The sequence below is a fragment of the Ammospiza caudacuta genome, chromosome 1 (assembly GCF_027887145.1).
Source record: "Ammospiza caudacuta isolate bAmmCau1 chromosome 1, bAmmCau1.pri, whole genome shotgun sequence".
NCBI classification, from domain to species: Eukaryota; Metazoa; Chordata; class Aves; order Passeriformes; family Passerellidae; genus Ammospiza; species Ammospiza caudacuta.
In genome coordinates, this window is record NC_080593.1 from 16831645 (window position 1) to 16903733 (window position 72089).

At 42.6% G+C, this 72089-nt stretch overlaps 1 protein-coding gene across 1 annotated transcript; it reads left to right on the top strand.

Moving 5' to 3' along the window:
• Positions 1–466: 466 nt before the first annotated feature.
• Positions 467–50000, top strand: MKX (mohawk homeobox). Its single transcript, XM_058812809.1, has 7 exons — positions 467–523; positions 753–999; positions 2965–3124; positions 11277–11430; positions 12645–12980; positions 47381–47414; positions 47527–50000. The coding sequence occupies exons 2-7, from the start codon at positions 818–820 to the stop codon at positions 47711–47713; spliced, it is 1053 nt and encodes a 350-aa protein (XP_058668792.1). The 5' UTR covers positions 467–523; positions 753–817; the 3' UTR covers positions 47714–50000.
• The last annotated feature ends 22089 nt before the right edge of the window (positions 50001–72089 follow it).

Consider the following 72089-nt stretch of genomic DNA (forward strand, 5'->3'; position numbering starts at 1 on the left):
CCTGCGGTCAGCGTGACACCAGCCGGTGTCCTCAGCCGCCTTCCCCGGGAGGCTCCCCCATCCCGACGGTGAGCTGCCCAGCCGTGCACCGCCGCACCCTCAGATCCCCCTGGCCGGACTCCTCCCGCCCCTCCACGCAGCGCCCCTCGACGCCGCCGTGCCCGGGCGGAGCCGTGCCCCGGCTGGGGCTGCCGGGGTCCCCAGGCCAGCCGTGACGCCCCCCGGCCATGGGGAGCGGCAGTCCCGACAGTGCGAGTGGCTGCGCGGCGGCTGTGCCTCCGGGCGCCGGCTCTGCGCATTTGGTGGTCGTTAAAAACAATTTGTTTCCCTCCCCGTTCGGGGAGGGGGAAGGGGAAAATCATTCCGGGGGAGGGGAAGGGAGGAAAAGGGAAGGGAAAAGGGGGGAAAAAAGGAGTGAGAGAGAGAGAGAGCAAGCGAGACAGAAACACCAAAGCCGACAGAAAAGCCGCGCTCCGAACTCTTGCGACACAGAGCGAAGAGCGCGGCGGAGGCTGGCGGCGAGGTGCGAGCGGGAGCGGGCCGGGCAGTGGCAGCGGGCCGGGCCGAGGAAGCGGACCGGGGCTGGTGGGGGGGCCGTGGGAGCGGGCCGGGCCGTGGGAGGGGCGGGCTGCCTCCCCCCGTGGGTGGGCAGGCGGCGCCCGGTGCCTCCGCGCTGCCCCCCCGCCGGTCGCGCCGGGCGGGTCTCGGCGGTTCGGCGCGGCTGCCCGGTGACCGCTGCCGCCTCCCCGCAGCGCACAGCGAGCCCCCGCACCTCGGAGCCGGCGGCCAGCACGACGGCGGCCCCCAGCCCCCCACCATGAACACCATCGTCTTCAGCAAGCTCAGCGGCCAGGTGCTTTTCGAGGAGGACGCCAAGGAGCGGGAGCGGAGCGGCCGGTCCTACGTGGGGGTGGTGGAGGGCCCGCACCACGCCGAGGTGCTGCTCCCCGACAGCCCGTCCATCAAGGAGAGCCTCAGCCTGCGCAACCGGCGGACGGGGTATGCCGTGCGCTCGTCTCCGCGCCGCGCACCGGCTCCGGGGGCGGCCCTGCGCCCCCGGCCGCCGCGTCGCCGATTTGGGGTTGCGAGATGGGTTTCTAGCTGGGTCTTTGGCCGCGGCCCCGCGTTCGTATTTTCTGGGATTCTCATTCCACAGCTATGGTGGGAAATTCCGGCGATAGGTGATGCAGGGGCGTCCGACCGGGCTGGAATATACCAGACAGAGCGCTCCTGTCCGGCTGTGCTTGACCTCCCCCTCTGCCTCCGAACAGAAGCGTACCGGGAACACCGGGGCTCCACCGGCTCGTTCGGGCGCTTTATGTGATTAAAGTCTCCAAAACGGAGGCGCCAGGCGGGACGTGTGGGACCCGGGGGCCGGGGCGGCGGCGCGGCCGATCCCCGCGGGCAGTGCCGTGGCAGCGGGGCCGGGGCGGCGGGCACGGCGCGGCCCCGGCACTTGTTCCGCCGTTCCGCGGGCTCGCAGCGCGCCGAGCGAACGGGCGGGAAGGAGCTGCGCTGTCCGTGCGTTCACAGGGATGGCATTTAGATCGGACTAGCGCGGTGCCAGTCGGGGGCTCGATAACGTGATATTAGGATCGGGTTTGCTAAAACGGCAGCTGAAGCTAAGCCACCCGAAGCCGATTTTGGGTTGGTTTTTTTTTTTTTTTTTGGTTTGTTGCTTTTTGCGGGGGTCAGAGTTTTGGTTTTTTTAGTGCCGGAACAGGTGAAATTGAAGGTGATGAGAGGACGTGAGAGCTCTGGCGTGTTGACAGCCGTAGCTCGGAGGGTTGAACTGGCGTGCGCTGACCAGACATTTCGAGTTAGCGTTACAAAGTAAAGATCGAGGAGCGCAGTCAGGCGGCTGCGAAACCGCGGAGTCCGGGGCAGTTGCTTGTGCTGACCAATTTCCCCGTAGCGATTGCATCAGCTCGCAGTTTTACCGGCGCTGCTGGCCCACGGGACGCAGGTGTGTGTTGTGTCACCGGGATGTTGCTGCGGCCGATCCCGGGGCAGCCGCGGGACCCGGGAGGCGGCGGCGCGGCCCAGCCCGGCCCCGGGGCGCCCCCTGCCGCCGGCAGCGGCACCAGCGCCGCCCGACCCCCCTCCGCCCGCAGCGCTGCCGCCGGCCCCAGCCCGCCGCCGGGCTTGCCTTAGCACTCCTCCGAGTTGTTCACTCACTTTTTATTGTAGGCCTTTATTTACAAAGGGACTATTTTTTGTTGTTTTTTTTTTTTTAATCGGAACCCGACTTTCGTTCCCCCGGCATTCGCTGTTACTCGGCAGGCGCGGGGCTTTGCGGGCTGCCGCGCGTCGCTGCCGGCAGCATTGGGAGCGGCATGCCGGCTCCTCCAGGAGCACCGCTCGCCGCCGGCTCCGAGGGGGGAAATGAATGATCCAGGAGATGCTCGGTGCCGCGGGTAACATCAGCGGGAAATAAACCCGGGCGGGGGAATCAGGCTGGGCTGGCCCGGGGTAACGCGCACCGCAGCTGCGGGATGCACCGTCGGCCGTGCGAGGTGCGGCCTGGCCGTGCTGGAAAGCCCCTCTGTAGACAGACCGGCCACACTCCGGTCGGGTGCCGAGCACCGAAAACATCGGGACACAGCCCTGGCCCCGCTGAAATCCCCGCGGGGCCGCCACCGGGGCCCGCAGCATCCCCGCGGCCATTCACCAGCTCCGAGTGCGCTCGCCCAGACCCTGCACAGGGAGTTCGGGGAGCTGCTGGCATCACCTTCTCTTGAGCTGTCGTCCGGGCCGAGGGTTGCGGATGTGGAGATCCCCGAGCACCCCGCGAGGGCCGGGCTCGGCTTCTCCGGGCAGGGGCAGCCGGGGCTGGGTCCCTCCTCGGACGGGGCGCATCCACCGCGCCGCGCTGGGGAGCCCGGGGCAGGCGAGCAGGGCGCGGGCAGCGGGCAGGTGTCCCTCCGCTCCGCTCCTTTCCTCAGCGCCCCTTCTCCGCGGCAGGGCGCGGCAGAGCGGCGGGAAGGTGCGGCACAAGCGGCAGGCGCTGCAGGACATGGCGCGGCCGCTCAAGCAGTGGCTCTACAAGCACCGCGACAACCCGTACCCCACCAAGACGGAGAAGATTCTGCTGGCCCTCGGCTCCCAGATGACCCTGGTGCAGGTAAGGAAGGGAACCGCTTATCCCCACCTGTAAAAACCGCTCCGAGGCGTTTCATGGACGGGAGGGATGGGGACAGCAGCATCTGCCAAAGCTCCTCTGAGAGCTGAGCAAAGGACAGTGCTGGGTATTGGGAAGCATCGGTGCAGCCAGCAAAACCAGGGTCCTGTGCACATCCTTCTTCCACTCTCCCCTGGGCTCCCCACCCCAGCAGGACTGGTTCTCTCAAGCCAGAATTGTCGTATCTTAGCTATCGTGGCTGGAGAACTGCTAAAGACAATCAGCAAAAAGTGTGTGCTTGCACTCCTAGGAATAGATGCCCTCATCCTTTCATTCATAAATAGGATGAAAATATTTTTGCTTAGTCTTTCAAAATTCTCAAGTAAAAAATATCAGTCATGGGAGAATTAAACACAGAATAGAAATTGCTGAGGAAATTTCAGGGGAGCTACTCTTCCCTTTTGAAAAGAGGGTAGGATGGAAACTGTTCTATTGTTCTGATGATAATTGTCATCACCTGTTGCACAGACATCAGTGTTACCATATACACTGTGTGCATTGGCTCAGCACACACACTCTTGCAGGAATTATCATTGTAATATAGTTAGACATGGGGAGTAATTGTTTTGCTCTCAGGTAATTCTCCCCTGAAGTTCCTGGCAGTTTTCTTGCTGTAAGAGGCATAAATTTTGCTGCAAATGTTTATAAATCTCACTTCTTTGTTCTCTTTGCCATCTGGTACTCTACTGAAATATGTGGTTAAATGCTATCAGTTGCCAAGTGATGCTATCTCAGGTCTGGATGCTGCAAAGATTTATGCATTGTGAATAATCTAATTTCCTTACTGCAAGCTACTGCTAGGTGTGTAAAATGAAACCCATGTGTTTGCAGGATTGGGTCCTCATCACTCTGCCTAACACATTATGTGTCACTTTGCAAAGAGCACAAAGAGATCAAAGCAACCTAAAGTATTAGAAAGAAACAGGTGGTGATTCAGCTTTATTATTTTGAGTGCCCCTTCAAAAAAACCCTGTACTATGAACTTCAGTTCTAGTAATGGCAAAATGGGAAATTTTTACACTTCAGTACCTCACTATGAAACTATTGCACTAGGAAAAACACTATAGCTTTGACAAAAATAATATTAATGTCTCAGAAAATGCCAGTTATAACTGGAAGATATAGTTAAAACAACTTCTCTTGCTTTTAAAAAATATACATGAAAGGTTTAAACTATGATTACATAAACACTATCCCTTCAATGGCACAATTCAATAGGAGTATTTTATTGGACTATGGCTCTTAGAATATCCCTGCATTTTTACATGAGATTTAAAACATATATCCAGAATATGTGTTGGGACACTTTCACATTAGTGACATCTTGAAGAGTTTTGCTGTTCTTTTAAAAATGCTTCGGAGTGCAGCGAAGGGAGAAGAGCTGGTGGGGTTTTTCAGGATTTCTCTCTGGCAGCTTTGATAAATCCTGATGGGGATAAGGAGTGTTAGCCTTTATAAAAGCATCAAGTGAACCATGGCCACTTCTCCACAGAGTTTTATGATCTACATAAAGTGTAGAATAAAATTAAAAAGATTCAGGGAGAGCTGCTTTTAGCTCTGTTAGACCCGTGACTCTAGCAGATTTACGCTGAAGCTGAATTTGACCAGTTTTGCTCTATGAGCTGTAATATTTGAAAGAACTGTGCAAACAGGCATATCTATCTTCATTTACAGAAGCACAACATCAAAGAGAAATCCCGGGTTTTTTTTTCATCTTTTTGTGCAATGCTCTTTTAATCCAGGAATTTGATAGCATCTGTATGAGATGTAAATACATATGTCTGGCACCAGCAGTAATTCCTGAGCCACAAAGAGCTAAACAACACACCCTACACCCTACTTTTTGGATGCTCAAAAAGAACAAGATTGTAATTCAGTTCAAAATTTTTGTTCTCTAAGAGTGAGAGAGAGCATGGTAGGGTATGGTCCCAGTCATGCTGGGTACATCTGAAACAGCTTTCCTGAAGGCTGTGCTCTTTTAGACAAGTGGCATAACCAAGAGCAGGTTTGGGACTGGGCTGTGGGTCTGTTGGAGAGCTTTGCTTCTGTCCCAGGAGGGGCACTTTGCAAAAGCATCAACCAGGGTTGCCTATAAATTGTTTTTCTAATCTAGTAATATTGTAGGTCATCATTGGAGAACAAGGAATCCGTGTATGATGTTTCCACCGGGTTAAACACCTTCACATTTGCTGACCTGTCTCATATTTCCTACACTTTTTACATTTCTCAGTGTTGTCCCGTGGTGTTTGCTCCCACAGTTTTCCCCTCCTGTGGAGGCTGCTGTCTGCTGACAGCTGCTGCCTCTCCCCAGCATCCCTCACGTGCTGACACCTTGTCACAAGCTGTAGGAAAGGCAAAAGATACTGCTGAATATCCCTTTGGTTTTCTGAGTTTCTGACAAAATCCCATTTAGGGAATGAATGGTTGGGGTGTTTTTTTTGTTTTTCACCTGGCTGACAATCTTGGAAAAGGTCTTCAGCAGCTGCCTGGAAGATGATGATGGTCGCAGTAATTTTGATCATGCAGATGTAATACTCTCCTCCCTGTGCTTTGATCATACTCTCCTCCCTGTGCTTTTCTTTCATCTAATGAACCTTATTCCAGTATGTACCATCTATCCAAAGGAGCTTTTTTCAGGACCATGACATAGATAAAACCCATTATGTGAGACAAAGAGATGAACATCCAGTCCTGGCTTTTTTACTTTTGTTATAAGAACAAACTAATGACATGCTAATGGCTAATAATTTTTGCATCTGCATGTAAAATCCTCCACAGCTTTATTTTCATTAGTTTTTCTATCACTCAGTTGGCTGATTTTAAATTAATTTGTTCTACTTTACTAATACTTTGGCCTACCCCACTGCTCCTGGGTGCAGTGGGACAGTGAGGGGACTGTTCCAGATGCATGTCCGACTGCAGTGCTGGAGAAAAGTCAGACTCTTTCAAGGAGGTAGGATTTTGCAGAAATCATAAATCATCTTGTTTCTTAAGTAGTAGTAGCAAAACCTGGGGCAAATTCTGGCTGACTTTCTCCTGTGCAGGCCAACAAGGTCTTTGGGAGTCCTCAAGGCAAACGTTATTGCAGATTTCAGTCCAGCAGTCCAAAGTTTTCTACTTCCACAACTGCCAAAGCAGGAAACCAAAAAAGCAATATAGTTTGAAAAGGCATTTTATATTTTACTCCAATTAGATTCCAATTCAGAATCCAATAACTTGTCCTATTAATATGCTACATTTTCATTTGTATTATTACCATAGTGTTTGATTTATTTTATTTTAAATTTTGGTTTAGATGTTCTTGTGAAATAAAAAAGAAAAATGGCAGTATACTCCTTCCAGAAAGAAATACGAATGTGTGTATTGTTGGAAAGAAGGTTTTTCAATACAAAGATTTGTATATCAGTCATGTGCTGCTATGGATTTAATAATGTTCAGATTTATAAAGGCGTATCTGGATTACTGGAGGAGGTGAATCACTTGATGTCTGTTCTCTTTCTGAAAGTTTGGCTGCTGTTAAGCACTGAAGCAGAACAAATTACAATAAAATTGAAGATGTGTCTTCAGAAGTAAAGCCAGAGGGTCAATATTTCATGATGCTGATATAAGTACCTGATGCTCTTAGAGAACAACTGAACTGCTGTAAAAAAATGAATGCTGGAAAGCACATCTATTATCGTTCCCCTTGGGTTTTGTCTTTTTACTTCTCAAAGAACTACAGGATTGTTACTTCACAAGAATAGTGAGTTTCATCATGTGTTTTTTCAAGATACTTCTTGGGAGGTTTATGTGACAAAGACTTCCCCACTGGCTTTTATCTAAGTTTTTTGTTGTTGTTGTTGTGTTTTTTTATTATTTTTGGAGATCACAGTAGCACAGCTTGGGACCATGGGAAAGGTTGGATGTTTTTTGGCAGCTTTGGTTGTTTCTTTTTGTAATGGTTTAGGTAAGTGTGTTGCAAACTGGCACTCTTTGTGAGTGGGACCTACAGCAGTGGACAGGCAGGTTTTTAAAGACCACGCGGATAGACAATGTAAGATTTGGGGTTGGTTGAAATGAGTGGTAAACCTGTTGTTGTCTTGGAAGGAGGCAGGTGGAGGTCAGGGTGAGCGTGCTGCCTGGTCCAGCCTGTGGCCATGCAGCCTGTTCCAGCCCACACACCTGGAGGCTGTCCAAGACTGAACAGTGACAGAGGTGCTGACTGTCATGATGTCTTAGAAATCAGGATTTTCCAGCAACATGCACCAGTGCCCAAAAGCTGGAAAGCAGCTAGAGATTACCCCATCATAGATTAAGCCCAAAAATCTCTTAAATGGATTTGACTAACTTTTCTTTCTTCCAAGGCTTTAATGGGCCTTGTTGTAATTGCATTTGGGATAAGAGTTCCTAAAGTGAGTTTGCTGCTTCTTGCTTTAGTTAAAGTTTTCTCTTCTAAAAGTGGACTGGAGGTTCTTTCACAATGATAGAGTCATTTAGTTTGGAAAATACCTTTATAATCATTGAGTCCAACCATTAACCCAGCACTGGCAAGTCCACTGCTAAACCGCGTCCCTAAGCACCCTGTCTACATTTCTTTTAAATACCTCCAGGGACGGCAACTCAACCATGGTAACTTTCACTGGGCAGCCTGTTCCAGTGCCTGGCAATCCTTTCTGTAAAGAATTTTTTCCTGATATCCAATCTAAACCTCCCCGGATTGAATTAATTTCCTCTTGTCCTATCACTTGTCACTTGGGAGAACAGACTGACCCCCCACCTACAACCTCCTTTCAGGTTGTTGTAAAGAGCAATAAGATCTTCCCTGAGCCTCCTTTTCTCCAGGTGAAACCCCTGCAGATCCCTCAGCTGTTCCTCATCAGACTTGTGCTCCAGACCTTTCCCCAGCTGTGTTGTCCTTCCCTGGACTCTATCCAGAACCTCAATGTCCTTCCTGAATTGAGGGGCCCAGAACTAGACCCAGCACTCAAGTTGCAGCCTCACCAGTGCTAAGCACAAGGGTACAATCACTGCCCTGGTCCTGCTGGACACATGTTATGGTCCAGTTCTTAAAATTGTTAGAAATGCCTCTGCCTGAATTAAGATGCAAACCAGACCACGTGCCAAAGGGTTGCAGTCTCTGACACCACACTATTGCTGATCCAGGCCAGGATGCCATTGGCTTTCTTGGCCACCTGGACACACACTGACTCATGTTCAGCTGATGTCAACCAGCACCCTCAGATCCTTTTCCAGCAGGAATCTTTTCATCCAATTCCCCCAGCCTGTGGCACTGCAGGGGTTGTTGTGACCCAGGGCAGGCACTTGGCCTTGTAGAACCCCATGCAGCTGGCCTTGGCCCATGGATCCAGCCTGTCCAGATCCATTGTGGAGCCTTCCTGCCCTCCAGCAGAGCAACACTCCCACACAGTTTGGTATCTCTGCACACTGACTGAGGGTGCCCTCCATCCCCTGATCTAGATTAATGATAAAGCTGATAAAGTGACCAGGTGGATGTAGCTCCATTCACCAACACTCTCTGGGCCCGGCCACACAAACTGTTTTTTATTTAGCAAAGAGCACACCCATCCAAGCCATGGACAGCCAGCTTCCCCAGGAGATGCTGTGGGAAATGGTGTCAAAGGTTTTACTGATGTCCCGGTAGACACAACCACAGCCTCATCAACTAAGTGGGTGACCCTGTCATAGATGAAGATCAGGTTGTTCAAGCAGAACCTGCCTTTCATAAATCCTTGCTGGCTGGGTCTGATCCCCTGATAGACTTGTATGTGGTGTGTGATGGCACTTAAAATCATCTGCTGCATAAAGAGCAGGAGGACAAGATGCAATGTATTTTTGTCATTATGAAATAATGATCAAATACTACTATTCCCTTCTCTCACAGCAGAAGACTTAAAATATGACTCATCTTTTCATATTGATATGCAGAAAGCAAAGCAATGGCATGGGAAGAATGAGCCCAAAATAAACCAAGAGTACCATGCAGAAATCACTCCTGCTAAATTTAATTGCTTTTATGTATGAATCACACTAATACTACCCTATCTTTTCTGTAAATGGCACTTCACTGATGAAAAATTTCAATATGTAATAGAATGAAGCATAATGAAATCTTTATTGTGAGAGGTTGGAGAGCTGTCAGTTTGGTAAAATGCTACAGTAACTGCAATCCTGTTGATTGGGACACTGGATTGATCCATCTCTACTGTTAAATACTTGATTTCAGAATTACACTGTCATGCAGCAGGTGACTGCTGCTTCAGCTGAGCAGTCTGGTGTGACTTTGCTAACAGCATTAGAAAGTTCATGGATTCCAGCCCGTCCCTATCTCATTTAATGTAAAAACTACTGTGTAAATACGAAGATTACAAGCAAGTAGCCTCAGAAGAGAATTAGAATTACTTTGCCAGCTAGAGTTTTGGTTTTCTAACCTGTCATAGTAAACTACATGACTTGTAAAGTTACGCGTTTGCCATCTGAGCACTCATCCGGTGCTCACCGTATTTTCAGTGGAACCCTGTTCAATGTAAACGTGATTTTAAGTCAAATCAAAGTGACAGGCATAAGGCACCACTGCTAAGTTCTAGCTGGGATTCTGAACTGAAGCTTTGCTTTTTCTTTAGGCACATAGTGTTTATTTTTCTCATAATCACTTTAGAAGAGATTATTGATCCAGAATAATTAGATATTTCTGTGTGATTTATACAGTAACCTTAGCTACAACAGACAGATGACAGAACTAGGGACAAAATCCAACACTAAGGTCTACAGTTTGGCTCTCTGTTAGGTGGGGTAGCATGTATTGATAAAACATGTATGAATTGCTTTGCAGGTTGAAGTAAATTAAATGGTGATCATTCCCAGGTCAGAATATGACAACAGTAGTCTGGCTTTCTCTTTGTGTGTGTTCACAACACAAAGATGTGAACAGGGCTGTGGGCTGCTAACATTCTTTACATTCTCCTTTGCAAGTGATGCTACTCTGCCTCCTCTTGCAGAGGTCATGTCAAAATGCACTTACTCCTGCCAGGGTTAATTAGTACTTTGAACACCTTATTTATCATTTAGCAAGTATCATTAGAATGTAGGTCACTTGCCTCTGCTCTTGCTCATAGTAGAGTTCTCAGTATTTTCTATTTTCTGTCTTTTTAAGTTGCAGTAGAATCAAGGCCAGCATTTTCTCAGGTGTGCTTTCATGCAAAGTCACTGCAAGTACACGCATCCCATTTGGTGTTTTAATTAGCACTGCTGGCACTGAAGAGTAGACCGTGCCTTTTTGCTCATTCAGTGCCTAAAACACTGTGAAATACTTGTGTTTGAGCCTGACTTTGTAATGAGTCTGTGTGCTAGAGGGATACCAACATGAACCCATTTTGCTAAGTCAGACTCTAGAAAATGCTTTGACGTTGGCAAGGAAGACAAAACAGGCTATTGTTTAGTAGTCACCTTGTGAGGAATTGCATCTTTACTATACTTTAAACTGTTCATGACAAAAAGAGCTTGTAAAATCAGCTTCTCTTTAGAGCAAATGGTGGATTTCTGCAGTGAGTCAAAGTACGCTGTACTCTGTGTAAGACTTTCCTGATGCCCAAGAGTTCTGTTAAAGTGAAGGGAGAATTTGGGGCTTTCATATATATATGTATATAAAAAACAAGGGCTTTTATATTTACAAATTTAGAATATCTTTTCAATAGCTTTATTGTAGCCTATATAAATATCAAAGGAAATTCCTGAATACTAGATATTAGTTTAGGATATTTAGGAAGTTGGTAATATGTTAAAGGTTCATATTAAAAATTCAGGGTTTTATCTTTAAAATTAAAAAAAAAAAAACAAAAAACTGGTATTTGGGACACCTTAATTGAAACCTTGTGATAATGTGGTTTTGCTAACACTTGGGAAGGGTGGGAAGCCTGAAATTGCCTTCCTGTATGAGATTCCTGCTCTGCTCAGTGGTAATTTCATGGACTTCTGTTCATATTTCTCTTATTTGTGGTCCCCTTGAAGCCTTGAAGCATACATAAAATTCTTGAGGGCTCTATAGATTGGTGGATTTGCCTCATTTTCAAGGGAAGCTAATGGACACGCTTGTGTGCAGGTCTCAAACTGGTTTGCCAACGCAAGACGTCGCCTGAAGAACACTGTCAGGCAGCCAGACCTGAGCTGGGCTTTGCGAATAAAACTGTACAACAAATATGTTCAGGGAAATGCTGAGAGACTCAGCGTCAGCAGCGATGACTCCTGCTCTGAAGGTTTGTTGATGCTCTTTTATTGATTTTAAACAGAGTAAAATATATTTAGAAAGTATTAGATACTCTAAGTTAGCTGTAGTTTTTAGTCACAAATACCCCCAGTGGATCTGCCTTTATTGTTTTTGTGAATTAGGTGCCTCTTTTGGCTCCCAGCTACTGTGCAACCTTGCAAAGCAGGATTGTGTAAGTTGTTCAAGGTGGCAATCTGGCTGTGTGTTATTATATTTCATTGTTGCTAGAAAGACAATTGTTTGTTCATTACATTTTATAAGTCCATTCCTTTAGTCTGCATTAAAGGAAAAAATTGATTACATTTGTTGGTATAAGGAAATGAGAAATCACTTGGCTGTTACTTTCCTTTGTGGAAGGGCTATAGCAATATACATCATTAAAGGGTTGATTGTGGGGCATCTTAGATGGTAAATTGAATATTACTGTTATTTATTTGATGTATTTTGCTAGCAGCTGTTTTACATAAAGGAGGTACTGGAACTCTCTTTCTTACTCAAATTAACAAAAGCAGGAATTTTTTTTAAGTACCCTGTATTTTTAATAGAATTCTTCTATTAATTCTGTCTATGATTGCTTTTTTTAGACAGTTGTGACATGGAGATACAATGACAGGAACAAATCCTACAGAACATTATCAGAAATCTGTATGTGAATTTTTAGAAGAGTATGTCTCGATCTGTACTCAATTTTAAATATCTTTGTTCCAATTTCAGTCTGTACTCACATTTCTTGAAAAATGTGGGAATGTACTCACATTTCTACTCACTTCCCTTGAAAAGATTGCTTGCAGAACAATTAAAAGAGTACAGTTTAAGCAAATGTACCTAAATATTCTGCAGTGTTGAGGCAAACCAAATTTCAAGTTATGATAGTAGTAATTCAGCCTATTCACACGGCTTTTTAAATGCTTATTGAGTTAGGGCACTTTCCATTTTTTTTCTACCTGTCTTGTGTTACTCATGAACAAATTAGACTCAAAGATTTTTCTATAGCTAATTAATTTAGAATACCTGGAACATCTGAGAATCATGGGAACTACTATGAGCAATGTGTGAACAGAAGCAAATGAAAATCAGTGTCTAATGCTGAAGTTACTGTCTAGTTTCAGTTATATTTCTCACAATTCAAAACATGGAGAGAAAGCCTCATGTTAAATATTAAGTACTCAGTGTATTACTGTATCTTTGTTCTTTTGTTTTCAGATGGAGAAAATCCTCCAAGAAACCATATGAATGAAGGGGGATATAACAAACCAGTTCACCACACTGTGATTAAAACTGAAAGCTCAGTAATAAAAACAGGAGTGAGACCAGAAGCAAGTGCCAATGAGGATTACGTGTCACCCCCCAAATACAAAAGCAGCTTATTGAATCGGTACCTAAATGACTCATTGAGACACGTCATGGCTACTAATGCAGCTATGATGGAAAAAACAAGGCAAAGGAATCATTCTGGTTCATTTAGTTCCAATGAATTTGAGGAAGAACTAGTGTCTCCATCATCATCAGAGACAGAAGGCAATTTTGTCTATCGGACAGGTAAGGGATATTTTTCTGCATGATTTCTGTTACAGACATCTTCTGTAGACATTGGCTCCTGGATTAAGTGTCTTCTGATTGTGCCCTTTATGAGACTTCTGTCCATCCTGTCATATCACAGTGGATAATTCCTGTCCATCTTCTTGCTTGAGAGTGGATTACTCCTGCCCATCCTCTCGTAGCAGAGTGGATAAATCCTGTCCACCCTTTCATTTTCTGGAGAAGTTCTACCTGCAGTATTGGAGTTAAGTGCTGTTATTGACTGCTAATGAAGCTGGTTTGCTTTTCAAATGGAGCAATGGGAATAATTTTTGAAATTACACTTACAGGCCATTTTTTGTCAGCACTAAGATGAGCCTAAGGAAGGAGAAAGCTCTTGCGTATTCTATTACAATAAGGGAGGACTGAAGGACTGAAGTTCTCCAGGGCCACAGCTGGGAGGAGGAAGAGGGCTTTGAAATTTCAAGGTGGCTGTTTGTGACACTTACATGAGTCATATTTCCTTCAGGGGAGTGCATGTGAGCGCCCTCCCCTGTTGCACAGCACCTTTCTGTCCTCAGAGTGCCTTGCCCAGTATGTGACCCTTTGGTGCTCATGCTTCTCTTAGGGATACAGGCATTAGTGAGGGCTCATTTCTGCATCACTCTCCAGAGCTAAGGGGCCACAGACTTGGCCATTAAACACCTTGTCTTCCTTTTTTTTGAAGGGTTAGACATAGTTTATTATTTTAATTTTACCAATAAAAACATACAAGCATGATGTAATGTCATCCACTGTATTACCAGTCAGAGCAAGGCACATGGGACTGCCTGGTTCATGCCAATAAATTGTTCTAAGTCAGGGCAAGATCAGGACTTGCTTAAATTCCCATAAGTCAGGGGGTGCTGGAAGGCTCCTCTTGTGAAACTTCTGTATTTCTTTGGGACATAAGGTAAAAAAAAAAATTAATTTTGAAAAATACGAAGTTTTGCACCCCAGTCTCTGAAGGTCTCCATCAGTGTCTCAGGATTTTGACTCATTGCAGCAGCCCCTTGTGTTGTCCTGGGCCTTTCTTGGCAGGTTATTCTGCCAGGGACCACCCCGGGAGAAGCATCACTTTAGGGATGGATATTGCTGAAAAGTACTGGAGGATTTTGCAGTAAAGTTAATACAGATTTAGATTTTGCACTTGGTTCCCCTTGGCTTCCTTGGCAAGCAGGTTCAGGTGCCTTTGCAACTTCTCCAATTTGCAGCCTTTGCTCTCTCTTTTCTGCCACATTTCCTGGTGGGGGGATTGTTCATATGGAGTTCTGTTGGTGGGGATTAGGAGGATGTTTGTGTGTGCAGGCTGTTGGGAATGACCAGAGAATGAGAGGGGACCCTGTAGAGAAATGGGGTCTCATGGAGAGAAAGACTAGTGCATGCTCAGTTAATAAGTTTCAAAATAAACTCTCTCTGCTTAATTTTTTTTTCTGAACATACCAAATGCATTTGGTCTGCATTATAAGTATATTGTCTGCCAAGCTTTATTTTTAAGTGAAAAATTACTCAAGAGCAGATGCAGAAGCTCAGATATGTAAACTTCTGTTTTTCTGTACTTTATACCATAATCTAAAAATGGATGCAATGACTTTCTAAAATTTATAATAAATTTGCTACTGGATTAAGTTCTTCTTGACAAATTTCAAGTTGCGTTGAAAAATATGGTCATTAATGTGAAGGCTGAGGGCGTCACACTGTAACTGTGTAAATTCACCAGCTGTGCTGGAATGACTAAAAACTAGTATACTTGTCCTTAAAGTTCCTGAGTGACAGTCCTGGAACTCCTCCTGAGATTGCATTTAATTCAGTTCTTAAATATCTTCCTTCATATTTTCACATTTTTGAGAACAGACCAGCAGCTCTTAGGATATAGTTTTATTGGTTTTGCACTTTGAAAGCAGACAAGCAGTATATAGAAAGAAAAAAAGATCCTATATATACACATTATATACATATGATAAATATATATACATGACTTTTTTACTGTATCGTTGCTATATATGTGTGAACATTCAGGAAATACAGGTACAAATGGGCTTTTTTCACTTACAAGATTACAGTCCCATTAATGATTTTCTGATGTTACACATACAGGAATTAAACTTTTCACGAAGAAAGCATATATTTACAAGGTATTTTTCATTTATGAAAATTACCTTCAAATCGATGAAATTATCCACATGATTGTTAGTAGGGAGAGATAAATAAGGACTATATACTTTTAAAATGTTTTTTCTTTGTAATTTGAATACCTGGGTTGGCAATTCCCAGTGCGGTACAGTACTAGATCTGTATCTGTGTTTTCTCTAAAATAGTTGTAATACATTTGGGTTAAGCAAATAATGGGTATGGCTGACTTTACCACTCTTACCCTCCTGAAAGTGGCAAGTGTGTTTTGAAGTGAGATGTCGCCACTTACAAGAAGTTCCACACTGCAATTTTTTGTAGCGCAAAACAGCTAATTTTTAACACAAAGGAGCTGTTGCAGGATTGTCAAGTCCCTACTAGAAATTTTAATTTATGAAGACATGTTAAGCAGCATTTCGAAAAGCACAGAGTGAAAACTGATTGATGTTTTATTTTTGAGAAATATTTTGCAAGGTCATTGTGCCTGTAAGGATGGGAAGTCACTGGAGTTTAAACTAATTCTCTATTGTGCTTTCCTGGAAAGGCAACTTTTTGTAGCAGATCAGGAGTAAGAAATCATCCTCGCCCTGTCTGGTTCTGATTAGGGGCTGGACCGTGATTTCAGGTACATCAGTGTGTCTGGAGCTGGTTTTTTTGTGTGCCCAGTGCTGGGGTCAGCGTGGCCACGCGTGTCCCAACAGCCTGCACCAAATTAGCGGCGTATGCGTGCAGCGTCCAAAAACAAAAACAAGAAATTGCAGTTTAAAGTTTATGAGGAAAACGGGTTGTAGAGGTTCCCATTTCAGTCATTAACATGCTTATAAACACGGGACCATATGCTACTCCGGCTTCATGCAACTGGGAAATCCCACATAAAGATCAAGGACAGGCTGTATAACTGACTGTTGGCAGAGCAGCCTCATTTATACCTCCGTGCAATTACCGTGAGCTCATGGGCAGCAGTTTGGGAGCTGGGGCAGGAGCAGCAAGCCCTGAGCAGAGCCCTGGCGGGTGCTGTGCCCTCAATTCCCTGCCCCATGCCCGGAGCCCTGATGGGTGCAGTGCCCACACTGCCCTGCCCTATGCACTGCCCTGCCCCATGGCCGGAGCCCTGGCAGGTGCTGTGCCCTCAATTCCCTGCCCCATGCCCAGAGCCCTCTTGGGTGCAGTGCCCTCAGTTCCCTGCCCCATGCCCAGAGCCCTGATGGGTGCAGTGCCCACACTGCCCTGCCCCATGCCCAGAGCCCTGATGGGTGCTGTGCCCTCAATTCCCTGCCCCATGCCAAGGGAGATGGAGCTGCTGCAGGAGGCAGCACGGGCGGACAGTGCTGGCAGCCTGGGGAAGAGCGGCTGTCACGGGTACGGTACAGCCTTCCCAAGCCTGTCTGTTGTAAGCTGATATTCCTATGTATATAACAGGACATACACAAGTGTGTTCACTTAAAGCAGAAAATTTCAGTTCAGATCAATCCTGGTGCAAGTATAATATATAAGTATAGATAATTGGTCAAATATGCATCTTAAGCTGATGACTGAAAGGCTCGGTTCAGTGTTTTTGTTTAGTGAAAAAGCCGTGTTGGAGAACTGCTTTTCACTAACTGCTTGGCATGCAGTCACTCACAGCGGGTTCTCTGTGTGACAGGAATAAGTGAAAGCAGACTTGTCTACCCCTATTTGTTTTACAAATGCATGCAGAAATAACAGTCTTGACTGCAACAAGCACTCCAGAAATCTACAAGGAAAAGATCTAATGTTTGTAGTGAAGCTGAATATTAATCTAAAGAGGCAATGTCAGTCTTTGGTTTACGGATCACTAAAATGCTGACTTCTCTGTAATCAAGCTGCAGTGCTCCCTGAGTGCCCTATTGTCAGTCACCTGCAGAAACAAAATGTTCTGCATCGTTGTAGCACAAGGAAATGAAAACTTCCAGTTTTCTGGGATATTGTTGTCTAGTGAAGGAAAGGAAAAATTAAAATGAGAAAAAGAGATTAAATGGCAGGACAGGGAGTCCTTTTTCTGTAGGCAGATTTTTCATTGATTTCACTTTATATGTTACTTAGCACAGTAGAAAAGCCAGAACAAATAAAAACAGTGAGGAAGCTCAAGACTTGCAGGGCTGGAAAAGAGGGTGGTTTTAAACAAGTGCTTGAATGACTGGCCGATTTTTGAAGATGTTTGATCTCTGTTTTTAGACATTTATACTCAGGAGTGTGCTCTGTTTCTGATGTTTTCATTACTACTGACTTTTTGTTTCCTCTCGCCTTCCTTGCTTTCTTTCCTTTGGATCCTGCAAAGTTGGTGATTTATAAAGCACTATCCTGGTCATTTATTGCAGCACACTGAGCACCTCTGATGAGACCCTCATCACTCTGCAGGATCAGGGCCACATTCCTACAGAGCACTTGAGTGTAAGGGTGTAGCCATGCACAGAACTACTGTAGAGAGACACAAACTGCAGAACAGTGCTGTGATTTTGTGTGGTCCTTGCCAACTTCTCCTCGCAATTTAACATTTTTAGAAATTAGCATGTAATTTAAAAATAAGCCATAAAATTTGAAAGGATAATATGAACACAATGGAACCTGTTTTCAGAAACAACTCAAGGGACCTACAAAAACTGCTCACAGCAGTGACTTTTGCAAGTTGGATCTAAATGGTGCTGGAAACTTTGGGGATACTTTGAAATAAATGGCAACCTGGGAAAGCTGAAGGAGGTCTTTTTTGCAGATCCTAATGTCATCCAGAAGTGAAATGTAAAAGGTGAATGTCAAGTATAGTATTAAATACACACAGCAGCATAACTGCAATTTGAAGGTTACAATTTAAGATCGAATTTCTGCAGGAATTTTATTATTACATGACCTGATTCGTCTACTAAAATAGCATGGAATTGAGAATTGAGGAGAAGATTGTGTTTAATTTACTGTTCTGTTGTTTTTTCTAAAGAAAGAATAAAAGGAAATGGCTTTACTGCACGGGAAGCGTCAGGTTTAATATACCAGATGTGATAGCCCAAACCTGAGAGCTTTAAAGATCCCACCCGTTCCCTGCTAGTTTGGTTCACTTATTGCATTTCTTTCAGTTCAAACATCAACAATCAAATAAGCTGTTTTTTAAGTTCTCTTTAGTTTCTTGATTTCTCAGTACTTGAGCTGCAAGGGGAACGGGTCAGGATTTTCTCCACATGACCCCAAAAAACAGTGCTTCATCAAAACGGAATCTTTTTTGTGGGAAGGTAGCAGTTCCAACCTCTCTCAAGTAGGAGAATGGAGGAAGAGAGCACTGGGTGGGCTGGGAACAGCAACAGCTGGGGCAGAGCACTGTCCCAAAGGCCTGGGCACCCAGGGACTGCCAGCCAGCAAGGGAGAGCTTTGCCTGGAGCCAGCCCTGCTGAGAGGGGAAGCAGCACTCGGGCAGTGCAGTTTTCCTGTGCCACTTCACTCCATTCTTTCACTGGAAATGAGAGTATTTGTTTTCTCGCAGGTGTAAGTGCAAAAACTGTGCATTCTTGGTTTATCTGTTTGTTTTCGGATGCAAAAGGTTATGAATGTTTAAGGCTTTTTTTCCCGTTTAAACCCAAAATATTAAAGATTCCCACCTCTATGCAGATAAGGTGTGCTTCAAAGAGCAGCGTATTTGTGCCTGTTCTATAACTCAGGTATAATTGCTGTGGGGACCCCACAGAGCAGAGGTGGACTGTAGGCACATCTTCTGGTTTTGCTTCTCTTGATGTCATGGCAAATTTTCCACATGCTTCAGTAAAAACTGTCTTGAGCCACTTATTGGCTGCAGAGGATTTTTTTCAAATCAGCTTGCCTCAGAGCAGCATGTGTCAGGACTCCTGACAGCTTTATCATTATAGGGAATGGGATGTTCCTGCATGAATGATTTGAAATGGAAAAGATTACAACATTTGACCAAAAAATCAGAGAAGGCACCAAAAAAATCAGGGCAGCAGCCATGTTTCCATAGCCACAGGCTGTTGCTGCCCGTGCTGGTGCAGCAAGCCCGCCTTTGTTTCTCCAAGACCATTAAAATTTTCCCAATGCAAATATTCACAGCAGTGGCCAAAAAGCATCAGATCCCTGTGCTTGTCCAAGACCTCTCTCAGACATGGCAGGAAAAATGTGTGGTACTGTCACCAATTTCTAACAACTATATTTTATTCTATTTTAATGCTCATCTTTAGACTTAGTCAATGCTCCAGACCTCAGGAAGGGCTGTTCTCTGACAAGCCTTAGGCTGCACTCATTTAGTGAAGGTGTTTTCAAAGAGAAAAAAATATTTATCCCCATTTTCCCATTGTTCCAAATGTCTTCAGAATTATGCTTGGTTTTAAAGCCTGGGGCCAGCCAAAATGTGAATGTTTCAGGAAATTATGTGCATGGAAAAGCACATAGTCATAAATCAGACTTTTTTCCAGTTTTAGCTCTAGACTGCATGGTTAGTAATGAATATAATAGGGAAATTAGTTAGAAAATTAGCAGTTAATTTAGGGATATTTAAAGAGTGTGTGAAACTACAGCTTGGGAAAACTCATTTAGTGAAATGGATGTGATTCCTTCTCTCCTTCCACTGCCTGAGCAGGATTTTCCCCAGTAGCCAAATTTGTGTGCAGATCTCTTGCAGCAGACACGCCAGGCTCTCGTGCTGCCTTGCCATGTTCTGCCCTGATTCAGGGGTCCCTCAGCCTTGCAAAGAGCATCCAGCTGCAGCCACTGCTGCAGAAAGAAACACTGCTCAGAGAGGAGGGCAGAGTGGGGCTCCGGGGAGACAATGAGACGAGATGAATGAGCCATGCACCAGCTGCAGCAGAGCAGCAGAAAGCCCTGGGTGCTGCAGCCCTGGTGCAAGGGGCAGGGGCCGAGCAGGGCAGCACCAGGCAGAAGCAGTGGTTTGCATCCCAGGGATGTCTCCATAGCCTCACTCTGCCTTGGTGTGCATGCAGAGGGGCCCTGGCACTGCTGCTGTCCCCCAGAATGCTTGTGAAGGCACTAAGGAGAGTGTGTCTGCTCTGCCCCTTACCCAGGAAATCCAGCAGCAAAATGTGAGTGAGTATCAGCTGGTTTTGCCAAAGGGGAGATGTATGCCAATGATCTTTAAAAATATGGCATGATTTTATACTTGGAATAGCGAAACAGAGAAATAAAACACAGAGATGTGTGCTGTCATCTCATCAGAAGTGGCTCAGAAATCACACACAACTTTGTATCAGTGATGGGGTAGCACCTCTGAGCAGACAAAGCCATGGCTGGAGGCACATCACTGAGTTGTGAGCAGGACTTGTGCTGGCTCCAACCCTGAAATGCGCCTGTTCTGCTCCTCGGGGCTCTTGTGGCAGTGCAGCTGACTCTGCTCCTGCACCAAGACACCTGCTCATGGCACCTGCATGAAGAAAGAGCAATGACAGGGACAAACCTCTTTATTGCCCAGTGGATTACTTTTACATTTGAAATCTATAATTTCCACCATGAGTAACCACTGCCTCACAAACATACTAATCTGTGTGCAGTGCAAGGAAGTGTGACCAGGAGGGGACAGGCTGCAGACAAGGCAGGCACAGGCGAGACAGGGGAGGAGCAGAAGGGGAAAAAAGGGCTGGACTTTTCACATTCTGGCTGGGGCAGTAAACTTAAAGGAATGGCAAGCCCATAAAAGTTTCACTTCTCTCTGGAAAAACATCTGAATTGAAACTTCACACCTGGCATGAGTTTTCTGCATGTCCCAGCCTCCTTCCGCCGCTGCTGGGGAGAAATAATGCGACTTTGGGTAAATCCTGGTGGATTCTGCTCGTAGTGCAGACTGTCCCTCGTGCAGTGTTGGTTACCTTGCTGCTGTTGATGTTGCTGTAGTTAAGGTTGTACCTGTGTTTCCATTAAACCCTTTTAATCTGCAAATTTATGACCCAGCTGTAAAAATTCAATCCAGACTGAAACTTGGCATGAACAGTGTTCACTCTCCCATCTGTGGAAGGGATTTAAGCAGGTACATCCCAGTAATAACCATCTGAGTTAGGCTTGTAAATTCGGAGCATGATGACTGGTGAAAAAAACTGTGAGCTTCTCAGTAGTCCTGGAGTCTGAAATATTTTATGCCTGTGGTGAAACTAGTGAAAAACCAGCTTGTTTGTATTCAGTCATATAGCTGTAAATAAAGAAAATGGTTTGGGTCTCTCTGTGTTTGCTTACATGCACAAACACATGCATTTTCCTTACCATGGCAAGATTTTTATATGAGTGGCAAACAATTGAAATTCTCCAGTCTCGTGCACCAAAGCAGTGTTTGATGATTCTCAAGTAGGTTAAGAAATTGTATTTGTGCTGGAGTAAATGGTAAAATTTATCTATTGATTGTAATAGAAAAAATTAGGGAAATAAGAAGACTTTTTTTTTCTTGGATTTTTTTTTCTTTTGGATGAGTTTTTTTAAATTTTTCTTAAAATACTGTAAAAATGGATGCAGTATTGAACTGCAAAATTAGTTTTATTCACCATTGCTTCCTCCCATTTTAATTTTCATTTCTAAGAAGCTACACAGTGAACATGCCTGATGATATAAACTAGTGATCTTATCTGATCTAGCAAATCCTATTTCCCTTTGCAGGTTTGTGGGTTTTAAAAGTAATTCTGTAATTTGAAAAAAAACAACAACCCTCCTATATGTGTTTAACTGAAATTTTTTAGGTCATTTGTCCGTAATGTGAATAACAGAAACATAATGATGAAAGCAGTTTAGTGAGACCAGATTTCTGATATTCCATGTGTACTCGCAGAGAAGATTTTGGGAGGGTTTTGACACAATTTGAGAAGTGGACTGAAGTGATATGTGCATGGAATAATGCTGGGCTGTGGGTAATTTTGTACAGAGCAATTCAGAAAATGTCAGAAACCTGTAGGTATTGTTTGCAAATGAGAGTTTTATCAGCTTGAAGAAGAAAGGGGAGTGCATTTAAAAACACCTGTTCTGCAAAACCTCGTCTAGTGTTCATCTGTAGAGTTTAATTTCTAATTATTCAGAAAACCAGAGTTGGATTCAGTGATATTAAATCAATTTCACTACAGACTTAAAAATTTGGGTATGAGATAAAGAGACAGATGTGGAAATTACCAGTGATTACTAAGACCTGTTGAGGTCTTTTATGCTTTATGGCATTAAATTGGCATTGAATCACCACTTTAGATCTGCTAAAGGAGAAATATGTCCTAACAGCAAAAGCATGCAAAAGGCTTGTATAAATGAGTTTTATATGAGCTAAAAAAAAAGGACCAGGAGTTTTTTAAAGCAGGGAAGAGATTTGGAGAGGTAAATTACATTGTAGAAAATCTGGAAAAGTGAAAAACTGTTCAAACAGAAAGAGATCAGATAAACATTTGAAGCTGGAATAGCTGTAAAGAAACACAAAAATAGGTAAAGCAAAATTCCAATGAGGCATGAAATCTGTTTTCCTTAATTTTTCACTGTGGCCTTGAAAGCCGATGTCAGAGACTCTATCTCTGTTCTTTCACTGATGGCCAGAAATTGAGGTTAGGATGACCAGATCATTTGGTATGGCACTGACATTTCAAGTTAAAAGGGATTGCCAAGACTCTCAGTTATGACACTAAAATATACCACTTTTTCTAGAGCCAGTTTTCAGTCCCTCCCTCATGCCTCCACATTGATTTAGGCAACAGATGCACGAAAAGCAAAGCAACATTCAAAATAATCCCCTAGCTGAGGCTGGGGGAAGGCTGGCTAGTGGGCTGTAGCCAAAATTCCTTAAATGTTACAATGTTTTACATTTCTAAATGTAAAAACTTTCTTTCCAATGTGAGGTACCAGCCAAATGTCTTAGTTACGGTATCTCGGAGTGAAAACTGGCATGTGGCCTTGTGGTCATTTGTGGGTATTGACAGATTTACACCCTCCAAGATCAAGTAAAACCTTGTCGGCTTCTCCATCTCCCCTTATTTTGTCAGGGTGTTTTTTTTCTCTCTGTTACTATTTGTCAACTTAAATCCTTTTTTTTTTTTTTTTTTTGCTGGAAAAATGAAGGCTCTTCACGACCTGGCTCTTCAGGAGCAAATTGCCTCAAATTCTTTCTGCTAGCCAAGGTATTTTGTAATGCATTGCAAAACAGCGGCGGGGCTGCGCTCCTTGCACTGGATGTGCTTTGTGGGCCAGACACTGCGGGCAGTTTTAATGAGCTCTTGGTGTGCTGGAGAATTCGTCTTGGCCCTTCACTTCAGGGAGACTTTGGTCCCAGGTCCCTGTTTGTCTAATTGCTCTTTCTAGCCCAAGGAGCAGGATCTGGCTTTGTCCCATTGTGGGATGGATCATACAAAGTCTGGACTGGTGGCTGCTCAGGGTGCAGATTCTGGGTCTGGTGTGCAAATCCAATGGTCTGCTCCTGACTATTTATGGCAGCTTTGCACTGTGGGGGTGGATTATCCTCTACACAGACACACTAAAATCATTGTCCTGCTTTTCTCCCTTTCATGCTTTTTAGCTGGTGTAGTTGTTGACTTTTGCATCAAATAATTTCTCTGGGATCATCTTCAAACAGGAGCTTCCTCCAGAAGACAGCAGCCTTTGTCCCTCTATCAGGGGAAGCTCTGGGTGTCTGCAGCACTGTTTGTGCCAGCAGTGTCAGAGGGAGCCATGTGCAGCCTGTGAAATTTATGTCAGCTGGGGGAGCAGGGCTGCAGGGTGAAGCCTGGAGCCCTTCTCTGTCTGCAGTGCCATAATCACAATAGTTCTGGGCCTCCTACTTTTGGAATCTCAGCAGTGCTGGGTGTTTAGTGACACTTTCTGAAGTGAAGAGAAACCAAAAAAGCTGTCCTGCTCTGGCCAGCGCTTGAGATTGTAGTGGTGTTTGTAAGATGTACAATGTTTCATATATACACATACACACAGATGCACATGCATTTCCTTAGTGCTCTGTTACAATTTCTCTTGCTGTTTTGCTGTGCTTGTACCTTCAGCTCAGAGCTGGGCAGAAGTTTACCATGGCAGTGAATTTTGCAAAGAGAGAGGAAAAGAGGCTCCCAACAGTATTGTCTACAAACAGTGACATATCTTGCTTTCAAATCCCATACCTTGCTGAGTTGCTTACTCCAGATTGCCCCTGCCAACCTGAAAACCCTTTTCACGAAAGTCAGCAGAGGTGACAAGGTTGACCTACAGGTATCGATCCCATTAATCCTTTCTTTCATGGAAAAGCTTGTTTTTGCTGTCTAAACTGATGTGAAGAAATACTTGTTTAAATATTTAAATGAACAAAAATGGCAGGTGTCTTTATAAGCCTGTTTTCCTTTTAGCATTTTGTCCCAGCCTTTCTGCTGCTGTTTTCACATCTTGTCCAATGAGACTGTGATTGATAATTTCTCCTTGCTACTTGTGCACATAAGCATTAATTTGTGTTTATTGCATTTGCTGTAAATCTATATAGGGTAAATGTCCTTAATATTTTTCATTCTTCTATACCTCATTCAAATCACAGATTGACACACCTGATTCTCTTCCCTCTTATTTCAGAAGGGGTTGGTAATTATCTCTATTCCCAACTCAAAGGGCCTTTATCTTCACCTGATAATTGTGGTACAGGCACTCAGATATGTTTTAAAACCAACCCTTTGGAAGTGATTGGAAGTGCAGAAATCCAGTTTGCCAGGATCTGGTCTGGGTTTTGAGTGTTTTGGCCCTAAAGCGTGCTACATGATGTGACACACAATGTTCATGTGTTCACAGAGCTTTCCAAACTTCATTTTGTGAACTTCTGCTGATTTCAGTGGGATCTTTACTCACAGATCAAAGACTGTGAGCCTCAGAGAATGTAAGTGCTCATTTTTGGGTACTCCTTATCCTTCATTCCTTGCACAAAGTAGGAAAAATAAAGGCTGTATTCAGTGCTGTGGTGCTACTGCATTTGCTGAGGTTTGGGGAGCTCTGATACCTGTCCGTGGGCTTTATGGCTGCTCAGAAACACCCCTTCCCTGTCCAGAGCAGTGGCAGCACTCAGCCTGGTGTGAGCCCACCAAACCCTCTCCTGCCTCATGGCTGCGTCATCTTCCCATCATGTCTGGACGGGCTCCAGACAGTGGCTCCACACTCCCCACAGGACGAAAAATCCTTTTACAGAAGGTACAGGAGACAGGTCTTCTGAGGCAAACTCCCCACGAGCCACTGGCCCATGGGGAGCCCGTGTCCCACCATGCAGCAACTCCAGCCCCCGGCCCAGCTGGGAACAGGAGGTCTCAGAAAAAAGCCAGGTCTGGGTGAGCTGGCCAAAGGGTGAGAGGGAAGTGTTGGAGCAAGGTGTGTGAAGGAGGTAGCTGGGAGAGATGGGTTTGTCCTGCCCCTCAGGCTGTGAGGGTCATGTGGGTTACCCACTAACGGGGCTCAGCTTCGTCCTTGGTGAGCTCTGCTCCGTCCAAGGATATTGCTCTGGATATTGCTCCCCTGGCCCCCACACATCTTCCAGCTGGAATATGGGCTAGGTAAATCAGACACACCGAGTTCACAAATACAGGGCAACTGTTTGGAGAGGAGAGGAGGGAGAAAATCAACAAAGGCCTTTGATATATTGGATGTCATCTGTACGTGACACTCCAAGACCTTCAAATGCTTAAACTAAAAACCTAAATATAATTTAGTTAGTAAAAATATACCTTAGTTATAATAAAATGATAATAGTGGAACTTGGCAACAGAGCAGCTAATAAATACTACACTTTTGAAATGTGCCTGGGATCCAAGTACATACTCTTTTACTGTGTAGTTAAAGCATGTGGCAGGACATGCTAGACCAAGATTTTCTTTTTGTCTTTCCAGTGGAAAACTAAAGTTCTTTGTTTAAGTGAAGCCCATTGGGAATTTTTCTTAAGTAAAACAAGGAGCTAAAGAATTCCATTCCCTTTTGCCAACTTTTTTTTCCTTCTTCAAGCCAAATTATCGATTAATGGGGCATTAAGTAACAAATACAGCCTAGTTAGAATCCCACACTTTTTAACTTAGGCTCTTTCAATGCTTTCTTATTGGTGCTTCAAACACAGCTGAATTAAAAGATGACATATTTTATTGGAAAATACTACCCTTTCTAAACCTTTTTGACCTTATAAAAAGAAAGGTCAGTAATCTGAAAGTAATTACATTTGCATGTTTACCCCTATTTTTGAATTTTTAAATGAAAAAAAAAAAATCTGTACTCCTTTAAGGTCTTCTTCCTGAGGTTCATTCTTTGCCTTCCTCATTAGCTGTCTCCATTTTGCTACCCTATCGTTTTGCCAGCAGAGCAGCCCAGTGAATGCTTGACCATATTTTTGTCTGGCTCTAGTGAAACCGTGATCTGACAATAGAATACTTTTCTCTGGGTTTTCCTTCTTCCCCCAGGGAACCATACTTCAAGGGCAACCTGCTTGTCCAGCATATGAACATGTGGAAAATCCACTGCTATGCACTAATGATTTTCAGATGGGCAATTGTTGCTAAAAATCATCCCAAGAGCAGCAGCTTCTCCATTGTAGCACCTAACCACTGTGGGATCACATTGCTTGTAGCTGCTCTGGAATAAACCCTTTTCATTTATGTACAGGGTGGTGACATCTGCTGCATCACACATATGTGGTGACAAAATTTAGGGGAAGAAAAGGAGGTACAAGTTACAGTTGTGGTTATTTTTTGGCCACTGTAACATGAATCAAAATCTGACACTTATTTTAGATTGAAAGTATAAATGTAGGAAAAAGTTGAGCTCTGCCAAAGATTCACAACAGCAAGGCAGAAGCACCCTAAATATTGTCCACAAATTAATAGCTTTGAAAGTTGTGTTTTAAATATTTACAAGGAGACTTGTCACACTCTGGGAGAGAGAAAAATGAGTTTTAAATTTTAAATAATTTCTATTACTGTTCTTAGAATATGCATTCTTTTTAAACAACTTTCACTTTTAATCTGCAATTAAAGCCAAAGTTTTCTTTTAATTTTAAAAGCTTGCCCTTGGACTAAACCAACATGGAACATTTTTAAACATTGATCCAAGCTGCTGTAGATACATTTTATTTAAACCACAGAGCCTGCAGTTGGATTCCTTGCTTTGCCAGATTGGCTATGAGCTGTAAGTGTGGCAGTAACGATTGTGGAGTCCTGGATGCTTCACTAACAGTGAGGAGGGTTGTTTTTCTGGAGTTGTTCCTCCCTTTGGGCCCTATTCATGAATGACTTAATCTCTGTCTATGATCAAATGTCGTGCAAGTTACTGCGCACAGAAAAATCAAGGAATGCTTCTCTTTCCTGCGTTCCTTACATGGAATTGCTGTGCCTGCCCAGCAAGCAGTTGGAGAGTGGTAAGGGTGGGAAGCAAGCAGCAACAAAAACACACAGAGAAAACCACCAGAAGCAATATAAAAAGAGTGAGACAAAGAAAACAGAGAAAGTTTTGTAAGATCTAGTGTGCAAATTGGATTGAGCCATGCACAAGACAGCTCCAGCTCATCCAGGCAGCACCAACTGGTCTTTCGACTGGGGAGTGTTACAGGGGCAATTTATTCACCATGAAAAACAAGAGTGTTCCCCAGTAATTTGTCTGCAGTGTTGGCCATAAAGATGATTTCTACTGCATGTTTCTGTTAGCTTGTTTTGTCTTGAAAAGCAAACATTACTGCTTCAATGGGCAGATCTCAAGAATTTCAGGGAGCGAATGCTTCTTAGTCTTTTTATCCTCTTGACCTAATTGCTTGTGTGGTAATTCTGTCCTTTGACAGGATGTTACACCACTTTATTTGAAGCCAAGAGTAAGACTTTCATTACTAGTGATACTGATTACACAATGCATGCCATGCAAGGAACTTTTCTTGTGATGTTTTGGTATTTTGTTAGAGATCCAGCAGAATACGGGGGTGAAGTGGTGCATAGCTGTCTCCATATTTATACAGGTCTCTTCCTTACTTTTTAAGTTTCAACAGTTTTCACTTGAGTTAGGTTATGTTCTTAGTTAAGAGTGAAGAAAGGACTTACATTATCAGAGTTGTTTTTCTCATCACCAACACCCTGCAGCCACTGCATGAAATTCTGTCTGTCTCCGTGCCCTAGTGTGAGGACAGATTGCTATCACAGGACTCCCACGCCAAACAGTCACTGGTGGCAAATGGGAAATAACTTGACTCAGGTGCTGAACTCCTCCAGCTGTTGATGGGAGTTACACTTGTTTGTCCAGGACAGTGACTGGAATAGTCATTTAGCTCTTTTTGAGATATTTTCCATCCCTTTAGTCCTGACAATGGACTTAAAAGATGTAACTCTCTTTTCAGGTAGGTTGCGGCTGGAGTATGATTTTAGCTCTAGGAGGGAAAAGATAGAAGAAAGGATAGGGAATTAAGGGAAAAAGAAAACTCAGAGCCAGGAAATAAATACAGATAGGAAAATAAAGAGCAGAAAGTTTTGGAAGATTGTAAAGAGAAGATAGTGTTGGGAGAGGACGCAGAAAGGGGAATGTGAGATTAAGGACAAGAACAAAAAGGAAAGAAAAGGGATCAAAGGGATGAAGGCAAGAAGATAAAATACTGAGGAAGCAGTTATGGAAATAATGGTAGGAATCTGGAGTGTAACAGGAAAGGATTCTAGAATAAATTAGAGAAGGGAAGGAGATATCTGCATTTTTAAGTCAAAAATTAGAAGTTTGATATTTTCATTTTCAATGTGTTTGAGAGATGAGGGTAGATAAGCATTCAAGACACTGCCACTCTTCTTGGAAGGAACCTTTGAGTGCAATTGTGGTGTCTTGGCATTTCTTTCCATGTTACACAGGCTAAGAAGAAATGCACTTCCAGGAAAGGGTACGACCTTGCTTAGGATACAAAGCAAATTAATCCAAACTGTTGCTCCATAACTTAGGGCAAAAACACAGTTTAGTCTGGGACTGGGAAATGCTCCAGTGTTAGTGGCAGTGGTGGCAGTGATGGAGGCATCTGTGTGAGGTGTGTGGTTATTAATTTCCCAGTCTCTTGGTGCATCTGCAATCCCTGACTAAGCTGGACACAAAAGTATAGAATACTTCTCATACTTTGGCTTAATCATACCCAATCCAGACTTTGGCGGATTCTACCAAGACCTGTTTTGAAAACTGTAAGTAGTTTTCAGGCTACTGTGAGACAATTTGGCCAAGTGTGGAGGCTTCCTTGGCCCAGTGCTCCTGAAAGTTTTAACTTCTTTTAGGTCTGCTGCTTTCTGTAATTTTTTCAAATCAAATATTCTCTTTGAAATTTTTTCAAGTCATCATCTGTACATTAAAGAGAAAAATCTTTTTAACCTAATGCATGGTTGGCTGGGGCAGTGTCTTTGTGCTCCTCTGAGATGAGCATCTGTCAGTAGAGTAGAAAGGACATCACCTGGGATGGACTGGTTGTTTGATCCTGTATGTCAAAACATGCATTCCTATACAGTTCATGGTACATATGAACCTAAAATATGTCATGCCAGATCTGATAATTACACGTATAATTTTCAAGTTCAACAAAAGGTTTTGTTTCCTTTTCCCCCATCATTTTTTAAAGAAACAGAATGTATCTGAAATAAAAACATGGTTGGTGATGGTGAGTGGGTGGTTCTGTTTACCCTGCCACATTATATAGTACCACTTTTACTCCTTGTTTGGATAGCAGTCACAAGACCCAGATATCAAGCTGTGAAAGTATTTTTCTTGCAGCAGCCTTTCTTTTTTTGGCAGGCAGTGGCTTTGGAGATGCTTTGCATTTTGTCATGTGATTGGACTGCTGATGAGGTTTGTGTGTTGCCTCATTTTCCTGGATTCCATCTGAATTAACTCTTCTTTGGGTCACAGTCATTAGCACATTTCTGAATGAGTGTAATGAACACTAATACTTAATCTCTGTAAGGAAACACCCTGTAAAGAAGGAATTTGCTGCATTTGTTCCACGTGACAGAAATCTGTTTTCTGTACCTCCAGCTGTCCACATTGAAAAAAATATTCCTTCTTTGTAGTAATATTCCTTCATGAAACAAGGGAAAACGAGGGGAAATTACTTGTATTTAATTGTTCCATCTAAAAATATTCAGCTTAGTCTTGTAAACACATAAACTAGTTCTTTGTAAACAAGCCTCTTAATTTTCTTTAAATGGAGTATTTAGATGTTATGTTAGAGAAGCCGGGTATATCAAACACATATGGTTCCTATTGCATCAGGGACTTTCTTAATTTTGGTGTTCTAATTGAAGAGATATTTTTGAAATCATGCTAACTTTACAGAAACTAATCTGACTCTGTTGGGTCCAGGCTTTATTCTTCCATCTATCAGCACACTCTGGAACCATTTTCCACTTTAAATGTGCAGCAGTAACAGTATACCTCATGGACTTTGAATAGCCCTCAATACTGCTAGTGTGTGATGTGGAAAATATGGTTTGGGGTAGTTGAGGTTGTGGAACTGACAGAGCATTACTTGAAGGGGGAGAGAATTAGGAAGAGGCATCAGGGAAGGAATGAGAGTAGGGACTATAATTTATTCGTAAGATTTTGCCTTATTCATGGATAATTTATAACACAAAATACCCTAGACCGAGTAGTATCTTTAACTGGACAAAATTTCTATCCACATCAGAGAAATACTGCAGTTCTCCTTTAAAATATAAGTTATTCCATAGATGTCACGAAACAACTATTTCCCTCAGATAACACAAAATTTCACTTTGGCATCCAGTATGTATTAATTTTCCCTCCTACAAATAATAGGCAGAGAGCTATTAAGTTTACATTTGAGGTGGGAGCACTTGAAATAGAAAGCCCATTTCTCTCTCAGGCAGTGCTGTTGTGGTTTCTGCCAGTGTGGGCTCCCACTGCAGGTGCATGTTCTGCAGGGCTGAGCAGGGCCCCTGGGCTTGCAGGTGCTGATGGGGTGGGATGTCCTGTGGAGCTGAGTCAGAGAGTCAGAGCCCCCTCCCCAGCAGCACCCTGAGCCCTTTGCACTGCACCTGCTGCCTCTGAGCTGAGGCAATGAGCACACCAGGTTTGCCACTGACTTGGGTCTGAATTCTGGGTAAATACACTAAGAAACCAGAATATTTAACAATAAATTGCCTTTTTTTCTTTTTTTTTTTTTTTTTTTTTTTTTATTATCCAGCAACATGCACAATATAAAGTCCACAAAGGTCATAGACGTAATTTTTTTTATTAAATGGAAATACTTGGGTCCAGAAACCATTATGAATCATTTTGGTGTTTTAAGTTCAGGATGCAGGGTAAATTATTCCAAAAATAATGGTAGCCAAATGTCATTCTCTCCAAGTGTTTGTGTAATATCTATTTATCTGTGGGCAGATGACTGCTATGTATAATCAGAGGCAGACTTTTGTCAAATTGAGACTAAGTAAACACAGCTGAACACAAGCAAGTTGGACTACAATTTTTTGAGTTCTGCCAGCACTGTTATGACCTTGAAAATGAATGTTTTTTCAGAGCAATCTGCTTTCAATATGGGAGAATTTTTAGTGTTTCAAATTAACAAGTGTTGACTGAAAATTTGTTCTGTTTAATTTTAATATTTTTGTCCAAATAAATGAAAAGGGTATGATTGTCCAAAGGAGGGCATCCTTTCTTTCGTTTGGAAAGTAGGGATGTTTTGTACAGAGGAGTTTCTTGCATATATCTATGAGAACAGGAACAACAGTTAGAGCTGTAAACTCATCTGAAACGTCATCATCAAAGAAAATTTTCTATTGTTTGCTTGAAACATAAATGCTCTTTTTTGTGTTCCATACAAGTAAATGTAGAATTCAGGCAGTAAATTTTACGCCATTACATATTTAGTACTGTTTTCATCATCCTTGAAAACATAAGACTCCTTTTTATAACTTTTGCCTATTTTTCTAAAGCTTAGTATCCTTCTAAATTTTTTGTACAGACCCTGTTTTTCTCTGATACCCAAAAAGAAACTAGTCTGATTTTATAGCCGAACAGTACAATTTCAATCTTTGTTTTAATGTGGATTTTCTGCTTTTACAGTACCAGTCATTAAAACAGAGAACATTTTGCTCCCTTGACTTTAAAGGTCACAGCATTTGGAGCTCAGAGAGGGTTTGGAGAGAATTCAAATAGGAGTCCTGATCAAAAATTTGTCTTTCAGTAATTACAGCAAGTGAGTGTCATCCATTGCCAATATCTGTGTTTCAAGGCGCTTCTTTCAAAGGGATTTTTTTTTCCATTTTAAATGCTGTATGGAAACCAACTTACATACCAAACTCAGGAGTAGGACATGTGCACAGAGTTGTGGCCAGGGGAAACTTTATCAATGTCTTTGTGCTTCATATTCACAAGTCATTCTTCCCAATCTGCCTCTTTGGCAGGCAGCAATTACCAATTTCTACCCAATTCTTACAGAACAAGGGTTTAATGCCAGCAGCTGAACATGCACTGCTTCTCGTATTTGATGGTTGCTGCAGTGTGACTTTGGCAAGCCCGGTGCCATCCCAACAGGTAGTCCTGGATGTTTTTTGAAAGATCTCTTCCTGCTTCAGTTTTCTCTTCCCTTATCATAGCAGAGAAAATAAAATGAGGATCCAGTTGGAAATGGGGAGGAAGTGGAAAAAGATAGATGTGACAGAAAAGATGACAACACAATTGAGAAGCAATTCTGATTGAGAATTGCAATCACTAATTATGGCTGAACATTCCTGTGTTTTGTTCTCTCTACTGAAATGCAGATTTCACAAATAAAGCAGAGGGTGTTGCTCTATCTGAGCAATGTGGCATCTTAATGTTAACCAAAATAATATGGAAAAGTCCTTGATGCCAGGGTTTTAGACACTCTGTTGTTTCTTCTGGGCAGGTCCTCCTTGGGGTCTAAGGGTGTGGATATTCACAGTGTCAGTGTCCTGGTTTGTATTCTGGAATCTGGAATCTCTGCTTCTCCACAAAGGCTAAAGAGTCTTATTAAAAACAAAATAAAGGAAAGGGGCAGGTGTCATCTAAGCCCCAAAGTGGGCCTCTGGGTGTTTGAAGGGTGCAAGGCAAGCACCAATTGCAGAGCTTAGGAGCAGAACTCACCTTGTGTTATAACAGCCTGAGGCAGCCAGCTGTGTTGGAGGTGTGAGAGGAAGGGTGGGTGTTGCTGCAGATGGGGCTGTGGGTGGTCAGCAGCCCTCAGGTTGCTTTCATCAGCTCTCAGGATGCTCCTACCTTGTGGGAACCCAGGAAATTCCTCTGGCTGTCCTGGATTGCCAGGACCCCTGCCAGGGGGCTCAGAGACCCTGGCACAGAGCCCAAAACACCTGTGGGTTTGATTATGACCCATGGAGCAAATTACCAACCTTATATGAAGATCAGCAAGCCACAACAGTTTAGGTAGAATAATGGTGAAATTATCACAAGGTAGATTTTGAGGTTTCTAGAATGGGGGTTCAGGGGGCAAGATGGAGGAATGTGGGTGTGTCCAGCCTTTCTCCTTCTTCTTCTTGGCCTCCATCTTCTGCTGTGATGTTGGCACTTTTAGATTGTTTTAGAGTAGAAGCTCACTGTCTAACGTAGGTGATAGGTATTGGAAAGGAATTGTAAATATTGTATATGTAGTTTTTAGTATAAAGACATAACACTCCCCCAGGGGCAGGGAGAGTGCCTGGACTGTCGTGCTGAACAGACCTCAGCTGGACAGGAGAAACAATTTGGCTGATAAGGAACAATAAACAATCTTGAGACAGAGAACTGAAGAGCTCTGACTCCTTCTTCAAGTGCCAGGCTGGGAAAAGAGACTTTCTAACATTTCTGGGGGTCACTCTGACCAGCGAGAGATCCCAGCACTACCTGAGACAGCAGTTTCCTGGGATGTGCTATCCAGAGAGAATTTTTAAAATATTTGCTCAACCTGGAGCCTCAGCTGGGGTTGATGGTGTCTGCCAGCACTCACCAAGACCTGCCTAAGAGCTGGGTGAGCCACTGCCAGGGCTGCTGGAGGGGCTGGTTTTGCCAACACCTCTCTAGTTTGTTTGTCTGAAGTAACATGTGGGTCCCACCCAACTAGGGTGAATTTTGTGCATCCTGATGAATCCATATTATCAAATACAGCATTTGCTGGTGATGCAAGGTCTGTTTGTCCTTTGTTGGAGAAGGACAGTGGGCAGGAACTCAGGCACTGTCCACACATGGGATTTGCTCTGTCTGCTTTGCAGAGCCCCATAAACTTCACAGACTGTGATGTATAGGCAATTGTTCTATGGGAAAGCTTTGGCTCAGGGGCAAAAATAAAAAGTTCTTGCAAAATTAAAGAAAAAGCCTTTCTTGTTATAAAAGTGGAAACAGAAGTACTACTAATAATAGCAGCAAGTTAATTAAAAAACATGAAACAGTTCACAGAGCTTAAAGACTTTGTGTTGTAGCTGCCTGGCTTGCATGGCTGCTGAGTCCTCCTCTTATCCTCTGTTCAAAAGCTCAAAGCCTAGGGTTGAACTGTGTTAGAGGGATCAAAGGATCTCACTTTCTTTTACCACAGTTATTTCCTAAAAAATATAAATGTTCTTTATGTCTGGAGCCATGGCTTCATGTCTCGTTGTTTTCTTTATAGAAGTAGAAATTCAGGATCTTAATTCTTAAAAGGCAGGTGAGAATGCAAGGCTATCTGTACAAATGTATGACTGTTGCAGATCCTGCTTACCCTTAGGAAAACATCTAAGTAGATTAGGGAAGACACCTTAACAAATTCCATAAGTGTGAATTACTCTGAGATGAAGTTAATTTAATTGCTCCTTGAACAAAAAGTTCATAGTGATTTCCAACTGCATCTGTGTAAGGAATTGTTCTATGAATGCTGGTATTTTCTAATTTTTTATTCACACATCTGTAGCTCAGTTTCCCATTGCAAACCTTGTTGGGTGAAGAATTTTTAGGGGTTGTTTTGTTTTTTGTTTTTATTTATGGTAAAATGAAGAAAGACCAATTATTTATAATGCTAATAAAGCTTCTGAGCTGGTTTTGATTTATAGACCTTCCAAATTAAGCAAAATTTATATTTTTGAAGTATTTCAGTTGATTTAACCATAAATACCATATGGCTTTACCATAAATATATATGTGTGTTTTAAGTCTGATATGGCAAACTGTTGCAGGAGAGAATTCCCTGGCAAAAGTCTCCTGGCTTCCAGAAAACCACATATGAGCTAATGTAAAACAAAGTATATATGACATTATCACCTTCTGCAACTGTCTTACATATTTTTAAAGCATCTTATGTCTGCACCAACCTGATATTTTTAAACAGCACTCACCCTATTTTGAGGAAAAATGTTACAAGGGCTACTTTAGATAGCATTGTCTTTTATCTTGGAAGCTGATAGCCAGCAATTCAGTTAGGGTTTAGAGGAAGCTATTGGCTTTAACTGCTTTTAGATCCCATTCACTGGTCAATGTGTTGATGCCTTTTTGGGAGAAGTATGTTCAATACCTATGGACAGTATATTTTTCCTGTGGTAATAATACACTGTGCATCGATAACTCATATTTGTATTATGACATTTTATTAATAAATTTATTACAAAATAATTGTATAGTATGAAGGGAATGGATTACTTTTTATTACTCACTATTTAAAAGATATGTATTATTACTGTCACAATTATTAGTAATACTATTTTAGTCCAGTGCCTGTTTAGGTACAGCGGCTAGTGTAGCTTTTTCAGGTGAGAAGTGTTTGCAATGATCTCAGAAAATCGTCTTCTTCACTCGGAGAAACAGCCTGAGCACGTTGCCCGTAGTTCAAAAACCCTGTTTGAAAGCCAATCTGTTTGCTGTGAAATGCTGCGGCTCGGGGTCCTCCCCGGCTCAGCTTTGCGAGCAGCTCTTGCTGAGCTGAATGGCAAAGGCTGTGAATGCGCCTCGTTGTTCTGCAGCGTGTCCTGCAGGAGAGGAGCAGAGCAGAGCTGCTCTGCAGCTCCACAGAGGCTCTGAGAGCCGGGCAGTTGTGCTGTACCGAGAGGAGCAGGCAGCATGTCTGGTCGGGGTGGCTGTAAGCGCTGTCTCTCTGCGGTTTTGCTGCCATGCAGGTCCATTATCCGCTGCTGTCACAGCTCGCTGCTCTCTGCCACGTGGATGGATGCTCCGTGCCTGCTGCTACTGCTGCTCATTTACTCAGCCTGAGGCCTGGGGCGCAGGGAATCTGAGCCCAGCCCCCGTCCTGTTATCAGTGACAGTGCTTCCCTGCTGGTTTCTTGAAAATCACTGTCTCCAAAAGCAGCAGTGTGTGTGCTGAATAACAAACCCCTTCACATTCAGGCTCTTCAGGTTGGGGAACAGAGCCAACATTCTTGAAGAATGATTTAGTGGCCAATAAACATCTGCAAGGTCTGTAAGACTGTCAGAAGCAGTAACATTGAAAGTGAAGATCATATCAGTAGCAATTTCTCTGTCCTGACAAGGCATTCAGTGCAAATATTTGTTCAGTCATCCTCACTCTCATTGCTGTTATCACAGACGGTTTCATACATTTTGCCAGAGAAGCAATTTCATCTTCTTCCACAAAGCTGTTGACATCCAAGGCCTCTGCAATGTTAACTACTGGCCTACTACTGTTTCAGGACCTCCCACACGTGCTCCTTCAGAGTCCAGGAGCCTCATCAGTCTAGGGCAAAGGCTCTGCTGTGAAAGGGACTTAAAACTTCCAATTCGTGAGTATCTGCAGTGTTAAAGTTCAGCTGCTCCTTGAGAATTCAAGTCCAGTGTGGCTGATTTGTTCCACTGCACCAATCTCCATGATAGCCCAGACAGGCTTTGAGCTCTTCTTAGAATGATTCTTCTGCAGGGTTACTGGAATTGCACTGCATTAGGACTCAAACCATTTTAAACACAAGATGATGTTTTGAGTACAGAAGCTCTTGGCAAATAGGCACATCTTCCTGAATAGCTCTGGGCATGATGCTCTGCTCCAAGAGCCTTCTGCCTTTTAGTGCACTGGCTGTCACTCACTCAGTGAATAGGAAAACTGAAAACACAGCCCTTCTTGATAGGCCTCCCAATTTACTAGGATCTCTGAGGGCCTGTTTAAAAGGTGCTTGGGAATATTTAGGTTTGGGAAGAAATCCTGTAATGGAAATAATAATAGTGCAAGTTGTGGTAAGCAGGAGCATGAAGACTGCAACAGCTTCACAAGGGAAAGCAGAGGAAACAAAACTGAAGAGCTGACTCAGAAATAATACTGTCAAACACTAAAATCACTTTTGTTCAACTGGAGATGGGAATAATCCACAGGCAGCTCCTTCCCCTGCAGCTCACTCAGCACTTTCCTTGTGCTGATTATTCTGTATATGGTCAGGGAGGTGTGTGACTTAAGCTTTCTGTGTATGTTGCTGTTATCCCTCAGGATGCTGAATAAAGGGGTTCCCATCACATTTAGAGCTAGATGAGGAAAGAGGTACTTTTCTGACATATATGACCTGGCCTAGTTTGAAAGATGTCTCAAAACTTATCTTAAATCCTCATTGGCTGCTCACTGCTGGTTCTATACCACCAAAGCCACAGCATGAATGTAGCTGAGCTCCTCTCAGGACAGGATGATTTCATGATGTGCTGTTCAGTGCCACTTGATACATTCTATTTGGCCCTTTTCAAAGTTTAATAAAGGTATTTTCATAAGACATCTGTTGGATTTCACAAATGGATAAGTAAGGCATCAAATAATTACAATTTAAAGTAATTTTAGCTGCGTAAGACCTTGAGGATGCTCAAGGTTTCATGGCTTTTTATGCATGCAAAGGAACACTCTTGTTTACCTCATTTGCACCTGTGAGTACTCAGCCATGCTGAAGTGGAAAGCCTATGCTCTCAAGGCAGAGAATGTTCTCTCAGACCAGGGAATGTACTGTAGCACCTATGAGAAGGTTAGTTAGAATGACTTATTGAGCCCCACACTAACCTGTAGCACAAGCAGAGAGACTGTCAGCCCCTAACAGGATGTACTCAATGTGTTAAGTCCATCTGTCTTCTCTCTTCTTGTGTCCTCTTCAAGCAACAGCCTTGGAGCTGCTGTGTCATGGCACTGAGGTTGTGCAGGGAAAGGTGTCACTGACTGCTGCAGGTTCAGCCTGGCACAACTCTGCCATGTGCCTGCAGGAAGTGGTGACCACAGAAAATACCATATGTGACTGTACTGCTGTATCTCATAATATACCTAGTGTGAAGGCAGAATGCTGAGCCATTCTCATTTCTATGCAAACATAATGTAGAAGCAGATACAGGTAGGTATATATTTGAAAATATCTATATCTCCTTGGAGATATAAACAATCTTAAATTTCACATGTAATCCCTGGATTTACAGGATCTGTTGTGCAACAGTTGTCTGGGTTACCATGAGGGTTTCAGCTTACAGTCATTTTTATAGCTGTTTGATTGCTGGAGCCCTGCTGATGCACTTTTCTTACAAGCTCCTTGAATTTGTAAGCTTATGATCCCACAGCACAGTAGGTTTGGGACACTGCTGAGCTGCCTGGGGTTCAGTATTTGCACACGTATCAGTGGTAGTTTGTGTGGATATTAGGAAAAGGTTCTTCACCCCTAGGTGGCTGGGCACTGGGACAGGCTCTCCAGGGAAGCAGTCACAGCCCCAAGCCTGCTGAAGCTCCAGAGGCATTTGGACAATGCTCTCAGGCTCATGGTGTAATTCTTGGAGCTGTCCTGTGCAGGGCCAGGAGCTGGAGTTCAATAATCCTTGTAGGTCCAGCTCAGGATATTCCATGATTCTGCGGTAAGTGTTGTGCACATTTCAGTACCCCATGCAGCGGGTGGAAGAAGCTGTGTTTAAAGAGACCATATTTGTAATTTCTTTATCTTACAGGTGAGTGAAAGGAACTGATTTTTGTCTCTCAGACACTCACTCATTCTTTACTCCATGCTTCTGGCTAAACAGACCATGGAAATCAGTTCTGACATCTACTGAGAAGTTCCTCCACTTGCCTGAAAATACAGCACCTTGTAATTTAAATTGTCTTTGTACAGCATATGCTTGGCTCCCAGGAGCAGGAGAGGAGCTGGCTCCTGCAAGCAGGGCTGCAGGAATGGGTGGCACGTTCCTCTAAATTCTGCAAGAAGCTTCTGAAAATATCCTGTGTGTGTGCATTCATATCATAACATTACACTGCGTATATAGGGTCTGCTCCCAAACCCACAGCCAACTAGCATAACAAAATCAGATTTTACTGCTGTCGTGTCAGCCTAGGGTTGAAATATGGCTTTGAAACCCTCTCTTTCACCCTGCTTTTTTAATGAAAAACAATCGTGCTGGAGTGTAATAGTGCTTACCCTGGCTGCATTTGACTTTAGCTTTTTATTTTTAAAGCCTTATTTTAGTCTTTAAAAGCTCCCAATTAAAATCTTTAGATCCAGAATGAAAGACTGAATGTGACTGCCTGCACAACAGCAACTTTCCTGGGTGGGAGAAGGATATTTTTGTATTAAAAATAAAGAAAATTTATATAGTGACATGTTTTCTCCCTTTATATTCCTTACTCTTATTTTTCCTGGTGAATCTTCATTTGCCATTTTGTAATTTTCCTCCTTTTTTTTTTTTTTTGGTAACATCTAGTCTTTCCTTTATTTCTTTTTTCTCTTCCTTTTCTCCTTTTCCCTCTTTTCTTTATTTCACCCTCCCCCTTACCTGCTGCCTAATGTGGTTTTCAGTGTTAACCCCCAATGGTTTGCAACAGAAGGGCAGACCACTGCACCTGATGAGTCAGCACAGCACGTGTTGTAAATACCTTCCCAAATAACACACACACACACACACACACACACACACACACAGAGAAGAAGCCTAGGTCAGATGTTCCTTTATGCATTGTGAAATGCATGTGGGAGACTATCACCAAGGAATCTGACAACATTGCACGACTCAATGAGGAACATGCCAACTCAATGAGAAAAAAATGTATTTCAGCCAGCTTTGCAGCAAACTTGTAAAGAAAATAAAACCGTATAACCATCATTTTGTTAACAGCTCACCTCAACACTCACAGCCCCAGCTCCTATTATAGGCTCTGCTAAGGTCTGGCTAAGAAAACAAGACTCCCACAGAGCCCTGAATCTCACCAAGGAGAACACATTGTCACTGGTCAGTGGAAACCTGGAGTCAGCTGTGACAAGCCTGAACAATGAAGTGATTTACACCAGTTTTTTATCTATTTTGCTAACTCATAAATTCTTATATTCACGTGCATAATTCAAGACTCTAAGACCATTTGCACCAAGCCAACTATTATGTGGGGCTTTCAGTGCACTTATTAATGCAAATATTAATATAGACTTGCAAACTCAGTTCTCTTTTATTATTTATAAAATACAGCTATCACAGTCTCTGTGGGCATGTACACTCATTTTATAAAAATCACATGTATTAAAATGTAATTAGATGCCTACTCCCACTGCAGCAGGCTCCAGGCTGCACAATGTAAAAAAGTCTTTGGATGCTCAGATATTCAGCAAAAAACTTGATTGTTAGCAGTCCTTCACAGTTAAAGCTTATATGCGAAGTTTGATGCAAGAAACAAATTGCAAGGAAGTACTTTCAGAGAAAAGGTTTAGTCTGGGGCACAATGGAAAAGGGATGTTTCTAACATTGGCAAGACCCACCATATGGATCTTAATAGAAGATGTCAGACCAGAGCTATAGCTGTTCCTGAGAAAAAACCCACTGGGTGAGCAGGCAAAAATATTCACTCTAGTGGTTACTGTGAACATAAATTGTCATTATGAAGTTTGTTCATCTGAAAGGACATAACAGCTGATGACAGGTCAGTTCTTATACTTGGTGTCCCTGGGAAGCCAAAGGAGTGAGGTAACAGGGTTGTGGGGGTGACTTCATTACAAGCTGCTCTGTAACCTCCTCCTGGAAGAAAGAGAGCAGTGGTAAAATAAAGCTTTGCTGAAAAGGAGCTTTCTCTAGAGCCTGGGCCCACAGCTCATTCCTGCAGGTTTCTGACAGCTTTCCTCCTCCCACCCAGCTAAAGGACATGGCAATAAATCTTTGTCAGTAGAAATCCAGTACACCCCTGAGATGGGACCAGCTGTGATTGGTATCCTGCCCTCTCCCAGGTCACACTGCCATGTTGTGTCTGCAGCCACAGGTCACCTGAAACTCCAGCAGGGGCTTTCATTCCTCCACCTAAAGGTTCTGCTGCATGACTGCTGCCAGCCCCAACCAGATGGTTTCACGCTGACCTTCCCAGCCCAGGACCTGCTTTGGGGCAGGAGGGGACTCACAAGGGGCAACACTGAAGGGGTCCCATGTGGAGGTGGCCTGGGGTCTGCAGGAGATCAGCTGCCAGGGCGTGTTTGGGGAATATTTCTGTAGGAGACTCTGTGGTTTGGAGTCTCTTCCAGCATGAGCTTTCCTGTCTGCACTTCTTCATAATTCATCCTTAATTGGTCTGCTGTCCCTGAGGAAACTGGGAGGATGGTGCAAAAGGAAAAGGGTTTTAGGAGTTTCGGTGCTGGGTGGGATGAGCCCTGCCTGTGTGTGGAAAGCCTGTGGTAGTGTGGGTCTCTGGCTGAGCAGTTATCCGTGTTTACAGGCTCATTTGTCTGTTTACATTAGGCTCAAAATGGGAGGCTGCAAGTGTAAATATGGGATGGCCAGTTCCTTCTTCCTCCAATTCTAGCTAGAGAAGCTGAGGCTTTCTTGTTTTTCAAAACATTACTGTAGTTTTTGCACCAAGATTAAATGACGTTTTTTATAAGAGCCCTGGCCTGCTGCTTTGGGCTACAGTTTCCCCTCCCTTGCACTGCTGAGCAGCCTGGGCTAAGCCACATTCCCTCCCCAGATGTGGGTGAATATCAGTGGTGTTGTGTGGTTCACAGTTTACTTTGGGATCCTTCAGGGGTAAAGGAGCTGTGTCAGTGCAGAAGAGCACAGGAGTATTAACTCGAATTAAGCCAACTTTGTTCTTGGGGAAACAGAGATCTGAAAGTCTTATGCACCCTGAAATTGTGGTTTGGAAAATACTGGGATCAAGGTGTGCGTGAGTATGTGACCTACAGAAATTCTTCATCTCCCCACTAATTTACTCACACATGTAATGTTCATTTTTCTTTCAGCTGCCTGGGTTTATTTCCTGTTTCTCCTTCTTTTTCCTCTTCTTGCTTGTTTTGAAAATGCTGGTCAACACATGTTAAGCCAGAGTCTCCAAAACTAACAAAAGAAAGTTCAGGAGTGGCAGTGGGAGAAACAACTGAATAATATTGCCAATTTTAAAATGAAGATAAGTTATACAGGACCTTTTATTGAACCAACAAATGTTTTATAGTATTCACCATTTGAGGCCAGCAGTTCTTTTTTTTCCCCCTCTATTTTAAGCTAGAAGATGTGTAATTCACCAGGAATCTGTACATGTTTAAGTAGCTTCAAAAAATACGACGGTCATGTGAGACTGACCTACTGTGCCTTGACTTCTATGTCCATTTTTTCCCCACTACATAATGTTCTGTACCCTTCCATCTCCGTCTCATTCCCTCATTCACACATTCTTTCCCCTGTTGGTTTCAAGCCATCTTTGCTTTGTCAGTGTTACCTGATAACACAAAGCAGGGTTTGAGCCAGTTGTTGTGGCTCAGCTGGACAGCAGGGTGAGTGGGGGAGCAAAGTGAGGCTGCTTGGTGCTGCATAAGGGCTCAGCCCTGCCTTCCCTGCTCCCTTGGGGTGTACTTCATCACTGCACACATGCAGTGCTTAGTTTAGAATCCTCAAATCCAAGTGATAACATCTAACTGTAATTAACGTTATTTAGCACACCCCTGAAGTCGTCCAGATATATAAAAAAATTCTTAGTCTGGATGCAGCGAGCAGTAAGGGTCTGAGTTGTTCTGAAATGTTTGAATATGCTGCAAGCTGTGTCACCAGAGAGCCTTTGCACATAGTAAATTGGAGGTATGTGATGCTATTGTGCAGTTTAAGGTTGGTTTGCCTGCAAGAACCCTAGGCTTCATTTTCTTTGGCTAGTCCTTTCTGATAGCAGAAGAACAAAGGAAAACATTTTAAATATAAGAGAAATCCTGGAAAACTCTGTTGTTGAATGCTTTTGAAATAGTCAAAATATTGCCTAGGCAGTATTTTGACTTTTGACTTCTGAGTCTCATTTACATCTCTGCTGAAATGGGACAGCAGGCTACCTTGCAAGAGAGTTGTCAGGATCAGTGAGTTAATATTTATGAAGAAATTTTATGGTAAAAAAAAAAGATGCCATGTATATTATTAATAATTAAAATACCATGCTGTATCACAAAGCTGGTATTGTCTGGTGTCTACACTCTTGGCACTATGCCCTACAGTAAACTGTATACTGAAAACTCATATTAATGGAAAGGTATACAGAATTCCTTTGGTAGGTGATTTATAGTGACTTCCTATTATAAACAAGAGGGAACAAATATCCTGCCTTGCTGGTTTCTTGGGGTGGATGTTGAGAGCAGAATGAGACATTCTTGGCCAGGCGAAAGCAATTCTCTGAATGGCTACAGAATGAAGCACCAGAAAATGAGGTATAAATGACAACTCCTAATTTTAAATTATCCAGTTTCTATTTTCACAGTGTTTAAAACTTTCTGGCTACAGAGCAAATGACCACTGTTTTAAGTGATTTCCAAACATGTAACAAAAATGTATTTCTGAGGTTTAATACTAAATAGATTTATTATAGAATCTCAATATATGTTGAAAGCCTACCAACATCCTTTGACAAGAAGCATAATCCATTCTGAGATGCTACAAAACACCTTCAGCAGCAGCTTCTTCTGGTTTCAATTACTAAATATGCTATTGAGCACTACTGGTGTTTGTTTAGGAAAACTATTTGTGCTGGCAAGTTGTATGCTGTTAAAATGTATTTATGTCTGTGTGTAGTAGGGTAAACATAATTTTTAACCTATCAAATGAGCCTTGGGAAAATTGTGGAATACAATAATTCATCAGTGCTGGCTTTCCCAGGAGTCACTGGGGACACTGATCTAAGCTTGACCAGTCTGTGGGGGTTTAGATTTGTGTGACAGCTTGCCTTGATCTGACTATGGAGAGAGCCCCACACTTTGTGAAGAGACCAGAGGTTCTGGCACCAAAGGTGCGTGAGGTTCAAGGTAACCACAGTGCCTGGAGACAACAGCTCTGGTGCAACTTTGGCACCTCAAGGTTGGTAAAATGCTGCTTCTCACGTCGTAGAGAGAGGGTCAGGAGTGGAAGGCCCATCAGCACTTGCTCTGGGGTGAGTCCTCAGCTGAGGCTGCTTGGTGAGATTCAGCATGCTCCACTGTTTTTCCATTCCTTTCACCACCATTTCCAGAGGTTATCCAGCCCCAGAGCCATTTCCTAATTGCCTCAGAGATTAAATCTAGGGATGTGTTGTGTGATGGTCAAAGAAGTGAACACTTTCCATTTTGAGAGTGCAATTCTTTGATTATTTTCATGGAGCAATCTCACCAAAATAGTCTTATAGTTTTTAATATTTTATAGTTGAAATATACTTTGCAATTCTTGTGAAGGTACCTCAAATATTAAAAGCTTCAAATTATCAAAATCTTTAATTAGTAGTTGGAGGCAGAGCAGATAGATTACAAAAGATGAAGAAAAAGCAAAATATTGGGTAAGACTCACAATTTTGCAGGTTTTTTTATATGATTGATAACATTTTGTCATCTATGTTCTTTCTCTGGGGACTGAAGAGCCAGACATGAGTAGCCTGCATTTCTTCCAGGCTGAGCTAAGCCATTAAGGCTGTAGTTATACTAGCAGTGTCTAATGTCTCTATATAAAAATAGATATGAATCATTGATATACTGAATAGCCAAAGGAGAGAGATGGTCCTCCCCCATCCAGCTCTCAGCATATCCACATGGATGATAATGCTGTCCAAAGGACAAAGTGTGAGGAAGGGGCCACAGAACAGGACTCAGGGATTTGGCTTTGCAGCAGCACACAGGGATTTTGGGCTGCAGTGTTGAGTAGAGTGGCTGAATCCACTTTTTGGGGAACATCTCTGTTCTTTATGAATGGAGTCCAGACAAAAAAATATACAAATTTATGTGACTTAGATGGCACTTTCATGGCATGTGAAGTGAACCCCACTTTTGCTTTGAGTCACATCAAGTTGGTTTGACTGACAAGATGTCAAGGACAGCATAAGGAAAGGTCTTTGTCTATCTCACTGAGGTTATCCCCAACCAAAAAAAAAAGGTACTACTTATTTCCTTTGCTAAAGGCTGTTCAGACACAAGGGAGCTGCTTGGATGCTGTGGTAGTGCAAACTGGTATATGCTGTCAGAGGTTTGGTATAGCAGAAAAGGATTTTTGGCAAGAAAAAGAGGGCCTTCTTTGAAATTATGAATTTTCGGACTTCATTGTGCTAACATGCTTCAAGAGCAGTTATTAGCTAGAGCTTTGCAAATTATCAGTGATGGTTTTATTTTAACCTAGCTTTGAGTTTTTTTTACATAAATTATTTGTTTGAAAAAACCATAAAATCTGAACAGAATAAGAAAATATGTGTGATTCAGGAAAAATCTTCAGCAAAGTTAAAGAATGGGCAGCTGTTTCCTCCTGGATTTTATTTTTTAGTTTTGCTACAGCTTTTATATACCATGGGCAAGATGCTTTCTTTGAGAGCTGGCTAAACACCAGTAAAAAATATTTGCAAATACTCCTTCAAATAAACGCTGGAATTGGAATGTGTGTCACCATTCACACCTACTTCCCTCAGAAGTTTGTACAAGCAATTTTTTTGTTCATAGGAAATATTTTCCAACAGCAAAAGAAACGGACAGATGCTTGAGAGAGGTGTATTTATAGCCAGGTTTGCTCTGGCCATGATGTTCTCTATTACTTGACATTTCCATTTCTATACCTACTGATCTATTCAGTCCTAAACATCATCTTGAAAATTGTCTCTAATTAGAAAAAACAATGAAGCAGGGCTGAGGAATTCTTCATAGTGTAGTACAGTGTGAAGAAGGAGATTTTTGTGTAATCCAGTACCTCTTTATGGATCAAATGTTTCTTTTTTCCTTGGTTCCTTCCTCTGCATAGGCTGGTCTTCCCCTTCTTGAATCCCATTCAAGCATGGTTCTAGGAAATATTAAGAGACACTGATTTAAGCTGTGCAATTTTTGAACAACACTTAAATCTTGGTCACCTGGGAACATTTATTTATAAAGCTGTTTTTCAAAAGGATAGAGGCCTGCTAGATCAAACAGGCAAACAGCTGATTTCTGAAATTGCAGCTGGTCTCCCTGTGGGTCTTTATTGGAACTGTGGTCTCCATCAGTAACCTCCAAGTGCTGGGCAGTGCAGCTGAGCTGAATTATTGCCTGTAGGAGACAATGGGCTGCTGGCTGTGGTGGGCAAGGTTGCTCCTAAGGGAAGAGCTACCAAGGGTTATTCCACTGGATCTCTGTTTAAAGAAGATCAACTTTTTATTAATAATCTGATGGAAATCTAGCAGTAAGGTTGATTTTATTTGGGAATCTGGCCTCACAAAGATGTACATTACTTTTTGAGATTGATGTTGTGTTTAGAGGCTTTTTGGGTCTTGTAGCCATTAGTGCTCATACCATTGCTGTTTCTTTGGTTTGACCTGTTTTCCATAGGAATTGCAGTTGGGCATCAGCTTCTTGCTCCTCTATAATGTATTTCTGTGTCAGGATAGCAAACCCACTGAATAAAGCTTATACATTTCTGTAAATATTTCTGGCTTCTCTGGGACGTGAGGACTCAGTGAATGAACAAATATGACTCTTGATGAGGAAGTGTAGTTTATGCCTGTGATGCAATTTCACGTCTGAGGGCTGTTGACCAGGTGTGTTTGTTCCTTGTGTCCCTCTCAGCTGCCTCTGTGACTGAGGCACTGCCTGGGCAAGGGGAGCACTGAATCCCACACACATCAATTGTCCTATTTTTAGTGCATACTAGAAGGCATTCACTGAAAGGCAATGAAGCTGATTTTTATTTTTAGGTTTTGCAATTCCTTATGTCCTTGGTATTCAAAACATAAATATGTTTTGAAGAGCTCCTCTATTGCCCTGCAAAATGTGGGTGAACCTTCAGGAACAGCTACACCTTCAGTGTAGCTTTCTCCAGGAAGATGCCTGCATGAAGCTGGTCCTTTATGTGTGTCAAAGCAAAGGTTTTCTTTTAGATCTGGTAGCAAATTTGGAATAAATCTTGGGTTATTTTTCAATATGCCTATTCCCTGAACATGCTTGTTTTTAAAACTATTAAAATAAAATAGACTTTTCTTTTCCTGTTTTCAGAAAATCTGGAGAATGGACCAAATAAGTGTGAAAGGTGAGTAAGGGACTTCACAGTTTTCCAAAACTATTGTTGCTATTACAGTTTTCCTGACGCCATGTAGCTATGTAAGATGTGTGTGTAAATATTTATTATTGCTTGAATCTAGTGCAGCGAACAGAAGGGGACCCAGCAAAGACGAGACGTACTGGAAGGAGATCAACGCAGCCATGGCCCTAACGAACCTTGCCCAGGGGAAGGACAAACTGCAGGGAACCACCAGCTGCATCATTCAGAAATCATCACATATATCAGAAGTAAAGACTGTTAAAGTGCCATTAGTTCAGCAGTTTTAAGGGATGGGTCCTCTTTCTTTTTCACGTCAAACAGACATTTCCCTCACAGGATTTGTTTTCGGCAAAATGCGGTTCACAGACAGGGGGAAAATGTGGAAAATAGGTCCCCTTTTACAGAATGGTCAGTTAAAAAAATTGAGGTCCCTTCTGACTCAGATGTTTTCATTGTATTAAATGAAATGTTCAACTGCTTCTATAAAAGGCATGTAAATTATAAAAACCCTGTTTTTATCAAAATATTAACTTATTTTATGTTAATCGAAGTGCGCATAAGATGTTTGCATTGCTATTACAGTAAGTGCCTTGCTTTGAAAAAATAAGCTATAACGTGGGCATAGTACAACAGTGGTATGCCTCAAAATGACAATGCCATAATGCTTAAACTTTGTATATTATTCCAAGTGGGCTTAAGCAGCCGAGGGCTAAACACATTACTGCTGAAGGCCCTGGAGATTTGTGCTTATTTGACTTGTACAAATTGATGAGTCTTAATGAAATTGTTACATCATTCTCACTCTCTTTTTTTTTAATCAACAGTGTTATAAAAATTGTACAGTACGTTTTGTCAAAGTGACGATAAGGTTGTTATGCATGTTTCCTACCTGTATATGCAGTATATTAAAATACCAAAACCATTCCTTTGAAAAGTGCAATACTCTAGAACACACAAATTTAGGAAATAAGTTAATTGTTCAGATTATTTTGAACTTATACATATGCTGTGTTGCTCATTAAAGATTTCTAGTTGAGAAGGTTTTAGTCAGACTAGTTATAAATTCAAGTTGAATTTCTATAATTTTAAAGCTTTACTGGTGACTTACTGAAGTTTTGATAGAAGTAAAATTGGTTTCTTCTTGTACAAAACTAAAACTATAGTGCCATTCAGAAATGTTTCCATGGTGGAACTTATTACTTTAATGTGGTTTAAACATTTTTATTTTGTATGTACTGCATAAATGACGACAGTTGATTGACATTTCACATTTCAGTAAGAAAAGCCTGTAATACAAACTATCAAAGCCCAAACAAGAATTAAAGAAGGAACTGAAACATTGAAAAATCTCAGCATTTAAGACAGGAAGGTTTTAAGAAGATACTAAACCATGTATTAAATGTCATGTCTCTAAAATTGACTGCTATTGAGTTTAATAACTGTCATAAAACCAGGTTTATTTTAAAACTTTATCTGGAGGTGTACAAGTTATTCTTAAGTCATATAACAATAGTCTAATGAGGTTTACAGTGCTTGAATAAACAGTGGCAAAGCCAAAACCAATTTATAGAGAATCTGTTACAGAAAACTGGAAAAGAGCTGATTGTTGCTAGGATTTGGATTTTTTCCTGTGGGTATCCTGTTGGGTTTTTTCCTACTTATCCCTTTCCTTGCTTCTCTTTCTGGTGAGCCATCAATGAACAAGACAAGACTTCAGTTCTGCTCCTGCTGAGTTTAATGGCAGAACTCCCACATCAATGGAAGCAGGACTATGCTAATGATGTAACTAACTTGCAAATAGAGGCTGTTTGAGTTGCACTAAAATAGTCAAGACACATTGCAAATATCAGCCTTGGTGTGACTTCTTAGGAAACTTCTTGATGTAACATAACGTTGTTGGTTTTATTTAGTGTACAATGAAAATTATTTGATATGAAAATATTTTGTACATATATATTTTTACTTTGTTTTCTAAATTGCTGATTTGCATTGACTTAAAGTGCCAAGCAAGAAATGTATGTTGTGACTGTATGAACAGTTGAAGTATGTTTTACTGACTTGCATCATTATATGTCTAAGATTCCATGACATTAATTTTTAATACTTTACTGGATTTTGGCATAATAATGTGAGTTTATAACTAATAGCAGAGTTAATACTTCACTTTTGTTCATACTATTATAAGTTATTCTGGTATTAAATATTTTGTGACAATAAATTCATGGTTTCGACAAACTCTTCTGTTAGGAATATTCAGTGTTTTTGTTGGTATAAACAACAAAATTTGTCATGTAGAAAGGGTACTTCTGGGGACTCCTCTGAAGTAAAACTGGAGAAGGCAAGCCGTTGTATAAACAACTACTTAATGGTTCTCTTTTCCAATGATCAAAGCACAAGAATAATCTGTAAAACACATCAAGTGGGTTTTAAATTTAAGAAATACTTGGCCTAATTTCTTGTTACTGTTTCCTTTAATTTATTTTTTTTTCTACTGCTGCTTTAGAGTTTTCTGAAAACACAAATTCTGATGAATTATGTGTGTGTCTTTTTTAAATAACGAAAGTCATGATCAGTGCTGAGCCAACAGCTAATGAAAACTCAGTAATTATTTATGATATTGGAAAAACAAACATTATTACTATTGCTCTTCTTTGTTTCAACATATGTAACCATTTTAGTAAAATAAATAACTGCAAACAACATCTTGCTGGTTTGAATTAAATATTCATTTATCTGTCCTTAGGCATTTGCATTTCTGGTTTCCTGTAATAGTCAGGGTTTCCCTGTTCTGGGACACAAGCCTGTGATGGGCAAGGACGAAACAGAAAAGTTGTTCTGATCCATACACCTCGTGGTACATAGTTGTGTGAAGTAGTTTAGCTCCTACCCAATGAAAATGCCTGCAGCAAGGTTTTAGTAATGACTGCTAATGACAACGTGGCCTGATGCTGATAAATCCTCCACACTGGAGGAGTGCAGGGGGAGGCCATAGCTACTCACAGACCTGAGTCCCTGGAGAAGGTCCATCAGCTGGGGAAAAGCTTTGGTCATTGTATTTTTTTGGGAGCACAGGCTACATTTGCCTACATTACCCTGTGTGGATGTTTGGCTGGGGAACCAGGTGGAGAAGGAGATGAAGTCAGCCCATCCAGGAGCTCAGTGCTCATAGCAGAGAGCCCAGTGCAAGTGATCTCTTTTTAACTTTTGTGCCTTGGCAAAGCTGCTCCACTTGTGTGGGAGGGGTGATAGCTCAGATTTGGTGGGCAATCATCACTTTCAGGTTTTATGTCCTGCTGATTTGTGATAAAAATGTACTTCTGCAACACCTCTGGCCACCCAACATGTCAGTGGAGATCTGGGTATTCAGCTGATACGTGAGTTCCTGAGCGAGTATGTACAGCCTGACTTTTGCTGTTGGGAATGTGTAAAAACACCCACATCTTAATGATGCTGAGCTACTTGGCACCTACTTTGTACCCGAGTCTGACATGAAGACACCAACTCAATCTGCTCCCACCTACTCTGTCACATCATTTGCCAGAGCTGAGCACTCCAAATTCTTATAAACCACTGAGTAAGGGGAGCTCCAGTTTTCAATTCAGTAGTTAGAATATTTCTCAGGCTCAGGATTGCAGACTCTCCTAGCACCACAGAACTGCTGCAGCCACTGAGCTATAGTTCTCACTTGGTAGCCTCATATCCTCCACTGGTGACCAAATGCATAAATACATATGCCAGGTGAAGCATTCCACCAGGGAGACTGAGATCAAGTCCCAGGACAAAACACAGACCATTTTGAGGACATTTGATAACTTGGTGGCTTATGTTTTAATTTGGAGTTTGGCAAAGGACAGCAGCTAGACCTGGATACCCACACACAAGTGTGTGAAGTGGCCACTGTACCAGGAGCTGGAAGGAGAAGATGAGGGAGGAGGTTGATAAGATGTCTGTACTGTGAAAGGAAGAATGGGTTTAGCTTTGGCTATGGGAAATGCTATGCAGGCTTAAACCCCTTTCTTCATTATTTCTTTACTCACAGAGATTTTCATCATATTCCCTGGTTTTGATGAATTATGTTTTTTATCTACCTAAATTATCCATCAGTGGAGATCAACCACATCAAACGTGAGCTGCTATTACAGAAAGCAGATTTGGTTATTAAAAAAATCATAAGCTTCTGGAATTTGCCGTACTTTTAATGCTCAGAAAGTCCTTCTTTTTACCCTGTGTGTCATCCCTAGCAATGGGAGACAGTTTAGGAATTGTTCTGCATTAGTCAAAAGGGGCCCTGCACCAGGGAAAGGCCTTGGTGACTGCTCTGCGGATGCTCTGAAATGCCAGGGAACTGCCTTCTCTCCCTGATTCACCACAAAGAGTGAATGAGGAATCACTGGCATGAGGAGTCCTTCAGGGCCAGTCAGAGAGCATGCCAGTGGGGCACAATTCACCCTGCCTCCTAAGGCACTGCCAAGTAGTGGGACCGCAGCCAGCAAGCTCGGATCCTCCTTCAGGGATCTTTCCAGAGGCTTTCAGGTTCCATCATACCTCTGTATCTTGTGGAAGTCTTGGGCCATATTCCTCACAGGGCTTCTAGGGGCTGGAGGAGATGGCTTTATCTGCTGGTGAGTCCCCTGTATGGGGTTGAAGATGAGAGTAAATGATGAGTGTTTAGTCACCCAACTTTCCAATGTACAGAAAAACTTCTATAAATTGAGCTACACTAAGGCTATACAAGTCTTACGCATAATTTCTGAAGAACACTGAGGACCTTGGAGCGGCCCTGGAAGAGCCATGATCCTGGTACTGCCAGGAGAGAAAAACAGAAAAGCAAAGCTTGCCACTGCTCCTGGCATTGCCTCAGATGTCCTCTTGGTGTGTGGCAAAGGGAAGGGTGCAGCTGTTTCTATCATGTTTGACTTTCACAGAATCACAGAATCATGGAATAAGCTAAGCTGGAAGGGACCCATCAAGTCCAGATCCCATCCCTGCACAGCACCATTCTCTAGAATCACACCATGTGCCCAAAAGCATTGTCCAAACACTTCTTTAACTCTGTCAGACTTCACACTGTGACCACATGACACCACCACTGTGTTGTCTTTCAGGTATTTTTCAATACCTCCCAGAATCATCAGGCACTTCATCAGGCACTAAACTGACTGACAAGCCTGCAGTTTCTGGAGTCCTTCTTGCTCTTCTTGAAAATTGGGACAACGTTCGCCAGCTTCCAATCAGCTGGGACCTCTCCAGATTCCCAGGACTGCTCAAAAACCATCGAGAGGTTTTGCAATGACACCAGCCAGCTCTTTGAGGATTCTTGAATGATTCCCTCCAGATCCCATAGATTTGTAGGGATCCAGCTGGGGAGGCAAATCCTGCACAGTTTCAGGGTTGAATGGAAACTGATCATTCTTGCAATCAGGGTCCTCCAGCTCAGGGCACTGAGACCCCCTTGATCCATCGTCCGTGTTGAAGATAGAGGCAAAGAATGCATTAAATGCCTCTGCCGTGTCCATGTCCCTCCCTCTCTGTGAGGTGAACATCTTCATCCTATAATGGTCCAAAGTTGTTTTTGCACTGCCTATTACCATTAATACATTTGCAAAAAAATCTTTTTTGTGTTCCCCACATTTCTGTCCAAATTCAATTATTTTCTCACACAAACAAATTTTTCTTGCTGTGAAACCCCATGTTCTGCTATGACACCTTCAGCACACGTGTGCCTCCATGCAGTCCTTGGTGTGACCACACTTTCTTAAACCTGAGCCTGGTACTTGCAGGAAAATAGAGCCTGGACCTGGCACAGACTGAGAATAGCAGATCCTCCAGTGCTGCACTACCAGCTCTGAAGTCCAGTTGGCACCGATTCAGTGGTCACAGTGACAGCTTTAAGCATGACAACCCCTGTTCTCATTCCTGTGCAACTATGAACGATCTGTGAGACTCTTGGAAAATTAGAAAGAACCTCAAAGGGTTTCAGGCTCCTAACCTAACAAATTGAAATGCTTCTGGAGGTCTGAGGGCCGAGTCATGTTTCCATGGCCAAGTGCAGGCAGTTGCATGCCTACTTTGAGCCAGCTGGACAGAAATTTGGGTAGCCAAGTCTGGCATCAAACCTGAGCTGCTCTACCAAGATCCCCCAAAGAGCATGAACTGGACTTAGTATGGTGTGAATATGTCTGTGCAGCTTTGGGATCATTGATTTTTCTATGTCTTATTCAGATTATCCACAAATTTCTCTATGCTTTGGTACAGTGTTTCAAAGAGGACAATAATACAGCTTTGTGTGGTTGAGTCGATGTTTGTAGGAGGACATTGGTAGTTGGAAGCTGCTCTGGTGACATCCCTGCCCATCCTAGTTAGGTAGGGCAGGAAAGAAAGGTGAAGCATGATGCAAAGGGCCGGATTGCCTGAGAGCACTGCACTGACACACTGCAAGGGAGGCTACAGGAATCCAGCCTTGATGCCAGTTCATGTTTTACAAGCTGATTTGCAAGTGCCAGTGTGTGCTTGATTCTCATTAGCAGCAGAATTGAGACCCAAACCCACAGCTTTCACAATGCTGGGTTGCTGAGCCAGTGTTTAGGTTTGGGCCCCATCTTGAAACTCCTCTTGTTTAACAAGAAGGGAGGCAGTTGGCTAAAATACAAGTACCTTGAGGGGGGAAAAAATTGAAGAGGGAAAAAAAAGAAGAAGTGGAAAAGACACATGAATGCCTAATGCAACAGAAAAAAAAAAAAAACCCCAAACCTCCTTAATGTTGCTGTTATGTCAGCTTGGGTTATTGGCAGTGGAAGTGGTTATTGGCAGCGGAAGTTAGACCTGGCTCAAGGCTAATATAACTTGTGCACCTGACGTTTTAAAAGGAGCTGAGATCTGGTTTCTTTATGGATGGGCTTTTTTCATTCTTGGTATTGGTCCTTTCTCCAGATTTCCTTAACTTTCCTTTCAGCCCGCTTTGGACTTAATTGTCCTTCTATCTTTCCTCCTGCCTGAAAAGTCTCCTGTTTCATGCAGACAGCAATGGGATCCTTCAGGCCAAGGCTCGTTCTTCTGGCTTTGCAGTTCCTAGGGCCATGTAGAGCGATACATGATACAACAAGCTGCTGCTCAATGACAAAGTTTGGTATCTCCCTTCTCACAGTCCAGCCAACGAACATATGAAGCCTCAGGGGTGTGCAATAGAGGCTCTTCAACCAACAAGCTCACCATCTATCACTTCACTCCTAACTACTACTGCTTTTGGCTATATTAACTCCCAAAAGGACTGTCAATTTAACCATAACTACCTAAGAACTGCCAAGTCTCATTTTATGAGCTGCTTTTGAGAGTTTAGCTATTTAAGGCTGATTTTAAACAATTTTTATTGGTACTTCGTGGCATGTGCCTGATTTACAGTGCTGTAAATAACCACAAATTAGGGACATTTCTTTCTTTACAGTAAAGGCACATTATCTTGAGCATAAGAAAGATAGTTTGTTGGTAAAGAACTGGAGTGCAGGCCCTTTCCTGCCACAGACTCCCTGTGTGAGTCCAGGTGAGCCTTATCCTGAGTTTGGTCCATGCAGACAAGCTGACTCTTCCCTGGGGATGCTCTAAAGACCAGGGAATGTCTTGAGATGTCCCTCAGTGCTGTGGTAGGAGACAGCAATGCTGTTTTGTAAGTGGCACACTCAGCTGGATGCCCTCAAGGAGTGATGGCTTTTGGATGTTGAGTGTAATTTAAAATTTCACCTCAGTCACGTGTCCCAGTGCAGGCATCAACTTCTGCAGCACTTCCATCTCTTCACTGACTGCAGGAAGAGACTGAGCTACTGAGACCAGATATCCAAATCTGACACAGCTAAAGCTGGGGAAGACAAACCACACTCTCAAGAAAAAAGACATTGGGACCCACACCACAAAGACTCTCACTGGGCTCAGGCCAACACTACTGAGCTTCCTTTGCAATATCAGCTGAGGAGCACACTGGAGCACATGGATAACCTCATCCTAGGAAGCCAGAAATGTGTCTTTAAGAAAGACTTCTTGCTGCCCAAGAATTAGTGGATGAACAAGTTCAGGTGTAACATAAGATGTTTCATTTAGGACTGTCCCTGTGACTTGGGAATGTTCAGCAGAGAAGTTTGATTTGCCTCAGATAAACTGGTGCAGGGAGGAGAATCTTCACTTTAGAGTGTTTAAAGCTCTGTTTTTGCACCTTTCAAAGAATTTTTCTCCCAGGTCTGAGACCTGGAGAATGTGCTCATAAGAATCAGAAGAAATAGAGAAGTCAGGCAGCAGAAGAAAACCCTGCTGTGATTTTGGGAAAGGACATAGACACCACACTGGGGTCTTCAGTGCCATCACTGCACTGCACAAATGGGTTCCTTTCAACAGTAAATTCCCTATTCATGTTTGTTTCTTTCACATACCGAGAAAAAATCTATTCATAGGGAAGAGTGAGAGTGTATAACTGAAGCACATGGCTAAATGCTTTGGGCAGCACTTAAAATGTTAATCTTAACTTTGAGAATCTTGTGAAATGGCCACAAAATATGTGGCCAGATTTTAAAATGTTCCAAGTACTCAGTGGCAGCCAGTGTAGTCATGAAAAATGGTCAGCAGCATTTCAGCTAAATCTTTGTGAATTAAATGCCAGGTCATCAAATTGGAAACATTTTGTGGAACAGGACAACTGTGTTTAAATTCTTTGGATTTCTTTTAAGAAAGCTTGGAGATGATAAATCCCCAATTTATATATTTTTTTAAAATTAGTAAGTCTAGTTTTTCATATTTATTTTTGTTGTCTTGAAATGTAAGATAATTACAGTAAAAAGGATTGAAATCAACACCAAAATATAGATAATTGAAACTTACAAAAATATTGATGTTTCCAAATTATGTTTACTGACTTTTTAAAAATGCTCTTCTAGCTATTTCTCTTAATTTGTTTCTTTATTTCCACTTTCTAACCCATTTTAAAACAACAACAACAAAAAAGTTCTACCATTTCAAAAATATGTACAGGCAGGGAAAATATATTCTCCATAGTTGCACTGAAGAACTTTTAATGCTCATTGTCTTGAAAAATAGACCACTTCTGCATGGTGACCTGTGGATATAAAAGTCTGTCTCTATCACTTTGCTTGAAAGTACTGGTTTTTATGCTGAATCATTCCAACCAGCACAATGCTGCTTTTACTGTAGGTCACTTTTGTATCAGTGTCCTGTTGCCTTCAAAAAAAAAAGGGTTTAAGAGGAACCCTATTTGAGGTTTTTTCTGCTGTCTGGGATATTGAAAGGAATTTGCATTCAGGTGGAAAATGAAGATAGTGAGCATAGCATTTGCTGGTATTCCTCAGCCTTGGAGATCAGACACCCACTACAGTAATGGACAAATCTCTGTGGTGTTCATTCATGCATGCTGATTACAAATAATAGAGCAAGCAAGAGTAAGCAAGGGGGTCAGGTTGAAGAAGGCATCTCCATCACTTAAAAAGAGACTGCAACAGCAATAATAAATATATTTCTCAGTGAGAAGTGTAATGGCAGCCAGAAAACTGAGAGTGCTCCAAGTTTTGCACCAACCTTTTACTGGCAGTGAAACCACATGCGAAAAAAAAGTGAGGAAAAAGCTCAGCAAACCGCCAAGAGTGTCTTACCATGCTTCAAGACGCAGAACAAAGAAAATCTTAGTCATTTCCAGTCCTTGAAACCTTGACTGCAGTCCTGAAGCTGACGTCTGCTGGGCAGGGTGTCTGTAGGTGGGCAGCAGAAGGGTCTTCTCAAGAGCAGCCTGCCCAGACTGGTGCAACCCCATCAGGCCGCGCCCAGTGCCAAATTGGAAGAGACCCGGCTGGAGAGACTGGTGCTTTTGTCACTTTAACTTATGTGAAGTGTTATACAGTTACAAGTTATATTTATCCACCCTCTTTTACTCTTTTATTTAAAAGCCTTTCCTTTATGGACTGAGTTCCTGGAAAATCACATCTCCCTTACTGCTATCTCAAACAAAGCTGCTTGCAACAAGTGTTTTCTGTGAAAACAACATTATAGGCACTGCTGTATAATCCAGTCAATATCAAACCTCTTCTAAGACACATCAATCAGATTTCCCTCCAGGAACAAAAATACAAGAAGGTTGCAATCTTTTTGAGATTTCCTCATGGGTAGCTGGGGTGGGAACTATAGACATAATTTATAAAATGAAATATTCCCTGTATCTGTTTCACAAGGACCTGTAACAGCATGAGAGGAGGATTTGGTGGTACCTGAATTTACAACTTGAAATTAAATACAGGCATGTGGAAACATTATTATGTAAACAAATACTAAGCTGCTTCTTGCTGCATTCCCTCAACAGCAACAAAATAGCAGCATGGAAACCAAAGGCCAAGTGTAATTTTTTAGCTTGTTCTGTGAGAATGAAAAGAAAACCTATTCCATGTAGAAGAAGGAGTCATTACTTTTTCATCTGTGAACCCTTAAATGTCACAGACCCTGGGCTGAACTCTGCTTTAATCAAAACCAATGGAGCTTTGATACTGGTTTCCACTTGAGCATGAAAGATCCCAGAGACTCCATTTTTCACCTTTTACTGAGAATCCTGGCAATGTACTCCAATGTCTTGCTTTCAGTAGTTTGTTCTGATGGCTCCTGTTGCTCAAGTAGGAAGTAAATTTCAGAGACACTGTAGCTCAGAGACATGACAGCTCTAAAGTGATTCTAGCCGGAGGCATCGCTGCACCAACCCAGGCAGAAGGGCAAAGTGTTCTAAGATACAACCAAGTTACCTTCATGTGTCTTTTACCCACTTCTCCAGGCCCTGCAGATCAACCAGGAAACCACCAAAACAAACACTTGAAGCTTACCTGTGCCCTGATCCTGACCACACCTTCATAATAGCAGGGCAGAAAGAGGCACTTGATCCTATAGGGCAGGATAGGCAGCCCCATTTCTGGCTATTTGCCCTGTACAAGGGTGTCAACTGATCCACCAACACATGTGCTGCCCAGCCGTGTGAGGGACAAATTGTGGAACTCCAGACAGTTGGCTGCCATCTCAGGGATCTGCAGGAGCAGACAGTGAAGCTGTGCCCAAGGCAGGAAGGTACCAAAAGTAACAGTCAGCATGAGCTTCTTGGAAACATATCACATAAACCAGTTTGATTTCCTGCTGTGACACAGGGCAAACTCCATGTATGGGAGATACACAGTAGAGCAGACAGCTACTGGCACTCTAGTTAGACTTCTGGCAACCTCTCATATGACATTGTTATAAATAAGCAGAGGAAATATCATGGAGCTGAAATTACCATTCAGAGTGTATAAAACAAATGGAAAGCTCAGGAAAGTTATTAGGGACTCATTGTCAAAATGAAATATCCATCAAGGGCTTCCACTGGGGTCTGTCCTTGGCAGTTTGTGTTTAGTATTTTCATCAATAGCTTGTTTAAAGGAATAAAGGAAAGGTTCCCCAGATATGCAATATGTGCTATTAGCTTTATATAACCAGCTCCTAGGGGGCATATAGCCTGGAAAAGACACCTGGCTGCTGCTGCTGGGGCATGCTCCCCCTGCCTCTGCTGCTCTTCATGGTGGTCTGGAGCAGAAAAAAAATTGAAACTCTTGAAATGCAGAATCCTGATACTTTTTTGTTGTCAGCTTGGTTCTCCTTGCAAGTCTGTCAGAAGCCAGGGTAAGAAGTCCAAATTACCTTGATGCATTGGAGAAATGGTCTGAAAAATAACAGAATTCATCTGCTGTCTTGCAAGGACCTGTGAACAAAAGTGATGGACTGTACAGTGCACAATGAGGTAGTGTCCTGGTTTCCTTAAAACCATGACAGGAGTTCTGTAGAAGATGAAGGCTGATCAAAAGGTGAAGGTGATCCAAAACTATTCTGATATTGTGAAAAAAGAAATGCCACACTGAGTTGTATATGTAGTTGTTGGACTGTATGAAGTGTAAGTGAATGTCTTGCTCTGTTGGGGCTGCACTTACAAGAGGAAAGTATCAGCTGGAGGTACTCAGTTACCATGCCAGGAGTGAACATGTTCTGAAAGGTAAATCTAATTGATCTGGTGTTGTTAAGTGTAGAGAGGATTATGAGCTTCAGGTATATGTGGTCAGCAGAGACACAAAGAGAATAATCCCTTCTTTGTACAGCTTTACACTTGAGTAATAATGGGTTTTAATTGCAGCAAAGGACATGGTAGGTGAGTTCCTGGGCAGGACATGCCAACTGAAGGGGGATCAGACAGGGAAGCACTGGAATACATATCCTATGTGGGTGGCCGACTTTCTATCAATGAAGCTTTTTAAAAGAACAAGTTAGAGACATATTAATCAGGAATTAAATAGATATCATTGATGATACTTTGAGACAGGATGGCTTCTTGAGGTCACCTCTCCAACCTGATTTTCCATTTCAGCAATCTGCCTTATAAACATAGCATGGTCTGTTGCTCAACAGAGGGTTAAAAGAGTGAATAGCAGCTGGTTTATTCCTCTGTTTTTGTGAGGTGTGTTTACATTCCAGGCGTAAGAGTGGAGGGGAAGGACAGCAAGTTCTGATCCCACCAGCCAGCCAGCAGAGGAGACTGGGCAGCCATCCATGGGAGGTTGTTTAACTTTCACAGCCTTTCAGAGTCTAACATAAGGGACAAAGGTGGCTCCCAGATGGAAGACAGCAGACTTGAAAAACATGCAAGTTGACAGAGAGGGATGTACATTTAACATGTAAGTTCAAATTGCCATAAGAAAGCAAGGAAATTTCCAACTAGGTGCAATGGAAGAGCTCCTGAAGGATCTGTAAGTGCTTTTGGCCTCCACAGAAAATACTTGGGCAGAAACCCTCCAGAAGGTATGTTTGTTTTGAGCAGAACCTGGAGTTCCTGCACAGAGCTCTCTGAAGGCTGTGTTGCAGGATTAGCCCATATTCTCTCTACTCAATGTCATGGGAGACTGAATGTTTTCACTGTTTTCTGGAGCCTGACACAGGCAGACAGACCACAAAGAAAAACACAGGAACAGATCCTATAAGCCGCTGCAAATAACACTTGCTCCAGAGCATCTGGTGAATGCTGAGAAGTTCTTGTCTCACAAAAGATGCCAACAGGGAAGAAATTATTTCACAGTTTGCCTCAAGCTTCAAAAAGGGTTGCTGAGCATGTTAACCAACACACTTTTGGACAGGCTGGTTTGTGGCCACTGCCGCTAATGAACAGGAAAACAAATGCCTGTAGTCGGAGCAGGGATTCACACTCAGCACCACAAAGCCAAGGAAATTACTGCCAGAGAATCCCCAGAGCTGCTCAGCGAGCACACACAGGCTGGTAAGTTGTGTGAAAAAACAGCAGGAATGTTCCTTATGTGACAAGATGGATCATTCAGAAGGAAGACTGCTTGGAATGTAAAGATTTGGCTTATTGACTCAAGGAGACACTGAATGCATTCCTAGGTATGAGCAGCTCACTTCAGAAAGAAGCTAGATGACAGGGAAATGGAGGGAGGGTTGGAGTAGGAGACAAAACACAGTCAAGCTATATACAAAGATGAAGAATGAGCCAGAAGTAGAAAGGGAAAGTAAATCACAAGTTAAGAGTCTTGCATACATTCATTATGATATGGGGTGTTTTTTGCAAGCACCAGCAATTCCATTAGCCAAAGAGATACACAGTTATTTTTGATACAAGAGAGACAAGAATTTTATTACCACTGCATCAAATCCAGTGAATACAGAAAATTCAATCCCCTTTCTCTGCCAGCTACATGATTCACAAGGTGCTCACTAAAAAGACTGACAGTCCTTCTGTTTGTCTGTGCCGAATAAGCTATTCTGGATGCAAAGAACTCACATATATGGGCAGAAGCATTCAGAAGGATGATGAAACCTGAAACACATCCAAGTACAGCATAATAGAAACAGACTCTAGCTCTCAAGGTAGGAAAGAATATCAGAGATACTGCTAATGGGAACTGGTTATTAAACAAAACTACTGATCGCTCGAGGATGGAAACCAGTCAAATGTCCTAAATCTGAAAGACCTGACCAACATAAGAAATTACCTGTTAGTGACAGAACATGAATTCCTCCCCCCACCTTCACCTGGTGCCAGGGATTAAAGACACCCTGATTGTCACTTGCCAGTATTTCAGTAAGGCTGCAAGTCTAGTTCTTTTTTTAGAGCAACATCTCTTTTCTTATATTAAGATTCTGCTCCTTTAACAAGAGTTGCAAGACTTGTGAAAACATACTTACTTAAGGAAACAGCAGAAATGTCTCACGAGATCCTTGCAGGAGCAACACATAATACTGATACTGTTGTCTGTCTCTTGACACCAACTTTTTATCAAATGGCTTTTGAGAGATCTGCCTGGAGAATATAGTATTAACTCCATAGTCTGAATAAACGAGTGTGAAACATTAAGAATTAGAATATGTCTTTTCAGAAATTACAGTCTGATTGTGTGTAAAGGCAGTATTTTTTCTCTCTTGCAGTATTTTTACTCTTTCTCAGAATTGCCAGACCAAGTATTTTTCAAATTGCCAGCATAAGCAACTCAGCAATGAATGTTCCAGTTCCAAATTATAATTATTATTTATCATTTAATTATCTTCTTTGAACTGAATCAAAATGCAAACTTCATTCCTCATCCCTTCAGGTTGGAATTACCTCTGCCCTTTAGACTAAGGGAAAATGTGAAGTCCTAAACCATCACCATAGCTTTGTCTGCAAACTTTCTCCCTCCCTCCTTGCATTTCCCAATATATCTTTACCATGTAGGAGAGGAAATTTTTCAGGGATGAGTTGACTTTTACAAGACCTGGCTCAATTGGGCACAGGACTAAATTATGGCTTCTTTTTGACAATGTTTACTACTAAAGAAGAAGCAACTACTGAATAAAAATAATCTTGAATAAGAGTAAGCTTGTAGGGTTTGATCATATTTTGATCTTGGTTTACGAATCCACCCATTTCCATTGAGTGGAATCTGTATTTTGTCATGCTGTGGGGAGCCAACACTTCTAAGGCAAAAAAGCTATGAACTAAATACTGTAACTGTTGGATAAGTTGATTTGCATTTTGAGTGCTGCTATTTGTGAAGACAAAAAGATGGTGCTTTTGAGATAACACTGGAGCCGCAGAGAGGGCCCGAGAACATAAAACCCAGTTGTGAATGGACCCTTGCAACATGAATCCAATCCTACAGCCAGCATTCACAGTCCTGCTGAGAGAGGCTTTTTATTTACTTTTCCATGCCATTGAGAGCAACAATTCATTTACTCCTTATATATAAATGCAGACACACACGACACCAAGTAATATCCTGCTGATGTGAAATGCTCCCCTGGCCTCACACCCTCCCAGCCCAGCTCTCTTTGCTCTGCAGCAGCGCAGCCCTGGGGTGTAACTGAGAAACCTCTGCTTCAGACAGGGGAGAAAGCTTCATGAATCACCAAACAACACTTCTCAGGTGGGAAAAAAACATTCTTTGTTCCTCTATGTGGAATTAGAAAAATATGTGAAGAAGTAAAGCCCCTGAAAATCCCAAGAGAGCAATTGTGCTTTTTTTTTTTTTTTTTTTTTTTTTTTTTGGTTTTGTTGAACTTGTGATTTTTAGGGTGGTTTAATTAAAGTCTTAAAATTCTTTAACACTAACACTCATATTTTTCCCCTGGACTTGCAGAGTTTCTGTCCTCCACTTTTTCTCGTGTCACTTTTACTCTGCAATAAAACAATTGAATCACATGCTGGTACATAAATATTGGCAGATTTTTAGGTTTGCTGCTTCTTTCACTCAGCCTATTGGGCAAACAGCCTAGAAAGGCTAAGTTATTTGCCAGAGTTTGAATTTCTGGCAAACAGTGCAGATCCAGCACAAATCTCAAATCATATTTTAGGAATGCCGTGCTTCTACCGTGCCTTTCCAACTCTTCTCTCTGTGCTCTAATGACTATTATGGGGAAATGCGTTCCAGAAATGTGAAAATCAATGTAGTGGGAAATGCACCAAAACCACCTTTCCACTTATACAATCTCAGTTGTCCAAGAAACACAATTAATTAGTGTTATTGAGCTGTTTAGCTCCCCAATAAAAGCTTTTTGAGTGATTATATGAAGAACTATTGGTACTGGAGACATCATACTGAAGTAATTAATGGAAGTTGATTATATTCTGACAAGCTAAACACAGGTTTGTTTGATATTACACACACATGGAAAACACATGCTCTATTGAGCTCAGTACCTAGGAGTTTAGATTAATGGTGTTGATGAATTATGTGCAGATTATATACTTTGCAGACACATAATGGACCTGATTTTGAAAAGCAGGCTCTCATTTTGCTCCTGCAATTTTGAGGGTGTGAATAATTGCAGGTGATTTTCTAGCAGCTAGACATCTCGCTGCCTGGTGGAATTCCTTTGGGCAGAGGTCATGCCTGGTTTTGTGCAAGGCACCGGGAGGCACAGGGACAGCTCCTGTAGACAGTGAGGAACAAACCTGCACTGCTGCTGCACACTGCAACCACAGAAACAGCAGGGACAACTCTCCACCTACAGTGGCAGCTCAGTTGGAGCTTCCAAGAAATGTGTTCTCTGTCCAAGTTCAGGGGCATGTGGTGAGCTTGAGGCTCACGCACAAGAAGGGAAGAAGGGAGCTGTCACTGTGCTTCCTCCTGCTGCCAGGCAGGTGTTGGATACAGACCTGACAGCCCCAGGAGCAGCTGCTGAAGCTGTCTCCATGGGACATCATTTAGGTTCAGCCTAATGTCTCAGCCCACCGTGTAGCATTTTTCTCTTGAGACTGTCTAAAGGCAACTGCATGTCATTGGGATGAGGATAGAGGTAGTAAGGAATGCTAATGTTTAAGGCCTGCAGGGGATAGCTGGGAGGTAGAAGGCCAGGTTCAAGTGAATGGCTTGACTCAGGCAGGAAATGAACTCAGCTTTTGGTTTGGTTGCACTAGTCTGCCATGTAGAGCAGCCAGCATAGAACACTCAGCCCAGATCTGATGCCTTCCCATGTTGCTTACCCACAGGAACATATCAAACCAGTTTTTACAGGGCATTTACTGAGGGCTTGGATCACCAACCAAGCATGCTCCATCAGGATTTTCCTAGGAACCTGCCCAGAAGAAGCTAGCACTACAAGTATCCCAAAGCCATGCAAAGAAGGCAGGCTGCAAACTGCAGATAGCAGTCTGGCTTTCACAGCACTCCTGGGAATGGCTTCTGGCTCCATGGGGAAGCTCAAAGATGGATGAGCATCTCCTTCTGAGAGCAGATCCTGATGAACCCCGAAGATGTGATTCAGTTCAAGACTTCAAATTTGTGAGCTAAGATGCAACTTTCCTTGTGAACCAGGCAGATAAACTCCATCAACATGACAGAGATCTCACCTAAACTGACAGGGAAGGATAAAGAGAGATTCTATCCCTCTAAAGCACAGTTCTCTTGCTAAACTGACTACACCTGCCCTGTATCTCAGACTCCTGTGGACACCTACCACCAGAAACCCCCAATTAGGTGTCAGGCACCAGGTGAAACCCTGCCCCTGGAGATGCAGAACAGGAACAGCACAGCAGCAGCAGCAGGCCATTTCCAGCACCTCTGGGATCACAGCTGTAAACTGGCTGCTCTGTCCAGACCTGTGTTGTCCCTTGGGTGGGACATGTCCATCCCCCAGTGGCAGCAAATCACCACCAAAACCACCCAGCTCTATCCAGCAAAGAAAAGAGCCCCCTGATTGCTGCTGGCTGCAGAAGTGTGGGATATCAACACCCAGGGCAGGGCAAGAAGAGCAGACAGCCCTCCTCCTGGGACTAGCAAACCTTCCTCAAAATTTCAGTGCTCAGAGCTATAAAGTTATTTCATTTCAGGTCAAGCTGGCAGAGAAATGAGTTGGGACACATTCTCCATATTCAGTGGTTGTACCCAGAGACTTGCTTTAGATTATAACTTGAGGTATTTTGCACAAGGGGAGAAGGCAGACCTGTTTGAGCTTTGATCTTAAAGGAACAAATGTGAAACACCAGCATGTGCCTACAGAGGTACGGTAAGTGGGAAGTTGAAGAGGGCAACACAGGAGGGTGAGTTTAGATACATATTAAGAAGAAATTCTTTACTGTGAGGGTGGGGAGGCACTGAACATGTTGCTCAGGGAAGACGTGGATGCTCCATCCCTGGAAGTGTTCAAGGTCAGGCTGGATGAGATCTGAGTAACCTGGTCTAGTGGAAGGTTCCCTGCCTATGGCAACAGAGTTGGAAATAGATGAACTTTAAAATCCTTTCCAACCCAAACCATTCTATGATTCTGTGATACCCTGGACAGTGCAGCTGGGATGGAAGAACTGAATCACAAAAGAGGCAAGGGCAAGCTCCTCTTTGTCCCTCCGCAGAGAAGACCTAACATGGAAGCGCTGGTGTGAATTCTTTATACAGTTTGCTTGACTATATAAATACCCAAAAATATATAATATATAATATATAAAATATATTTTTATATATATAATATATAGTGTAAATACCCAAATACCTTTTCCTAATGCTCTGCTTTGATCACTCACCTAGTTGACACCCTATAAGAAAAGCAGAATTAGAACTTAATCCTGCAATTATTTGCTGCCTCCAGGAAAGTGTAGTCATTGTTGGGAAAGGACTTTTAAGTCTCCCCCATGGTGATTGTCTGCTGGAGGCAGTGGATGATCACAGAAGCAAACCCCAATTCTTTCTGTGCCAGAGGACAGGAAGCAGTCCTTTCTGAGCAAGGGGAAAGACCTGGCTTCAGCCCCTGCTTCTTAATTAGCTGCTGCAGGTGGAGAGCTGTGCAAGTCCCTCACATAGCTTTTATAACTATCACATCTTTATGTGGCTGAACTGTTTTTTTCCACTGTAACTTGGACATTTTTGAAAAAGAAATATTTTGGGTCACATTATCAATTTTCCCCCTATGGAAACTTATGAAAATTAATCTATAAGCAAATTGATGTGAGGAAAAAAATTTAGCAGAAATGTTTTCAAATGGACAACTTTCAAAGGACCTGAGCTCATTCCATTCGAATTACAAAGCCAGAGCTTTGGTCCAGCCTCTCTTTGATTCCCTACCTCTCTTTCCCACCCATGCTGCTTTGCATCATACTTGAACAGGTCTCCAGTGAGTGCATTTTACCCAATGATTGAATTTACCATTGGCAGAGGTATCTTGATAGATTGTTCTTGAGGCTGAATGCTCTGTTTGCTGCCCACAGCAGGCACAAGAAGCCTCTGAGCTGCGTTTTGGATGGTGATGTGCTGATCCCTCTCAGACAGGTGGAGGAGGACACTCCTTCTCCAAGGCCTACACATCACTGTGACTTTCTGTAAATGGTGCCAAGACATTTCTCAGTTAGGGCAGCAATTTGTCTGCAGACATCAAAATAACCACCCCAGACTAAGGCCACCATGATGATGACTGTGTACTAATCACATGCCATTTTAATTAGTGCTAAAACAAATTAACAATACTGAACTAAATGGCTGTAACCTACAAAAACACAAGCATATCTTTTCTTTAAAGTGAGATGTCAATTGTGCAGGCAGACAAGCACTGAGATTGTCCTCGGAGGAGTCAAGCAGACCTGTAAGAGCCACCATGACTTTGGGATAAATGCAAGAGACAAAAGCCTTCAAGATGCTTTGTGTAACCAGAAAAAGTGAAGCAGCCTCCACACAGACGCATGCATTCCTGCAAAAATGACATAAAGAAATTACCTCTACTTACTGGTGTCCCATATCTCATAGCTATTGGTTTTGTGTTTATGAAAAGAAGGCAGAGCAGATCAGAAAAGCCAACCAAGGACTTGGCCTAAACAAACATCAGGATTATGGCTCCAAGAACAAGGAGGAGACAATTTTTGGCTAAGCTGATTAAAAAGCAATTGTAACCTGAAAAAAACAGCTCCTAATTCCCCCTGTGCCTGAGATCACTGCACATTCCTTGTAGACAGAGGACCATAATAAAAAAAGTCTGAGTCTATCATCACCTTCATCTCTGCTGTCAATGTGTCTCACCTCAATGTTACCTGTATTTCCAGTGTGGTGCTGGAAAAAGACTAGGACAAGCCTCAGTACATTTGAACTCATTCAACTCCCCCAGGAAAAAGGTCTCCCTAGAGCCAGCAGCATGAGGCATGGTTAAAGCAGAAAGTATCAAATAAAGAAGGAAGAATCATCAAGAAGTCTCTTAGTAGCAATGGAGAGACAACTTGTAGGTGAAGATGGAACTGCTTTTGAGGCAACATCTGCACATGCTGCACACAGTGTCTAGCCAGGCTGGGAAGCCCCATGGTTGGACAGAGACCTGTCTGCTGTGAAAAAGGAGGATTTCCATGGAGCCAGGAGACTCAAAGGGGTCCTGACAACCCAAAATCTGCTAACAGACATGAGCAGCAGCAAGGAATGACAGATCTCAAAAAGTGTGTTGAGAAAGCAATGAAAGGGGCAGAGGTTAGAGCAGACCTCACTCAGCCACCTGGCTGCACGAGGGAGTTAGCCAATTGGCCTCAGTAAAACTATTTTCTACTTCATTTGTAACCCTCAGAGGCCAGTCAGGGAGAGGAGAGATTGTCCAGTTCAAATAATGCAAAACTTGATTTCTTTGAGAGAAAACTCCTTGACAGGCTCCTTGGCTCTGCTCAGCGTCTCAGCCAAGTGAGTGGCCAGGAGGAGGAACAGGAGAGGTTTCCAGCAGGCAGCCTGTGCACGCAGCCCATGACACACAAGAGTGCTCCAAGTTTGCAGGAGCTGTTGAGATGAGGTGCACAGGCAGCCACCAGGCAAAAAGAGCCAGATCAGAAAATTAGCAGCAAGGGGAAAGCTGAATCCTCTGGCCTGGCTGAGGACCAGACAGGACCTGTTCTTGGCATAATCTGGTGCAAACAAGGACTCCCAGGATAAATGGGCAGTGGAACAATTTATACAATTTATATTTAGCTGGACTTCAGCTTGCAGAGCCAGATCAGTGAAAGGAAATCAGACAGCCCAAGGGCTTGGGGGAATTTGCCCCATCATTTGAGTTTTCTCTGCAGCAGCCAACCAGGAAAGGAAGCAGCTGCTAGCAAGACAGACATTAATTGTCATGAACCCCATAAGCACAGATATGTCAAATGGAAAAGGTGACGCTAGTCTGGTCTGTGGCATTTTGGAACAATTAAAAATAGTGATAGATTTGGTTTGTAAAACAAGAGAAGTTGGCAATAATGCAAAAACTAAAGAAAGCAGTTAAGCGCTGGTACAGTGAAAAAGTTTGCTATAAAATGTCAGCCTGTTATAACAGGAGTCTGGGCCAGAACAAAACATCACAAGAGCCTAGTAAAAACTCCTCTTTCCCAGTCTGAGGATTGCAAGGACACTACACATTATGTTGTTGAATCCCAGAGGTTTTCGTTTAGATCCTTGCAGTTGAAGAACAGAAGGTGGAGGCTGGTTACAAATCATCGGCTGGTATCTGTGAAATGCATGGAAAAGGTGGACATTGCCTCAAGGATAACCATTAATAGAGCAGACATGCTAAAAACAGCAAGGGGTAGATTGTCCAAAAGTGAGCCAACTAATTGGTCTCAAATGGAGACAGTGACAGAGAAATGTGCATTTGTCCAACAGTTGGGAAAATTGGGGTTGAAAATTAAACATCTGGAATTTCAGCTTTATTTCTGGATAATCAAGATAGTGGATCAGCTAATAAACAGTTTGGATTTCATTTTGCCTAATAGCTATATAAGTGCCAGGAAACCATGTCTTACAAAACCTGCCTGTGAAAATTCTTTTAAGATGTGTATCACAGGTGAGTAAAATGACTCGTAGACAACTGTTTCACAGTGTTTCCTACACAGGGAATGGCACCTTTATAAGTGACATTCCATGGGAGCTTTTCATACAAAAAAATCACTTCCCAGAGGCTGAAACTGGTTTTGAGACTCGGATCTCAAAGGGATTTTAGCTGCTTAAATGTTGGTCTATGGGATGCAGGAATCTGTTCCCCCTTGTGTGCTAGACATTTCTGACGATGAGCAAATAAAAGAGGGAAAAAGAGAGTAAGTGCCAGAAAACACAATAAAGTAAACAGATGCAGCAAATATACAGATGAGAACTAGCAGGGAAAGAAGAGTGGATACAAATGCAGGGATCTTGGTGTTCAGAGCTGAGGGTGTCCTACAAACCTCTGCTGCTGAGGTTTCTGGGGGTGTCCTCCTTCTTGTTGCCAAAGTAGCACAGGATTACTAATATAATAAGGACTAATATAGAAAGGTGGCCACAGAGCAGCCATTTCACTGCTTCACTAAAGCCAAGTACAGGAGATACTCTGGGCAGTTGGGAATTTCAGAAAGGTGAGACTGAGCTCTGACATCACCTTGAGTATCACTGGTTTTCCAGAGGAAGGAGAGCAGCCCCACATCCCATTCAGGCCACTGCAGCCTAGTTTTCCACTCTGGATGTCACAAACAGCTGTGGACTCAGCAGAAAAATCTGTTACACAGTGGCAGAATGACTGAATGTGGCTTCTTCCCCACCGCCACAAGGCAAGGGGTTTTTCCCTGAGCACAGCCCTGCAGAAACACAACCAAACTCCCTCCCCGTGGCCCTGGCACCTCCATCACATCCATCCTGGGGCGAGGTGCCCTGAGGGAGCTGCCTCCCCTGGCTCCTTGGCAGGGACCTTCTGCTGCACACCCCAAAACCCATGGTCTCTACTAGGGAGTGTACAGATGTCTGAGACAAGCTTGAGTCTATCATTAACACTCCAGAGAAAGGAAATATGTCCTGATGAAAGAGCAGTTTGCTTTGGGCAGATGAAGGAGGGGTTTCTGCTGACAGAATGACAGTGGAGAGGTCCTGAAACAGCCACTCTTCCTGGATGTGCAGGATCAGGGAGGACTTTTGCTCCTAACAAGAAGTTTACTTCTAAACTTGCAGATACTGCACAACATCAGCTACTTTGTGTAAGCTTGTGGCAGAAAAAAATTGCAATGATCACCAGAAGATAATTTAGTATTTGTGGAGTTACTAAGGCTCTTGTGACCATTCACACTTGGTTTTGTTGATTTTAAAATACCTTTTACACAGGAAACAGATGTTATGACACAGTGAACTTCTAGTTTAGAGACAGTATTTCTACAGCTATATAAAGGATTTGAAAGTGTTCTGATTGCAGGAAAAGTTTCAGGCCTCTGAGTCAATTTATTGTATTACTGAAGAACACCCTGGCTTAAAAGTTTTATTTGTATATTTTCAAGACTGATTTGATGGGAATAAAATAACTATTGAATAACAAAACACTATGACAAGAAGACATTGCACAGTTATGTAATAATTAGTTTTTAACTATGACTGCATCAAATATGATTGTGATAGATGCCATATTTCTGTTTGCCTAGAACATACACTTCAGACTATCATTATAGACTCATGACACTGGTAAGAATAATTCAAAGGTGCTTTTAATCGATTAAATGTATCTACTCTCTTTCAACAGGTTTTTTGGGAACTCAACCTCAACAGCCTCCACATGAACCATAGAAAATGCTACACAGGCAACTCTGGAAAGACAAATCTCTCTTGGTCCTATTCTGTGAAATGTGGGTGTTAGCTGGGACAGCATGTAGCAGAAGAACAAGAAAAGAAATATCTTGACCCAAGAAACTAGGTGAAAAGCTCAAAAAAAAAATAATTTCTTTGGCCAAGTATCCTGCAAAAGGGGAAAGGATCTATGAGCAGGATGCTGACCACTTGCTGTTTAATTCCTCTTCAGTTAAGAAGAAAAAACTTTGTGTGATTGCTATGAATAAAGAGGGTACCATAAACTCCCATAATATTCAGTGAGCAATTTCTCTTCCTAACAGATCCCACCTGCAGGGCTGTAAGTTGCAACCACTCAGGTTAAAAGGCAATAGTCCTATTTTTTTCTTAAACATTTTGAGTGTCATTCAAATTTGTATATGAAGTTTGCATGCAAGTATTCAGCAGACTTATTGATAACATTATCTTTAAACACCTTCTTCAGCTACATAACCCAAACTCCCTCAAACCAGTCAATCTCTGTTATAAAATTAACTGGTTGCTGATAGAACTACCACTAACTTTTTTTCCCATCAGAAAGAACAGTCAAGCCCTGTTTTCTGCAGCACTAACCGAGGCAAGGCAGAAACCTGTCCTTTTCCAAACTGAGGTGATGTGCATCTGTGTGCTCACAATAACTGTGTCTTCTAGAAACTCTTTCAAGCCACTGAAATTCTTTCAATAAGCTCCTTATTTCCAGGTTCAATACCCTTCCCCTGCAGCAAAACACCAAGTGTCAGATTTGCTTTAAGAAAATCAAACTTTCATATTCCGTTTGTGCCTCTGAGAACGATGGTTGTGTGCTATAGGATATGGCAAGCTCATGCTAAAACAAAAGGACACATTCTCTATGGCACATCCAATATTCTCCCCTACTGAGTAAGTGCATCACCTGCCCCCTACAGATTCTTTATGGTTACCAGAGATGCTACTTCTGGCCAGAGCAGCTTCAGTACAGAGTCATGGCTTCCAGGGATGTGTAATCATTTACAACTGTGCAAAGTAGATGTAAACTCACTTTGCGCTCACTTTGCACAGGTGAAAATGACTACACAATGTGAGAGGCAGTGGAGAATCAAGCTCA

Bases quoted from the DNA above. Each gene is read 5' to 3' on its own strand.
- MKX (XM_058812809.1), top strand. From the start codon at position 818: ATGAACACCATCGTCTTCAGCAAGCTCAGCGGCCAGGTGCTTTTCGAG. The intron at 3,125-11,276 runs GTAAGGAAGGGA...GCTTGTGTGCAG, and splicing joins CCCAGATGACCCTGGTGCAG to GTCTCAAACTGGTTTGCCAA. The intron at 11,431-12,644 runs GTTTGTTGATGC...TTTTGTTTTCAG, and splicing joins CGATGACTCCTGCTCTGAAG to ATGGAGAAAATCCTCCAAGA.